Source organism: Monodon monoceros, unplaced genomic scaffold, assembly GCF_005190385.1.
Source record: "Monodon monoceros isolate NGI ecotype Baffin Bay Population unplaced genomic scaffold, NGI_Narwhal_1 Super_Scaffold_3, whole genome shotgun sequence".
Taxonomy (NCBI): domain Eukaryota; kingdom Metazoa; phylum Chordata; class Mammalia; order Artiodactyla; family Monodontidae; genus Monodon; species Monodon monoceros.
Genome location: NW_021703780.1, coordinates 14,210,727 through 14,282,717, shown reverse-complemented (window position 1 = coordinate 14,282,717; position 71,991 = coordinate 14,210,727). Strand labels below are relative to the sequence as shown.

General features: G+C 40.5%; 1 protein-coding gene and 1 non-coding gene across 2 annotated transcripts; both read right to left on the bottom strand.

Moving 5' to 3' along the window:
• Positions 1 to 27,837: 27,837 nt before the first annotated feature.
• On the bottom strand, positions 27,838 to 39,933 carry RBM24 (RNA binding motif protein 24). The gene is made up of 4 exons (XM_029243132.1): positions 39,547 to 39,933; positions 38,314 to 38,437; positions 36,814 to 36,868; positions 27,838 to 30,069 (listed from the first exon to the last, which is right to left on the bottom strand). The coding sequence occupies exons 1-4, from the start codon at positions 39,712 to 39,714 to the stop codon at positions 29,706 to 29,708; spliced, it is 711 nt and encodes a 236-aa protein (XP_029098965.1). The 5' UTR covers positions 39,715 to 39,933; the 3' UTR covers positions 27,838 to 29,705.
• Positions 39,934 to 60,404: 20,471 nt separating this feature from the next.
• Positions 60,405 to 60,511, bottom strand: LOC114908207. Its single transcript, XR_003796897.1, has one exon. It is a non-coding gene; the product is annotated as a U6 spliceosomal RNA (small nuclear RNA).
• Positions 60,512 to 71,991: the final 11,480 nt, after the last annotated feature.

The following is a 71,991-nucleotide window of genomic DNA, read 5'->3' as shown; positions in this document are numbered from 1 at the left end:
GCGCTATATATATATATATATATATATATATATATATATATATATATATATATATACATACATACTGTACCATAGCCCCAAGTAATGCCTTGGAAAAGAGGATGAGGGTTGAGGGTGTTCAGTGCTAGCTCTCAGTTCCCAAAGAGAACACTAATGTTGTATTTAATGCAAAAGACACAAGAAAGTAGTTCAGAATCTCTTATATGTGTCTTTATTCTTTTAGGTAACAAATTTAAGTTCATTTCCTTAATCTTTCACAATTATCCTTTTTCCCCCCTACAAAAACCATAATGAATCAGACTTTTATTTAAAAAATAATAACTGAAACTGGATTAATGTTTTAGTAGAAAAAAAGGGTATATAATAAAAAAAAAAAAGAAGCCTCCCAAATTCCCAAGTCTCTGTGCCACTCAGAAAAAATTGTTGATTGTAGTTACCTCTGTGTTCTTCCACACCTCATTTTCTATGTGTGTGTGTGTATAAATGGTGGGAATTATATGTTCACTTTGGGAGTTAGTTTCCTACTCTGCAGAATAAGGATAATACTTGTATGTATGGGAATACAAATGTTTTGCTGTATAACCCCAGAGCCTAGAACTTCAAATGTTATTTGTATCAATCAGGTCATGCATTTTTTTTTTTTTTTTGCTTATCAAATTGGAAACTTGTTTTTATTTTTAAATTTTATTTTATTATTTTTTTCTTTTTTCATCTTTATTGGACTATAATTGCTTTACAATGTTGTGTTAGTTTCTGCTGTACAACAAAATAAATCAGTTTTATGTATACATATATCCCCATATCCCCTCCCTCTTGAGCCTCCCTCCCACCCTCCCTATCCCACTGAGGGTAGCTGTACACAAAGACTCTTAAAAAGACAGGGCAAAAATACCTTGGAAAAAAAAAAAAATCGGTCATGCAATTTTGAGTTGCCTTACTGGAAGCATGGTATCAACTAAGCATGGCACCAAGTCAAGTTAAGGCATGGTCCCGATTTACTCTGTGACTCTTGGAAGTCTATGTTCTACTCTCAGAGTCCCAGTTTAAAAACAACATATGAAAACTAGCTTGAATTTAGAGATGAGTGATCAAGATCATGAAGGACCTGGCACTATGTGTGTGAGGTTTGATTAAAGAAAAGGAGAATTTAGCCTGGAGGAAAAAGGTACATGAGGGTAAAATGTTGCTAGGTTGTCATATGGGATAGAAATTAGATTTGATCTATAAGGCACCAACAGGTAAACTATCTTTAATGGGGAGAATTAAGAGAGAGCTTTTTGTCTCAGTCTATGAAAGAATTTTTATGGGTAAAAACTGTCCAAAGATGGTATAAACAATAATGGTTTTCTTCATTGTAAAAAGAATGCATGTCCTTTTAAGAAAATCAGAGAACAAAAAATCTTGAAATATAAACATTGTTATTATTTGGAAATCTCACCATCTGTTTAAACTCAAGCACGTTAATGCATTGTTGAAAAAAGTTTTGAGTTTAATAGTTCACTGAATTTGGCAGATGCGCATGCAGCACTTGGTCCAGAGCTCAGCAGTGAAGTTACAGACAGGATGGCACTTAGATTAAATAACATTTTGGGCCCCTTTCAAATCTGGGAGCCTATTATCTTATAAATGCCAGAAGTATTGATTCTATTGAGTGCATAGCTCAGGCTGGCCTTAGTTCTAGGCCTCCTGTGAATATGTGTTAGCTCAATCCTTGCACTGTAACAGCTCCATCCACAGCTGGAAATGGAAACAACTAGAATGGAAAGCTGATGCAGTTGCCAAGCAACTAAGATTTGGATAAATATGGCTCTCTTTTCTGGTGTACCAGATAAGTAGATAAACAAACATTCTTTTGAATATGACTCAATCTTATCCTATGAGTACACTTATAAAATTAAAGAACTAAGGCAGATAGGTCATTCAGGGCAAAAATTTCTATGCATAATCTAAAAATTAAAAAACCCAATGGCTTGACCCATGAGATTAATGTCCTCAATCCTACATTTTAATGTGTGAGTAGGACAAAGTCTCAGCAACACACTTCTCCTTGAGTAGGCAGTAGATGGGGTAGCACCAGAGACAGAAAAAGACGAGAAAGAGAACTGAAATGTGCAACTGTATTTCTTCTATAACTTGGAGCTGATTTGTGAGTTGGGATGTCTTTTCTTAGAATCTTGGACCACAGTCAGTAGCTGCTAGCAAGACAATGAGGTCAGTTTCTGGCAGCAATGAAATGGTTGTTTCCCCAGCTAGACTCTGAGCTCTTTGAGGGCATTTAGTTTTGTATTTCACAATGTCCAGAAAGCATAGAGTACTAGATATTAATTTACTACAATTACAGATCAAAGATGTCCTTGATATATGTATATTCACTTATGTTTCCCAAATTTATGGGCACAAAATATACATATTATACTAAATATACCCAATAATACACATACCAATCAAGATACCTGAGATGATGCAAATGAATTCTCTGAATATATTTATTATTAGACACTTTAAAGCTTAAGCTAAGGAAAGCATTCTTCCTGCAACAGTGGTGAAATATTGAAATTCATACATCAAATCTTTTTTCAACAATCCACTGCCATGCTTGTGTTTAGAAGATGGTGAAGTTTCAAAATATTAAGTGCTTATATTTCAATAGTTTTCTTTTTCTGATGTTTAGAAATGACCTGTATTCTTTTTACAAGAAAGAAAACCATCATTATTTTATAATAATAATTTTTTTAAAAACCTAGGAAGATTCCAACTAGTCCCAGTGTAGAGGATGACATTTGCCTAACTCATGGCTAAACTAGCTCCTCTTGGTACCCCATATGGCAGGGGGTGAGAAATGAGTACGGAGTGGAAATCCTGAACATTCGGGCTGATGGCTCTTTATTCAATCGGCTGCTCTAGAGTTGGCTTGGATTGAAGGTCTGGCAGCCACACTTCAATCATGGCTAAGGAGTCTGCAGTGGCTGCTGCTACAACTCTCTTCCTATCGCCCCATTCCACACATCCTACTCAGCTGTCCCCAACCCCACCCCTAACCCACAGTCACTCTTGTAAATTTCTAGGGGCTTTGCATTGCCAACAGTTTTGGGAGTCACCAGATCCAAGAGGCATAAAAGGAAGGGTATTGAGGAAAGGTTTCTTGTAGCCTCAAAGGGCAAATTGTTTGAAGGAGGAAAAACGGGGCTGGATAAATATAAGAGGAAAATCAGATTCTCTGAAGGCCACCTAGTGTATAGTAAGTTCTCCCCTTAATGCACACATTAGAGGTTCTGTGTTATTATTGTCACAAGTCTAGGGGTTAAGCATTGTCATCATCCTTATTTATAAAGACATTGAGATGCAAAAAGGTAAAAGGCTGAGCCAAGATTTGTCTTCTCATTCTGCTGGACACAAAGCCATTAAACGACCTTTTGAGAAAGATTTTTTAGAGCAGACAGAATCAGTAAGAGAATAGGCTTCATTTAATTCAAATCACTACCACCACTGCTGTTCCCTCTCTTATATGGGCAGAGATGACTCTACTTAAATCAGGGCGTTCCCATTTTTCTCATTCCTCTCGAAGATGTTAAAGATTATGAGCTCTTTAAGGGCGAGATCATATCTCAATCCCTTTTGCATCCATAGCACCTAGTACAGTGGCTGACACCCAGCACGGAGGTGTGGAATGAAGCTGATGGGGAGAAGACCACTGGCATATTATCTCCATAAAAAGGTGTGAAGGAGTTTCAAGCTTATGAAGACCTAGGATTTTGTTTTACCTCTGCCACTAGTTTACAGTCCTGGGAAAGTGACTTACCTAATCTGTGCTTTGATTCTCTATGAATAACATTAAGTAGGTTGACTCATGTGTTCTTGCCTTTTGCCCCTAAGCTTCTGTGTCTACAGGAAGGCTTATGTTTCCATAGAGAATGGAAACATTCTGCTGGAATACTTAGTTCATATCATCAGTAGCACGTACCAGCTCTTACATAGCTCAGATTCAAGGCGCACAGTTTACCACTTTAGAGGAACCTTGTGCTCACAACAAGAAATTAAGAAAAGCAAACAGTCAACAAGCCCGGGCATTGTTGACAAATAATCATGGCAACTCTGGAATCAACTTTTACATAATAGCAGCTGTTTACTATAATTTGGTGGAAGCCAGTCTGGAGACCTTCTAAGTATATAATATGACTCCGTTCTGTATAGTAAGTAGCTTTCCTTTAGGAAGAAGATTCTCTGTCATGTTGAAAGGACTCTACTTACTTATGGAGATGTGAAAATGTTAACTTCCAGAATCTAAAAAATATAGTCTCCTCTCAGGAAGATGTTGTGCAAAGGCAAAATGAGAAGCACAATACCAATATGTTTGTGTGCGCATGGAGGAGAGTTTTTAAAAATTCAATTAATTCTTAATTCAAGACGTTGTCTTAGTAACTACTATTTCAAGATGCTCAGTGCCTGCAACGTAATTCATAGCTTCACCAAGGCAGGAGAAAAATAGAAAAAGACAGAACCTTAAAATACCCTTGCCAATTAAATCCTGAATTATTTTTGACTCTGAGAATAGTCAGTCATTTTATTTAAGCTGTTAAGGATGACAAAGAACGCATTGATTCTTCATGTTTCCACTTACATTTTCATTGCTTCACAATCTTCAGTGTGTTTTGGGGGTTTCATCTAATCTCCTCTACCTCCAAATCCAAGGTGTTAAAAATAAAGACCAGCTTAATATTTGAACTTTACCTTGAAGGCTAATGACAAAATAATGGAGTTCATGATGCAAGTCACAAAATCCCCATCATCCCAGGGCAATCTCAAGAAATGCAGAAGGTGTGGAGTGGTGGAGCCACAGACCACACACCAAAGCCAGCCAGTACTTTCTTGTTTACTCTTTATAATGAGAAGTTCATTGTTTTAGGGCACAGAGATCAAGACGACTGTATAGATTCATAGCAAACCTCCAAGTTTCATTTAAAATTTCAATAACTGCCCATTAGTAAGCCTCTCATATGGTAGGTTCCTGTGGAAGGTCTTGTTCTTTGGCTACTGAAAAGCTATTCCCCACTCCCTTTCTCCTGACATCCCTTCTACAGATGCTTAAAAGCCAAACAGTTGCTTTTGTAGCTTTTTGTCTAACAAGGGATGGTGATATGACAGCATTGAGATAATCAGAATTCTGCTGGGTGTTTCTAGGTGAGCTTGCTGTCCCCATAACAAGGGATAAATGTCCAGCAGGACCTTTCTCCTTTCCCCCTCATTCCTGTCTTGAATGCAGGCATGATGTCAGGATCTTTAACACTTATGTGGCCACCAGGAGGCCACAAACATAAAGAAAAGGCCAAGAAACTTTCAGGGATGCACTCCACTGGATTAAGGCCAGCAACTTCCTCCATCTAGACTTTTAATATACATTTAAAATATATATTTAAAAACCGTTTATTTGTTTAAGATGCTGTAGATTGGGTTTTACATTGCTTGCAGTCAAAGCATCATAGCTGATCGAGTGTTTCACATACATCATTTATAATTCCCACAACACTCCGGAAGGTAGCCATTATTATCGCTATTTTATAAATGAGGAAATGGAGGCGTGGAGTCTAAGTTACTTGTCTGAGGCTACACAACGGTCTCATCACTTTACTAGCATTTCCAATTTTTAAAATAGGTGTCATTTACTGGCTAAATATGAATGTTTCCTGCACTTACAGCATTCTCCCACTGTGTGTGTGTGTGTGTTTGTGTGTGTTTGTATGTGTGTGTGTGTGTGTTGTATTCTTCCCACTAGGAAAGTTTGGCTCTAGTCTGATTCTACTACAACCTGCTTTCCAGGCTGCTCCTTATTCAGTTTCCTGTCCTGTAAAATGATGGGTTGGATTACAGTTCAAAAATCTCTTCCAGCTCTAAAGTTCTATGAGGCCATCATGTCCTCATAAGATTGTGAGCTTCACAACACTACGGATTCTGTCTTTTGTTTGTTTGTTTTCAAGCCCACATTGCTTTGCCTGTGGCAGATATGCAGTAATTATATTACGTATGGTTTAATTAAATTCCAATCTAAGGATGTATAAAAGAAGCCTCAAGTACCTTGGGGAAATATTAATTCAAGCTCATAAAACAGACATTGGAAATGATATTCCTTAGAAGAAATATACCATACAAGTGTAAGATTCATTAATCTACTCAAGGAATGTTTGTTACATATCTCTTATTTGTCTGGTCTCTTTTTAAAAAATTAATTAATTAATTAATTTTGGGCTGTTGGGTCTTCGTTGCTGTGCACGGGCTTTCTCTAGTTGAGGAGAGCGGGGGCTACTTTTCCTTGTGGTGCATGGGCTTCTCATTGTGGTGGCTTCTCTTGTTGCACAGCATGGGCTCTAGGCACGTCAGCTTCAGTAGTTGTGGCATGCAGGCTCAGTAGTTGTGGCTCACAGGCTATAGAGTGCAGGCTCAGTAGTTGTGGCACACGGGCTTAGTTGCTCCGCGGCACGTGGGATCTTCCTGGACCAGGGCTCGAACCCATGTCCCCTGCATTAGCAGGCAGATTCTTAACCACTGCACCATCAGGGAAATCCTGTGTCTGGTCTCTTATGAACACGGGGCTGGTTGTGATTTTATGAGAAGTTGGCATTACAGTTGGGGATGTACATGAGGAGTTACAGTACAGCACAGCAAGTGTGATGATTCAAGGACATATGGGAGAAGATTTCAGACCCAGGCAATCCAGCCTGGGGAAATGCGGAAAAGCTCCATGGTGGGGCCGACTGGCTGAGCTAAGTCCCGGAGGATGATGACAGATATCAACAGCAAACAAGAGGAGAAGGGGCGGGAATGACTCTGGCTGAGGAAACATGTCCAAATCCGTTCAGACACATAAGAACATGTCTTGAGAACTGCAGACTTGGTCTGTACGGCTGGAGTACAGGACATGGATGGAGTTGGGGAAGAGGCTAAAGAACTAAGATGGGGCTTGGTAATACAAGGCAGTATAACCATGCCGAGGGGGATGGATTTATTTTGGCAGGCAATGTGGTGCCAGGGATGTGACCAGATTTGAAACGTTAGAAAGATGGTCATGTAATGTGAATTTGTGATATGGTCAATGTCATGCACAGTAGCCTCTTTTTTATTCCATATCCATAATATGATTGATATTCATACAGTCTATGAATAAGAGTGATAGAAGGGTGGCGAGAAGACCCAAAAGCAGAATGTTTCAAGGTTCCACGAGTAAGATGATGAGCATTTAAACTAAGGCAAGGAAATGGGGATGGAAAAGAATAGATAGTCATTAGTTATGTCAAGGAGGTAGAAAGATAATACTTTTGATGAATGAAATGATGGTGGGGCTGGGGGCATGGTGACCAAGAGTGTAGCACTCAGGAACCAAGCGCAGGGAGGGAGTTTTGTGAAGCCAGATGATGATATTTGCTTTGGACACATCTAGGATGCCATGCAGTGTCTAAGGACAAGATGTTCAGTAGGACACTGGACAAATATGGGTCTGTTGCTTAGACTACAGGGAATCATGAGCACGTGGCACAGTGATTCTCAACCCTTTGAAAACCAACATCTTCTTTACGTAACATAGAATAATACCCCTGCAATTCGTAGATAATATGCACATATAGTAAATTTTTTAAGAATCCAAGTAACACTAGGTAAAGCAGAAATAAAAGGAAATCAGTTTATATTTTAAATGGAAATTTAATATTTACATACTTAGGCATGGCTACGTTTACAGTAAATAGTTAAAGGTTAGACCCTGCAGACCGGTTCATTTGTTCATTTAACTATTCTTCACTAAGTGCTTCTAGGTTATCAGTACAATTTCAGGCACTGGGAGAACAGCAGTGAAACAAAAGAGATACAGTCTCTGCTCTCATGGAATTTACATTCTCTAACGGGGCAAGACAGACAACAAACAAATAAATAAGGAAATAATAATGTGATTTCTTACGGTGATAAGAGCTATGAGAAAATAACATGAGATTGTTGGGATAAAGAGTGATTTGTAGTGAGGGAGGCTACTTCAGATGGTAAAGTCAGGAAAAGTCTCTCTGAGATATTAAAGATATGAAAGAGGTATATCTTAAGCAATATCTTAAGATGGAGAAAAGTTGTCTGTGTCTGAGGACCAGAAAGAAGGCCAATGTAGCAGGAGTGTAGTGTTTTAAGATGAAATCACAGGAGTAAGCACAGGTCATGTAACCTAGGGCCTTGAAGGTCAACCTAGGAAGTTGAAGTTTTGTTCTAAGTGCCATACAAAACCATTGGAAAATTTTAATCAGGGATGTAACGTGATCCGCTTTACATTTTTTAGAGTACATTCTGGAGACTTCCAATTATGACAGCATGGCAGACTAGATGTCCTAAATGAAATCTAATCTGATTAAAATGTGAAATGAATCCCTCCTGTTAAAAACAACTAAAAATTCTGGATAATTTTATATGTTTAACACTTTCAAGATTTTGCAAATAAGTAAGGAATTTGCAGATGCCAAAATGAAATGATACCAGGAATCCTACTTGGTACATGCCCGAAACTGGCTTTTATCCTAAGGGTGTTTGCAACTTTGGTGAACTTTAATCTCTGTTTTGATTGATGCTCAGGGCACAGAGAAGGAGATGAGGTCTAGGGTCCACCCAAGCTGGGAGTGTTATAGGGAACTCCTATATAAAGCTCAGATCCCCAAAGGCTGGATCTTAAAGAGTGAACAAGAAATAAAACCACAGTGCAGAAGGAGAAAGCAGGCACTCCCATACATTGTTACTGGGAGTATAAAGTAGTATAACAATTTTGGAAGATGGTCTGGCTGTTTCTTATAAAACCTAGTTTAATCCTACCCTATAACCCAGCAATTCTACTCCTGAGGTTTTTACCCAACAGAAATGAAAATATACGTCCAAAAATTGACTTGTATGTAAATGTTCATAGAAGCTTTATTTATAATAGCCCCAAACTCGAAATAGCCCAAGTGTTCATTAACCCAAGAATGGATAAACAAATTGTGGTGTATGTGTGGTGTATGTATACAATAGAATACTAACAAGCAATAAAAAGGAAGAGACTAATGAAACATTTAACAACATGAATAAATCTCAAGAACATTATGCTAAGTGAAAGAAGTTTCACTCAAAAGAACACAGTTGATTCTATTTATATGAAATTCTAGAACAAGCTAAAGTTACCTAAGGAGGAAAAAATCTGAACAATGGATATCGCTAGAGTTGGAGATAGGGAACATGGACTGACTTTAAAGAGGCATGAGAAAACGTTCCAGCATTATGTTAATGTTGTATATCTTATAGGATTAAAGCTCATAAAACAGAAAAATTAAAATTTGTGCATTTCATTTAAATTTTATGGATGTATATACACACACACACATATATATACACGTATAAATATATATTTCTGTTTGATAATAAAAACAACAACAGATCACTCTTGCTATTTTGTGGTGAATGTGAATGGACCAAAAGGGTCAAGGGAAACCAGCTAGGAGGCTATTGCAGTGAATCAAGTGAAGCATGATGAGAACTTAGCCTAGAGTAACAGCAATGGAGGTCAGGGAAAGTGGTTGAATTCATGATTTATTTTGGAGCTGGAGCCAATGTGAAATTGGATACAACAGTTGAAGGAAAGATAGGAAATAAGAATGACTGCTAATATTTTAGTCTGTATTATTAGGTGGATAGAGGTGTCATTAATTGAGAAGAGGAAGATTAGGAAAGGAAAAATTTGATGGGGGAACACAAAAATTCTCTTTTCTGACCATTTCAGTTTTGATAGCTATTTGATATTAAAAGTGAAGATACCAAGTAGATAGATAGTATAATAATCTGAAGGAGAGGTCAGGGCTTGAGATATAAATTAGAGAGTCTGAGCATATAGGTGATATATTTCATCATTTGTAATATTAAAATATACGAAATGTTTAAATGCATATAAGAGCTACCTAGTTATATAAATAGTGGTATTCATAGTAGAATATCATGTAGCCTAACAAGGGTGTAGGTTCACATAGGCTGATACTAAAGATGTTCAGGATATATTGTTAAATTTATTTATTTATTTGTTTGTTTGTTATTGAAGTATAGTTGATTTACAATATTGTGTTAATTTCTGTTGTACATATTCTTAAATTTTAAAAGCAAATGGCATATGTATCATATAATTTGTATTAAAAAATCCCATATAAATGTTTGTGCATGAATGGAAAATTTCTGGAAGATACATAGCAGGTGTCAACAGTGGTTACTTGTCCGGAGATGAAGTAGAGGCATGATATGGGGATGGTGGATTTTGCTTATCCCTTTTTATTATGTCACATTTTACCTCAAATATGCATTTTATAAATAAATATCAAGTAAATACCTAGGTGGTGATTGTAGTGGTATTGTTTTTTCCAAAGGGGCTTCTGGTTATGATAGAAAGAGAACCAAATTAGGAACACGTAAACCTAGTTTCTTCACTGACTCTTGTGATGTCATAGGACCAGTCATCTCTTCTACATAGGCTTTAATTTTCTCATCAGTAAAGCATCATCATTAAGCAAACAGCTCTCTGCATTCAAAGTCCCATCTAAGCTAATTTTGCCTTATGCTACGTTCAATTCAGGCTTAATTATTTATACCACACACCAACACATGGACTCAAATACTCTGCTTACATCAATCTGATCCAATCTATCCAAATCTATTCAATTCATCCAGTCTTAATCAATCCATCCAGTACTATTGATATTTAATTCAACAGGGCATCTACTCTGTCCCAGGCACTGTGTAAGTGACAAGACAATAACAGACAGTCCTAATTTTGACAAAGAGTCCCTGGTCTAGTCAAGGGACTAGAGCCATGTAAACAGTTATAACACCCTCTGCAATAATAGAAGCATAAAGAAATTCTGGAGGTGAAATAGAGGAAGCAGTGATGAACTCTGTCTGGGAAGACTGGGGGAGGTTCCTTTGGTAGATTGTATTACAGTTTACCAACATCTGTTTGCCCTTCCTGAGAGAAGATTCTACTTTCCCAAGCGACTGAAGTCATGCTTGGCCAAGAGACTTGCTCTGCCGACGGAGTATGAGAAGTGATATGTATCTCATTCATTCAAAAGTTTAAGACGAGTTTGTGCTTTGCTGTAATCTTTTCCCTCTGTCACCAGCCACATTCCAGATAGTCTCTGCCAGGGTATCGTGGGTCCTGGAGTGAAGATGACATGAAACAGCATGGCAGCCAAACACAGTGGACGTGTGGCTTGACTGAAATTCAAACTCTGTTATCATAAGCCACTGAGATTTGGGGATCTGTTCACATTGCGCACATTTCAGGGCTGATCAATGATGTTGGGCTGAGTCTTCCATACAAAGAAATTCAAGGCAATAATTTACTAAACTATCAGGGGTCAAGAGCACCAAAACCATATCATTCATGAGCAAAGCAACCCAAGATAGGCCCTAGGAAGGAGAGCACATTACCTTGATGTAGCTCACCTTTGTTTCAGAGACGAAACACATTTCTCTCTCAATGAGTGATGATGAAACAATTTCTGTCATGTCATCCTTTTAATTTAGTTGCCACAATTGCAAAACTACACTTATGCATAAATTAGACATATTATAAGCAAACACTGTCCCTGGCTTCAAGGTGGCTCTATCCTGAGAGGGGTAAGTCAAACACTCAACTTTATACAGAGACCCAATAAGCTCTAAGTAAAAGGCAGTTTTTTTTCCTATTCAGCCTTTTGCAGTGAGAGCGGAAGAATCTGTTCCTTGGCCCAGACAGCTCTTTTGAATTTTCTAAAAAGATAGCCCTAGTGTCTAATAGGAGGTAGATGATGTGGAAGTGGAATGGTATTTTGGGAGCAAAGACCTTAGCTAAGATACCAGGTTTTGGGGCTCTTGGAACACTTGGCAGCAGCATCACTTGAATGACAACCAAAACATTTCATTAGGAATCTCATGACTTTTTCTTTTTTTCTTACCTCTCCTGTTTGTTCATGAAGCTGACTATTTTTTTCCAGATAGAAAATGAGATATTTCTGAATATTGGCATATTTTTGAAAAGATACAGTGCTTTAAATTCATGGACATTAACCTTAGTAGGCCTTGAGAGCTGCTTGTTAGTCCTACTCTGTTTCTCACCATAATCCCACTCTCCTAGACTTTTATCTTAGACCTTCACCTCCCTCCTCAAAACACAAAGTTTTGGTGCTTGTGCTGCTTAAATTCTGGGGGCATGGAAGACCAAAAATAAACAAGCAAGCAAATATACTTATAGGTGATAAAGGTAATAACAGAGAATAAAGAAGGAAAAGGGTTAGAGTAGGATAGATACAGGTAGAAAGTGGGATGGTAGTTTTTTTTTTTTTTTTTGGCCTCACCATGTGGCACACAGGATCTTAGTTCCCCTACCCGAGAGGGAACCTCCACTCCCTGCAGTGGAAGTGCAGAGTCTTAACCACTGTACCACCATGGAGGTACCAGGTGGTGTCTTTGATTGGCAAGTCTGGGAAACTTCTCTGATAAGATGACATTTAAACAGAGAACAAGAGTAAGGGAAGTAAGCCATGTGGGCATTTGTAGGAAGATCATTCTGGGCACAGGGAACCACATGTGCAAAGGCCCTGGGGCAGGAGTGTGCTTGGTGTGTTCAAGGAAGACAGTGCAGCTAGAGTGGAGAATGTGAGGGGGAGGGTGGCAGGAGAGGAAGTCAGGGAGGTGGCAGGGAGTAACCAGAACACACAGAACCTTTCAGACCATTCTTACCTTTGCTGTCTCATTCTTAGCAAATGACGTTACCTTTTTTTTTTTTAATTTTCTTTATTTTTTTGGCTGCATTGGGTCTTAAGTTGTGACACGCAGGATCTTTGGTTGCGGCACACATGGGCTCTTCATTGTGGCATGCGAGATTCTCTCAAGTTATGGTGTACAGGTTTTTCTCTTTCTCGTTGAGGTGCACCGGCTCAGTAGTTGTGGCGCACGGGCGGGCTTAGCTGCCCCGCAGCATGTGGGATCTTGGTTCCCCAATGAGGGATCAAACCTGTGTCCCCCGCATTGGAAGGCAGATTCTTTACCACTGGACCACCAGGGAAGTCCTGACGTTACTTCTTATTGCATTGAAAAAATCGAACCAATCAAGAGAACTTTTACCTCATCACCCCACCTACCTCCCTATCTGCATCTGTACCCTTACAATTTGCCTTCTCTCCTCTGACTGTGGAGGACTACTCACACTCCAGCCTCATCATTTGAACACTAGATCACCCCCTCTGCCTGTCAGTGACATCGCTCCTGCAGTGGTCCACTCTCCTGCGGCATTAGTATTTTCTCTCTACTGGATAAATTGTTTCATTGCTATAATCTTCTACCTTAAAACATCCTCCTTTGATCCCTGCTCATTTTGTTTCTCTTAACAGGAAAATGTTCTCCATCTTTCTTGTCTGTACTTACCATCACGATTCCTTTTATCTCGTTCATTCCTGAGCCCAGTACCAACCAACTTTTGCTCCCAACCCATCTCAACATCTTTCTTAACAAGCTCATCAGTAACTTCCACATTGCCAAATCCATTGTTCATCCATTGCTCATTTCTAAATTCTCATCTTTCTTAGCCGATCCACAGCACTTAACACAGTCGATTACTTCCTCCTTCTTAAGGCATTTTCTCCACACGATCTCTTAATTTTCTTTAGCAGCTGCTCCTCTACTCTCCTTTCCTGGAACTTCCTTTTCTTCCTCACCTCTAGGTGTTGGGACAGGACCACGGGGCTCAACCCTCAGCTGGCTCCTGGTCACCATCAAAACGCATGCCATAGGTGATCTCATCCAGGTCCATGATTTAAATACATTTTTATCTTTATGACTTATGCATAGCTAGAATAGCTAGATTTTTCTGCAAAATACCCTCAAATCTCAGTGCTGTAGGAAAATAAAGATTTGCTTCTCTTTCACTCTAAGTGTCCGTCATGAGTCAGCAGGGATATCTGTTAACTGTGGTCACTCAGAGATCCAAGCTGACACATATGTCCACAATCACGTAGGCAAGAAAAGCAGACATGGTGAGCTCTCAAAGCCTCTGCCTGAAGTGACAGAATCATTTCTGTTCTCATTTCATTGGCTGGATCAAGTCACGTGGCTATGCCTAACTTTAAGGGGGCAGGGAATACAGTCACATCGTGGACCTAGAAGAAGCAAACCAGAAATATTGGTCAATAGCTCTAATGACAACAATTCTCACAGTTTTATCTCAGACCCTGTCATCTCTGCTAAACTCTAGATTAGTGTATCAACCTGCCTGCTTGACATCTTGGCTACTTAATAGACAACTCAAACTTAGTACATCCAAATCAAAATTCTTGGTTTGTCTCTTGCCTTCACCTCATATTACCGAATTTGTCCTTGCTTTGATTCTGCCTTCTTGTTAATTAGTCGTTCCATCCTACCTGCTACTCAGGCCAAAACCTTGGAGTCATCTTTGACTACTTTCTGTTTCCCAAACCTCACACTGTTTCTATCTGCCAATACTATTGACTCTTAACTGAAATATATACAGCATTTGACCTCTTCTCACCTTATTATGACCATCTAGTGCAAACTGCTATCATCTCCTGTGTGGACAACTGTGATAGTCTGCTAACTGGTCTCCCTGGTTCCCTGTTTGCCCCCCGACAGTCTATCCTTCAAACAGAAGGAAGAGGAATCCTCCCGAAACTTCGCTATATTTGACCTTCCTCGGGCTCAGAACCTGTCAGTGGCTCCCTATCTCACCCGCAGTAAAATCCAAAGTCATCATGGTCTATAAAGTTGTACAATGTTGTGGCTGCTCCCTGCCACCTTGCTGACTTCCTCTCCTGCCACTCTCCCCCTTACTTTCTCCACTCTAGCTGCTCTTTCTTCCTTGCCCAACACACCAAGCGCACTCCTACAGCAGTGCCTTTGCACATGCAGTTCCCTGTACCTTGAATGATCTTCCTACAAATGCCCACATGGCTTACTCCCTTACATCCTCTTGTTCCTGGTTTAAATGTCACCAGAGAAACTGATAAGATGTCACTACTCCCCTTCCCACCTCTATTGCTCTCAATCCCTTTTCCTTTTTTCTCCTTTGTCATTACTTTTTCACCTACTGGAATAGCGTATTTACTTGTTTGTTTATTTTTGGTCTCCCTTCCTCCCAGAATGTAAGTTCCATGAGTACCAAAGCTGTATGTTTTTCTACTTTCATGTCCCCAGTGCCTAAAACAATGCCTAGCACATATTAAACAATAAATATTTGTCAAATGAATAATTGAGAAAAGCAATTAAAATGTCTAACCTTTACTGAATGCTTACTCCTTGCCTTTCTCAATACTTTACATTATTGTACTTCATGAGGCATCATCCCCCTTACAGAGGAGGAAATAGAGACTTACAGAGGGTATGTAACTTGCCTAAGGTCACTCAGCTAGCACATGGTGGAGCCCAGTCTCAGTCCCAGCTCAGTCTGCCTCCAAATCTGAGCTCCTGATGACCTTGTCCTGCCATGATTTTGGCAAACTCCCTAGTGAACAATCTATTAATGCACTCTTAAATTAGAACCTAAAAGTAAGGAAGGATTAATAATTAAATGTTACCATAAAGAAGAACTAGACATATCTAGAAGATTATGAACTCTAAATGGAATGAAAAATCGATTTGGAAATTCTGTTGATTTTCAGTCTTCCATATTGGGTCTAAAACCAGGCAGATAACATTTTTATACTTAAACAGTGACCTGATATAAAGCCTAAGGCCCCAAAATAACTTGGTGCCCTTGACCAGTGTTGAAGGGACAAACAAACAAGCAAACCTCTGGTCAAGTTTCTCTCCTCCCTCCCTCCCTCCCTTCCTTCGTTCCTTCCTTTCTCTCTCTTTCTCTCTTTCCTTCTTTTTCTCTTTCTATTGCAGTATAATTGACACATTGGTCAAATGTGTTTCTGACCAGCTTTTGACCCTAACAAATTATGCTGGCAGAAATGACTGTTGTATGAGGAATGCATCTTCTAAAATTGCTTCTGATCTAAGCTATCTGTTGGTGTTACTGGAAAGTTCAGAGAGCGCTGCGTCACCCTGAGCATATTCGGTTTCCCTGGAAGGAGGGCATCATTGGCTCTGTCTTTTACAAACAGCAACATTTCTTATTAATAGGGTTCTTTCTGTACAGGGCCATGGATTATTGATGGATCTCACTGTTAGGCGAGGCCCCCATTGCCCCAAATATGACACAGCTTTTCAGCCTCATTTCAGCAGGCCCAGGCATCCCCTCCAGCAGCCCACGTGTGTACCTGCCCCAGGCAATGTGAGGGTGGCTCTTGTTCAAGCTACATAACAGAGGAAGAGCAGCTTTCTCCTGGCTGAGTGAATAGAGAGAGGAGAGGGGAGAGATGCTGGTGTTGTCATCTCCCTGGACAGACACTACTCCTGGGTGCCTCTCAAGTTGACCAGAAAGCTCTCACTGGACCCTGAATCTTTTTTTTTTTCAATTTTAATATACTTAACCTGCTATTTTATTTTATTTTTTTAAATTGAAGTAAAGGGACCCATAATCTTAACTGTAACCTATCGGCACCAAATACCTTCTCTTCAAGCTCTTTCTCATGTCTTTCTTCCCTTAGTGTAGGCATTTTAATACATGTAAAAATGCACTGAAACATGCAAAGGGCTAGAAGCTCTATTGTAAGATAAGGCAGTCACCAAAGGAACGCTTTTAAAATTATTTTTCCTATCTCCTTTTCATACATGCTTTAAGAGCTGCCCTGGTAGGAGGGACCTGAACTAAAATCATAGTGTCACCGTAACTGGAAGAAAGGAACTCCTGAAGTTACCTAGCCAAACTCTTTACAGATGAGGAAACAGAAGACAAAGAAGTAAGGGACCTACCCAAGCACATAATGGTGATAACTGGTGGGACATGGATTAAACTTGTAGCCCTTGACCTCCCACTCCATCGTCCTGCTAAGTGTATAGGCTGCTGGCTTCCTCTGGATGTAGGTTCCTGCCATTTAGTGTCATGGTTCACTCTGTGCTCTCTAGATCTGGCCATTTTTCCTCCAGTGCATATCCCAACTCTAGGAATTTGGACTCACATCCTAACATCTGGCTAGTTGGTTATCAGATTTAGAAAAGTGTCAGTCTCCTAAAAAGTTGGGTGCTAAATTATATCTAATAACTATTTAACATACCCTACTGACATCTGAATTTCTGTTTTGTTATTAAAACTAGTAACCTCTTATACAGCTATACCCCAGGGCTCTACCACTCATAACACAGCACACCAATTCCTACATTTCAAACATGAGCAACTATAGCCACAGAAAGAAGAGAACTTATTACTTACAAATCAGGTATTAGGATGAAAAAGGCATTAAAGGCAAATGAATTTACATTGAAAAAAAAACTTTATTTATATGGCAGTTTTAAAGATAGCACCAAATACTTTTTATTCCTCCCATCAAGAGGTGGGGTCTAAGTCCCCTGCCACTGAGTCTAGGTTGGCCTTAGTGACTCACTTAGAATCCACAGAATGTAGCACAAGCAATGCTATGTAACTTGTTGGGCTGGGACAAGAAAGGTCATGCAGCTTTCACCTTGTTCACTGGAGTTCTGAGCTGTTGTGTAGAAAATCAGACAGCCCTGAGACTGCCATGCTGGAGCTACCATCTTGGAAGTGATCCTCCAGGGCCCAGCTGTTTGGGTCACTGTGCATTCCAGACACCTTGGCCATTCTAATCATGCCTGCTGATGGAGTGCAGACACTGTATAGCAGAGAGGGGCTGTCCCCTCTGTGCCCTTTCTGAATTTCTGACCACAGGACAGCAAACATGAACAAATAGCTGTTTTTGATTTTGCATCCCTAGGTTTTGGGGTGGTCTGTTATACTGCAATAGACACTGGAACAGTTAAACAGTTTAATGTTTCTCTTTGTTCAGAGTTACAATTCTTCACCCTATGGTGACATTATTTTTATTTTCTCACCCTTAGAGAATACTTTGCATCATTCTTTGATGCACTTGCATGTTCCCACAGTCTCTTTACAGCTTTTATGCTTGGATTCATGTCTGCGTTAACTGACATCTCCTCTGTGTGTGAAGAATCTATACACACCTACTAGCTGTATCTAACAACATAACTGAAATCGTGAAAGTGATTACAGTTTTATGGTAACCATTTTAAATAATTCCTCTGGAATAAATATAAGAAAGATAACTGATCTGTAAAACAGTAAACATTTTAATTTTAAGAAACCAGTTCCCACCATTTTAGTTACTCCTTCTTTATTCTATCAAAGATTTTTTAAAAAGTCATTTATTCAAAGATCACATAAAAATTAATAATGTTAAGGGAATGTTAGCTGCCAGATATTGGCTATTACCCAAAGAAAAATTCCAGAAAGATGTAGTATATTTAACATGCCTTATACATAGAAAATGCCCAGTGATGTCCAATGAAGATTAAAATTTTAGTTTTGATATCACTGTAACAGAAAAGGAAAATGGACAAAAAAAGAATAAGAATGACTCTGGAAATGAAAAATAATTACAACTTTAGTTTTTAAATTGTAATCTGTAGAATCCACTGGCTATATCACTTGTCTGCCCCAGGGCTATGAAGTGCTGAGCTGATGCTGTTTGGAACTGCAGGATCTCAAATATGACACCAATTCATCGTTTAGAGTTATAGAGCTTCTACCCTTCTAGCACAAACTATTTCTATCAGGATCCAAACTTTTATCTAATTAGCAATAGCTGGAAAGAGTTTGCCCTTTGCAACTGGGAGATGTGCGTGCGTGTGTGTGTGTGTGTGTGTGTGTGTGTGTGTGTGTGTGTGTGTTCAACTATTCTTTCTGGCAGATTATAATCAATGTAGGTCTTTATAAAATACATTCAGAGACAGCAACTGATCTGATTGAGAAGACAGTCAAAATGAGTAAATCCAGTTCGAATGGACCTTGCTTGTTGATTTTCCCCTCATCTCAAGAACTTGTACTTAATTAGGTATACAAAAAGTTCCCATTTACTTCAAAGCATAGTGGGTATGTATTTCTGTACAAGCAAGAGATTTACCTTTGATATTGGTTGATATCATTCTTTGGAATAATACTCTTAATAGCATACTAGCAACACAACGATAGTTTAACAGATTTGTTCAAATTTCCGAGGTTAATATAGAAGACAGTAATACTGGCCAACCCCACAGAGAACCAGGGGATTACCCAGGACATCTTACTTTTGGAGCATTTCTTGAGTGGGAATAAATGAGTGACGGCTGCTGAGCCAGAAGCTCCTAGCTGTGCCTAGCAGTGTGGCATCCCCAAAGTTTTCAGAGGTCCTCAAGCCCTTATTACATAATTTATTTTAAAAGACCCTCCAACTAAAATTATATTTTTTCTCTTAATCACTCAGAGTCCATCATGTTAAGAAAATCTGGTAACCCCACAGAACCACTAAAATTCTCTCAAAAGAATTACCCTGAGGCATGACAATCACATTGATTACAAAAGCTTAGAATCAACTACAGGTATTGGTGATAGGCAAGTGAAACCAAAGAGTTTCCAATACGAAGTGAAATTTGTCACCAGCTTGTAGCATTTACCTTTTTGTACACAGTGGGGATGCCAGTAAACATTTTATCCAACCAAGAGGGTGTTACATAAGCTTGGTGAGTCTGCTGCCGCAGAGAATGTGCATTTCTAAGGGGAGAAATCTCTTGTTTTGAACAATTAAGTGCCCTGTGGTTCTCTCTGGTGTTTCCTGTGCAAGCCTCTTAAGTGTCTCATCCTTGCAGAAATGCATGAGTTGATCCATGCAGTGCACAGGTTGTAGGAATGCTGAGATGATTTCTTTTCTTCATAGATTTCAGGGCTAAGTTTGCAAATGCACTTTTATAATGGTTACGTTCCCTCCCCACATCGGCGTGCTGAAATGTCTCACTCTGAGAGAACCGAGAGACAACTACTGTGCCAGAAGTGGCAGCTGGGAAAGATTAAAAAAAATCAGATAAAGGAAGCAAGGGCTGAAAGGTAAGACAGACAGCTGGGAGATTTAAGGGACGCGGCTTCTAAGCAGCTGAAAGAGACAGCAGTCCAGAGCGAGAATGTTTGCAAGATAAGAGGTTTTGTGCAATCTGAAGAAATATGCCAAAGATGATAAGAAATGCAGCTGTTATGAAAGTTTGAATTATCAAGATTCCCGGTATGCCCAGGACATAAAGCCATTCCACATGTGTGCTTGAGGGGCAAGCACAGGGACTTCTTTCACTGGTCAGTCTCACTCCTCAGACTCCAAGTGAAGACCCTGTGTGTACCTCCCATTCAGCCCTTCCCAAGCTGCTATGGCTCCTGTTTCCCGTGCTATTTCTTCTTCAAGTTCTCCTTTCCTCCTTAATCTTTTCTTAACTGGCATTGAGACAGTCAAGCTCCCTACTCAAGCTCATTCATGGCAGATGACTTGAATCACACACCTTTAATAACTATACCCTACATTTAAATCCCATGTTATTATTATTAAGATGGCATTATTAAAAGTTTATAATTATTTGGCACTCTTTGACATATACTCATTCAATTTTATATTTTACTACAATAATAAATCACAGTATAACACTTTTCCCAAAAAAGCATAAGTGGATGGAGGTCAAGATGACTGAATAGTCATTATAACCCTTGGTACTGTGACTACATAAATGTTGACAACAGAAATTAAATTCAGAAAATGAGCACAGAGGCATTTGTGCTATGCTATCTTTCTGTATATCTTTATATATTTTTAAGCATTTTAATCATGTAAATAACTTGCCTTGGAGTCCTTAAATTAGGTTTTGAAGGGTCTATAGAATTGAAATCATGTTTGTTAAACTTGCCTTAGAATTTCTGAGACAATTCCTAGTGACACAGAAAGAGACTGCTAAAATAATCCAGTGGCAGTTAGTCTTTGGCATCATCCAGACCTGGGTTTCAACTTACAGTTCTACCACCTTCAGTTATGACTTTAGGCAAACTACATTAGCCTCCACGTCAAGTGAAGATAATAATGCCAAGTCTATAGTGAGGCTGTGAGGATTTAAGATAATGTATGCAGTTACTTACAATTGCCAAGATATGGAAGCAACCTAAGTGGCCATCAACAGGGGAATGGATAAAGAAGATGTATATATATACAATGGAATGCTACTCAGCCATAAAAAAGAATGAAATAATGCCAACATGGATGGACTTGGAGGGCATTATTCTAAGTGAAATAAATCAAAGACAAATACTGTGTGATATCACTTATACCTGGGATCTAAAAAAAATACAACTAGTGAGTAAAACAGAAAAGAAGCAGATACATGGATAAGAGAACAAACTAGTGGGTACCAGTGGGGAGAGGGAAGAGGGGAAAGGCAAGATAGGGGTGGGAGAGTAAGAGGTACAAACTATTCTGTATAAAATCACATACAAGGGTTTATTGTACAACATGGGGAATAAAGCCAATATTTTATAATAGCTATAAATGGAGTAAAACCTTTAAAAATTGTGAATCATTATATTGTACACCTGTAACATGTAATATTGTATGGCAACTATACTTCAATTAAAAAAAGAAAAGAAAAAAATAATGCATGCAGTGTCTGGCATAAGTGGATGCCCAGTAAACGGTAGCCAAAAATCTAGACATTTAAAGTAAAGAAGTGTACAATGGTAATAAACAGAAAAGTGTTCAATTTGATGCTATTATCAGTATTCCTTTTCTGATACAGATCTATCAGTATTTCTTTTCTGACACAGAATGACTCTTTGAATGTGACAGCAGGGGCTGCAGGGAAAGCACCAATCAAAGGATCTGTAAGATTGTGTGTGTGTGTGTGTGTGTTAGTTTCTGCTTTATAACAAAGTGAATCAAAGCTATACGTATACATATATCCCCATATCCCTTCCCTCTTGTGTCTCCCTCCCCCCCTCCCTCTCCCCCCCCTCTAGGTGGTCACAAAGCACCGAGCTGATCTCCCTGTGCTATGAGGCTGCTTCCCACTAGCTATCTATTTTACATTTGGTAGTGTATATATATCCATGCCACTGTCTCACTTCGTCCCAGCTTATCCTGCCCCCTCCCCGTGTCCTCAAGTCCATTCTCTACGTCTGCATCTTTATTCCTGTCCTGCCTCTAGGTTTATCAGAACCATTTTTTTTTTTAGATTCCATATATATGTGTTAGCATACGGTATTTGTTTTTCTCTTTCTGACTTACTTCACTCTGTATGACAGTCTCTAGGTCTATCCACCTCACTACAAATAACTCAATTTCGCTTCTTTTCATGGCTGAGTAATATTCCATTGTATATGTGTGCCACATCTTCTTTATCCATTCATCTGTCAGTGGACACTTAGGTTGCTTCCATGTCCTGGCTATTGTGAATAGAGCTGCAATGAACATTGTGGTACGTGACTCTTTTTGAATTATGGTTTTCTCAGGGTATATGCCCAGTAGTGGGATTGCTGGATCATATGGTAGTTCTAGTTTTAGTTTTTCAAGGAACCTCCGTACTGTTCTCCATAGTATCAATTTACATTCCCACCAAGAGTGCAAGAGGGTTCCCTTTTCTCCACACCCTCTCCAGCATTTATTGTTTGTAGATTTTTTGATGATGGCCATTCTGACTGGTGTGAGGTGATAACTCATTGCAGTTTTGATTTGTATTTCTTTAATGATTAGTGATGTTGAGCATCCTTTCATGTGTTTGTTGGCAATCTGTATATCTTCTTTGAAGAAATGTCTGTTTAGGTCTTCTGCCCATTTTTGGATTGGGTTTTTTTTTGATATTGAGCTGCACGAGCTGCTTGTAAATTTTGGAGATTAATCCTTTGTCAGTTGCTTCATTTGGAAATATTTTCTCCCATTCTGAGGGTCATCTTTTCATCATTTATGGTTTCCTTTGCTGTGCAAAAGCTTTTAAGTTTCACTAAGTCCCATTTGTTTATTTTTGTTTTTATTTCCATTTCTCTAGGAGGTGGGTCAAAAAGGATCTTGCTGTGATTTATGTCACAGAGTGTTCTCCCTATGTTTCCCTCTAAGAGTTTTATAGTGTCTGGCCTTACGTTTAGGTCTTTAATCCATTTTGAGTTTTTTTTTGTGTATGGTGTTAGGGAGTGTTCTAATTTCATTCTTTTACATGTTGCTGTCCAGTTTTCTCAGCACCACTTATTGAAGAGGCTGTCGTGAGGTAAGATTTTGTACTTAAAATCCCCCTCTGAGTTGTGCTGGGAATTCAGACACTTGCTTCAACTTCCCACTTGGCCAGTTACACTCTCCCAGTGTATTACCTTTCCATCGAGCATTGGTTTATGCCAAGCACATTGCTGATCACGATCAATGATAAGCATATGGAGTGTTTTTATTTAATTAATTAAATTGAGGTATAGATGATTGCAATATTATATGTTTCAGGTGTATAACACAGTGTTTCACAATTTTAAAAGATTCTACTCCATTTATAGTTACTATAAAATATTGGCTGTATTTCCTGTGCTGGGCAATATATCCTGTGGCTTATTTATTTTATACATAGTAGTTTGTACCTCTTAAACGATTATTCCTATGTTGCCCCTCCCCCTTCCCCTCTCCCCATTGGTAATAAACACTAGTTTGTTCTCTATGTGGAGTGTTTTAAAAATATTATTGATGAAGTAGCAATAGTGCAGAAAATCGGCATTAAATTTTTTAATATGGTTCCCTACTGATAAGCAGGTACAGAAAGTACAGTTAGATGTCAGGCTAAAGGTCAAAAGAGTGGATTCAGTTGTAATTGGGAATGAATCAAACATGTTCAGAGCAACGCTGAAAGCTTCCTCAGCCCCCTGGAATCTTCTACCCCCATTCTCAGAATTCATACCTACGTGCAGGAATTTTGCCTCCACTCATTCAGTGGTCACTTGCTCATATGTCACAGGAGATTGAGGACAGGTGCTAAGGAACCCCATAGGGTTCACTAGAAAGAACAGGGTCAGGAAGCAGTGTGTTGAGGTGGTGGGTACAGAGGATGTGTTTTCAGGCCACCCCAACTTGAAATCCCAGTTCTGCACCATGCTGAATTTGTGGCTTTGGGCAGGCTGCTTACTGCTCAATGGGGATACCATTGCTTACCTTATGTTTAATGAGGATTACGTACACACACCTGGTACATGGTGTGTGGTTAGTGGTGCAGGCCGCTTCCCTCGCATCCCTTCGCAAACTTTCTGTTATTTCTCCAAAGGCCCATCAACAGGAGCGACCAGCATCGCATCGAGGCAGAAGCAGCAAAGCACGTGCAAACACCGATGTGAAGAGCTCACCTTTCTCAGCCACAAATGACCTTTCCATACATAGAAAAAAAGTATACTGGTTAGCAAGGTAAGTACATTTTCTTTAATCTTCCTCCTCTCTTTTTTGACTCGCTTGTCTGCTTAAAATGGAAAGTGAGGATAGATCAAAGAATTCCACTGTTCCTTATCCCTGAAGGCCCAAGGGCCCTGATGAAGCTCTATCTGATCCTACCAAAGGCACCATAATTGTCTGTTTCTACCAGCTTTCAGTTACAAAAAAATATACTCCTTTTTCTTAAACATCTAAACCTTGCAAGCATAGTTCAAAAATTCAGCTGTTGTCCTGCCTTTTATTTAACTAGAAAACTAGATATCTAATTCGTGTCCTTTAAATGACCCCCCACCCTCTCACCCCCAGATGAAGTCTCCTGCCAGCCAGCCAGCCCCTCTCTGGCTCTTGCCCACAGCAGCCCCCTTAGCGTCAAGTCCTCACCTCGTGCGATCCGGCCCACGTGACCCCCACTCCTTCATCTCATCCCCTTTCACATGTTTTTCAGGGAAGCTTTTTTCTTTTCTTCATTATTTTCTTCTACTTCCTTTGCACATCACTCTTTTCTCAAATTTCAAAATGTACATAAGCAAATGCAGGATGGAAGCGCGTACTCTAAGACTCTCCAAAGGCATCTTCTCTATCTCCTTCGCCTCACCTGAGGCACCTACGGCACAGGTGGCACAGCTAAGAGTCAGAGTATTCAGAAAGTAAACAAGTTCATACCTGGTTGGGACTGTCAGATGAACATAGTTTAAAAATAGAGCTAAACCACAAGTTTCTACTTGGCAAAACTATGTTTTTGTATTTCACGCTCATTTTGGAAGTCAGTCTGAGATATTTGTCCTTTTAGGAACATATTATCTGAACTTTTAAATGAAAAGAAATAATGATTGCTACTCAATCCCTGTTATGATGTAATCAGAATGACCTCTAAGTGTGGAAAAATGGAAGACAATACACAGCCTCCAACTCACTTAAACTATATTGATAGTTTAGTGGTAGCATCTTGAATTTAAAAAATAATTGCATTCATCTTCTGGGAGACAAGTGACTGGAAAGAAGGGTACTTTCTGAATAAGTTGGTCAAGAATGACCAAATACTGTGCAATTTTGAGACAGAACTAATTTATGATATCAAAGCTAAAAATCCTTTTTCTTATCTAAAATTTCTAAAATGCTTATACATGCACGTATTGTCTGATATCCTTCTCATTTTGATTTACGATTGAGATTTCAAAGTCTGGAATGTAAATGACTTAGCTAAAATCATTACTGAACTTCTAAAATTCAACTCAGAACAAATATCCAAAATGAAACCTCTTCTGTATGAAGTGCTTAAGCAAAACAAAGTTAGAATTTCCATGGAAACAGCCTGGAACTCTTGAAGGAAAAGAGAGGACAAAAGTAAGCATGAAAATGCATTTATTTATTTTTTGGTTCCTCTGTACCTCTGCCCCTGCAAACTTCAGGCTGTCATCTTAATGAACACTTTCAAACCTCAGAGGGAATTAAGAAGAACAATATTTGACAGGAGTGAGGAAGGAGCTAAATATAGTTCCCCTGTGAGAGAAATATATTCCATAATCTTCTCCTCTCCCCTTCCTTCCCCTGAGCAATCTCTCCATCTTTCAATGTGATTTTTGTGCCGCTCTTGCTGTACAGCAAGTTTAGCTGTGACTTGGTTGGGACAGAATGAAGGTAACATCGTGAGATACTTTTGTCCTCTTTTGGGAGGATCATTTCATACCAGACAACTGCTGAGGTCAATTTCCAAATTAATATTGTATATATTCCCACAGTATAATTTCCATCTGCCTAATAGTTCAGAATTTCTAAAATGCTCTCATATCAGTTAACTCATTTGATCAGTACAGTCTGAGAGGTAAACAAATCAACTATGTTGAGTACTATCAGCTTACACGTTACCAGGACAGAAGGGTTCAAGATCACCCTGCTCGTAAGTAAAGAAACCAGAACTCGGCCAGCAATTTGGATCTCAGACCATTGCCTTCTCCGACTATACAAATACAACTAACCTCCTGACCAAGGTAGACATTGTTTCATGGGTACTCTCCCCTCTTCATTAGAAATTAAGAACTTTTATTTATTTTAAAAATACATGCTTTAGCATTATAAAGTAAAAATCTCGCCTTCTCTGTAACTGCTAATATTGATCAGTAAATACCTCCAAGAAAGGTATAGTCAGGGATACATGGACTTTTGACTTCCCTGAGTGTGGCTATTTCTGACAAGCTTTTCCCAGAACCTATTTTTAATTGATAAATCAAATAATGTTTCCTTTTAAAGCTCAGCAGTCAATACATGACTTACAGAGGACAAAAGTGACCTTTTGTAAATCTGAAACATTAAATGTTGAACTTGTCTTTTGGAATAATCATTGATGCATTGGCTGAATTAAGTAACTTAGAAAATTATTTTACTGATCCAAGATAATACCTTGGGGTGCAATAAAATCTCTCCCTAGGGGTATGGTGGTATCTATTTTCTTTGGAAAATTAAAGGCAGTTAAGGTTGGAGATGATGACGGCTCTAAACAGGATGACAGTTATCATCAAGTACAAAGTCTGGGACCTCCCTGGCGGTCCAGCGGTTTTGATTCCGTGCTTCCAATGCAGCGGACGCCAGTTCCATCCCTGGTCAGGGAACTAAGATCTCACATGCCGTGCGGCCAAAAAAAAAAACAAACTAGAAAGCATGATGGACTCTGTTATTATAAATTTCTGCTGCTTATAATTTTTGAAAACTAATGGAATTCAATAAAAGATATCATATCATGCATTTGGGAAATATTAAGACCAAGGGACCAACAGACAATCCATTCCATAATTAACATAACATGTATACTTTAAGACAATATGACAGTCATTCATTTGATGTTCTAAGACACACATTATTAGATATGGCCACATCACTGTGGACAAAAATTAAAAAACAGAAACATTCCAAGAGGTGACTTCCTCTTTGGTTAGCTTTCACTATAGGGCATTACAACAAGTGCTACCAGTAATCATTTATCTAGATAAATAGTAATATATTTGACTGTGCCAAGTAGTTGATATAGTTTAATACTTAAATAACCATGTAAGATAGGTAGTACCGTCCAACATGATAGACGAGAAATCAATAAAAACCTCACCCTAAAAGTGAACTACAAAAAGCAACGTGTTCCATTCACATTGCTAGTACCTGGTACAGGCTAGCACCAAACCCCAGTTTACCTGATCCCAGCATCACTGTGCTACTCCAGCTTCGAGTTGACTGTTCCCCTCTACAGCCCAGTCCTTCCAAGCGACCTTCAGGTAACCAAGTATCACTGCCATGAATCGTCCTTTAGGGTTCACTATTGGGGGAGGACCTATATCATTTGCTAAATGTAAGGCAGATACTTAGTTAATGAAATTTACTTAAAAGGTATAAAAGCAGGGCATCTGGGAAGCTTTCTGCTCACTGAAAATGTTACCTGTAAATCACAGCCATTAATTCTAGTTAAAGGGAGAAATCATTCCACTTTTACAACAAAATTAGAAACAACCAATGCAACAAAAGTTTTTAAAAATTATATTTAATACAAGTGAATAGATTAGAAGATCTGAAATGTTATAAAGCAATATACACAATGAATAAATAATTTGCACAGGAGAGTCATGTCTACATTACATAACACTGTCTAGTATGGGAATACTTAAAGTAAATCCAGTGATAATGGAGAAAGTCCATAAAAATGCTAACCTGTCTTCCCTTGTATGAAATTGTTCAAGTATAAAAATCCAATACAGTGTAAAATAGTATTCAATTTACTTTAAGAATAAAAATTGCAAGTATTGCAGTTTCAGAAGAAAAATGTAAAGCAGCATTTAAAAACTACATAAACTACATAAGAAGAGTGTTAAACTAATGAAGTACCAATAAATGAGAGCTACACGAGCAAAAATCAGAGAAGGAAGCATGAAACTAGCAATAGGTCCTGTTAAAAATTAAAAAAAAAAAAAACCTAAAAACTAAAATAAACTAAAATGTGTTAATGTAAGAGTACTCTCTTATACAGTGCACATATGAATTTAAATAAATCCAAGTCAACATCTTTAGTTGAATAGGTTAATATTTAATATGCTACATCTAGAACTACTAAATAATTTATGCCATGAGATGAATACATAATTTTACAGTGTCACATCTAAAGTTCCTTTCTTCAGAGTGCAGCATAGTAAAACTTAAAAATAAATATCTTAAATAGCATTACTATTAAGGCACAGTATAAACCACATTATCATTAATTGTTGAAGAATTGTAATCTCAGTAACCTTGTTGTCTCATGTACTGTATTCACTAATAAATAGTTTTAAATATGACTCTGAAATAGATACTAAAAAGTGTAAAATTATTTAAAAAGGGAAAAAAATAAATGTCCTTAAGACAGTTCTTAAGGGTTTAGCGTCTGCAAACTTTGCCCGCCTTTAATCGTAAGCCACGAGTCGACACAATAAATAGAGAGAGAAGGCTGTTGTAGTAAAAGCCTGATCCTATTTCAGAATCAGAATTGCTGACACCAGCAGATACAAGTTTCCCAAAATTGAAACAGGATGGGGAGAGGGATTAGAATGTGACAAGCTCATCAAACAAGCACAAGTGATGTGTTCTTTCCAGAACTGTGTGTGTTATTGATTGTCTGTACAGCTGTTGCACCCATTCATTCCACATCACTTGTTTCACAGTCCCACTCATCCACTGGGTAGATGAGAAAATAGCTTTGGTGCCTGTCCACCATTTCACCCACTGCCATGCTCCTAGATGGATTGTTCGATGCCCATTTTTGAGAGTAAGAACATTACCTTCTTGAAAAAGTTCTCTAGGCCATAGTGACTGCTAAAACTGACAATCAGTGCTTTCACCATTTTTTTAAAAAAAAAATCTGCTTTTAAATGTAATTCAAGCTACATATTGCTCACTCTGTATTCCCTGGTTCAACTGGATTCAAATAGCATTTTCTAACTGGTAAAAGGCAGTTTGCTTCCCTGATACTATAAAAAGAGCAAAAGTAAAAATCCCGTTATAAAAGTGAAGTTCCATTGTTCCTCCTGCCACCATTTCGTCGCGGCCTTTTACTTACTCAGGCTCTTTGGGATTGATTTCCAAAACTGCGCCCACTCCCCCCCTCATTCTCATCTCTTTCACGTCTAGAACTACTACTGGAGTATTAAAAAAAATCATCATCATAATTCTGCTTCACAAGAGCATAGCTTTTTTTTTTTTTTTTTTTAAAGCTGTTAAGTCAATGTTAACTCTTATTAGCTACTGAAAATCGGGAAATCGGGAGGGAAAGAGGAAACAATTCGACTTTGATCAGGTTCTGGCCTATTGCATCCGATCTGTTTGCAGCTGCTGAGGCTGATACTGGCCAAAGGCAGCGGCGGCGGCAGCTGCGGCGGCGGCGGCGGCCGCGGTCCCAGGTGCGGCGGCGGTGATTGGCTGCTGCACCGCGTAGCCGTAGCCCCCGGCCGTGACGTAGCCAGCGGCAGCCGGGGAGGCTGCGTACGGGTACTGGTCGTAGGCGGCGGCGGCGGCGGCGGCTGCGGCGGCCGCCGAGTACTGTGCGTACGCGGCTCCCGTGTAGTCAATGTAAGGTGCGGTGGAGGCGGCCGCTGCGGTCGGCTGGACGTGCGGGATGACCACTCCAGGCTGCACAAAAGCCTGCGGATAGACATAGTGGGCAGGTATCCTGTCGAGAAACGGAAAACAGAGTCAGGCGGGAGTTGCCTCCTGTCTGGAGCATGGCTTCTTCCGAGATCAGACCAAACTCAAATTTAGTGGTTATTATGAGCATAGGGTTGCCACAATATAGACTTGCCAGTCACCTGTGAAAGTACTCTGGCGGGAGCCCAAATCATGGAGTGCCCCAGAAGGAATTCAACAACGAAAATAGGATACCCTCCCTGCCAGAATTTTGATTCAGGATCATTTTGGAACCAAGAAATGGCATGGAGCCAAAGTTTGGAAAAATAAATCAAGTTTCAGGAGGGCCTCGCACAGAGGAGGTATTTAATAAATGCTGAATTGAGTTAAGACTTGAGAAAATTTTGTGGTGAGTTCGTTCAACAAAAACGGTTTAGACAATAGAAAAATTCTTAACCGTGAAACCAGGAATCCAAAGGGAATCTGTGATCGTTCAATTCCATAAGGGTGATGGCTGGTTTCTCAAAAACTACAGTAAATTGCAACAAAAGCCGTATGTTTATTATCATGGCAACCCTACTGGAAATTGCTATGCAGACTCAGCACACATTAATCTCTCTGCAACCTCAGTCACCCTTATTAAAGATAATAATAATGAAAAGAGAAGCAGGCGCCAAAATAAAAAAGGAGTTCAAAAGATCACAAGTGTGGTAAACACAGCAGAATCACACTTCTCAAACGAACTGTAGTGCAGCTCACTCTATCACAAGAGGCTGTTGTGGGAAGCTACAGAAATGCTATTAACATTCATGGCAGTGATTCCCAAAGAGATGTGCAGCACGCTTTTGGTCTTTCTTTCTTTCTTTTTCTCCATTAAATTCATAAAGACACAAGGGTCAATCAAACCTGTTTGACTATCAGGCAACTGAAGGTCAGCCAGCTTGTTTATCTCTATGCAAGACAGACAGAAGGGGTTTTGGGGAAATGATGAGGTTGAGGGAAAAGGTAGGGTCAGGGAAACACAACTAAATATTTCTAAAATTAATATCAACTTAAAAGGATTACATAATAAGAGTAAGGAAGGAAACTTTTTTTTTTTGAGCATCTACTAAGTCTTGTTTTATCCTCTAACTCAACAGAAATAGATTTATTAGCATATCTGTTTTAAATCTTCCTTACTGGTAGATATTTTATACAAATCAATTCTATTGTGGTGTATTATCCTGCAAAAGTTCTAGAAAGTGAAACAAAATTGAGTACCTTTTAAAATGATACATTCAGAGGTCACATACAAGACACACTCCAATGGCCTTACTTAAAAGTTAATTTTGTTAAAAAAAAAAAATCACAAGAGGTATTTTAAAAAAACCATGCATCTCAGTTCTCACTCTTGCGATTCATAACTGCCCAGTTAAAACGCTACTGTGAATATCTGATTTATTTTCATCCTTCTTTAGAATAATCTCCATCAAAACCCCCTGTATTTCTAAAAATATGACACCATAATGCCATCTGGTTGTTGCCAAAAGCAGCTTACAAGAAGTACAAGCACAAGTAACAATCTTTGAATTTTAAAGAACTCAAAACAGAAAACTTCATATTTAGATTATGAAAACATAAATTTTGCTTTGCCTTTTCAGAGTTTTACTGAAAGCACTCATTAACCAACATCCATGGAAAAGATGAATTTATCACAGAGGGTAGTGAACTTTGACCCCAATGATAAAAATACACTCAATTTTACTAGACTTGTAGATCTTTCCCAGTGCCAGGAGAAACGACGTCATCAAGTGTTTCTGAGGACACTTAGAGATGTTCTTAATTGCTTGTCAGAAACCAGACTCATGGTCATGCACACACTCAGAACTTCTCTGCAGGTCAGGTGACTGGCTCGTTCAGAGCGACAGGTGTGGCTTTATGAAACACCGTCCCTGGAGGCCGCCGTGTCCACGATGTGCAGACACGGATAAGAAAGCCTTACTCATGCCAGTTTACATGTGGTGATGGACAGCAGGGGCTGCAGCCGGGCTATTTTTGATCCTGTCATGCGACAAGGGTTTCCAGCGGGTAAAATGTCTTTATAAGGCCAAAGTAAAACATCTATCAGCTCCAAAGGCCAGCCAGTATGAATCTCACTGATACTGAAACATTAACCCCTGTGCTCCCAAAGTTCCAAAGACAACACGACAGTTGCTAGGCTTGTATCTCTAAATAAAGGTGGTAACTGAAAATAAGTTTAGCCTACAAAAAGGCAGGATAAAAGTGTGTGTGTGTGTGTGTGTGTGTGTGTGTGAAGAATGCTTTAAATGATACACAGGCAGCGTTGCTTACAGGACTCTTGTCTCTGCATTTATTTTACATTAATAGTTTTCACTTGAAAATGCCAACCAATGAGTATAAAGTTCCTTAGACTATCAGAAACCTACATGAAGTCTGGCAAGGGTTAGGAAGCTATCTAGCAGGCAAATGAAACCCTAGAGTTTTTAAGGCTTAGGGAAAGGAGAATCCAGAAGACCACGGAGAGGCTAAAATAGTTCAGAAGGCAGGCAGAATCGGACTAAAGGGTGAGGTGGCACTTCTGAAGCAATTCCTGTATTAGGAGCTCTTTTAATAGCCTACGGAGCCCATTAAGGCAATTTGGGAATCTCCCTCCTGCTAGAGAGCTACCAACATCCTTTCCCTCAGTGAATCATAGAACGTAAATGCCTAGCAGAAATAAAAGCACCAGAGCAAAGCTGACACTTCAGACAACTTTCAAAGAAAATTTACTATGTTTTCCTTTTCTTCCTATCTCTTCAGGTCCCTCTGGCATCTCTCTGTGACTTTTGACATCCTAAAGGGTTTCCTCTTTCAACCTATCACATAAACTGCTGACACAGGCTGCATCTCATTCACTTGTTTAAAGTAACCTAGGTCCCTAACATCCTACCAAACTAAGTGCAAACTTCTTAAACTTTGGCATGCCAGGCCTTTTATACTTCTGGCTCCAAAATACTTTTTCCAGTATTTCTTCTCACCTTTCCTTGAAGCCAGGTCAGCTGGGCTCCTCAATGTTTCCTGGACATACCATACACACCTAGAGCTTCACCTTCGCTCGCGACATCCCTCTGTCAGGGATGCCAATCCTCACTCCATCTCTACCTGTTGCAATCACAATCCTATCTACCCTAGCTCTACCACTCACCACGTGTAAAGCCTTCAGGAATTTGCTTCACCTTTTTAGTCTCATGTATTTCTCATAAGTGAAATGAACCTAATATTTCCAATCCTAGTATTTCCAACCCTGAATTGCTGTGCATTAAATAAAATTATCTATGCGAAGAGCCTACAGTGAGGAATATATTCATTGCAAGAGTTCTCTATCCTCCATCATAGTTTAAAATCTAGGTCAACTTCTACCTCTTTCATGAAGACTTCCTGGATCCCACCAACCTGATGTCTCTCTGCCTTATCTGGAGCCATATAGACAGCCCTTCTGGGCGCTTCTCAGTTTTCTTACTAGATTATAAGAGAGAGCCGAGTTGTGTCTTTCAGACTACAGCTTGACACAGAGGAAAGAACATGGCTTTGGAGGCCATGATTCAGAACCTAGAACCAGACTCTATCACTTAGTAGTCCCTGAGGGAAGTTAATTAACCTCTCTGCATCTCAATTTTTCACCCATGGAAAGGACATTAACAGTGCCTTCATCAAATAATTACTGTGATAATTAAATTATATAATTTATGTAAATCCCTTATCAGTACCAGGCAAGTAGCAGGTGTTCAGTTAATGTTAATTACTGTCCCTTCTGCTCCGCTTAGTGGACAGTATAATACTTATTATGTGTTAACACAACTAGAGTAAAACTTAGCACTTAAAGGAGTACTAAGTGCTAAGTTTAGCACTTGAAGGAATACTCCTTTAAACTTAGCACTTAAAGGAGTACTAAGTGCTAAGTACCAAGTACTAAGTGCTAAGTGCTAAATATTTACTAAGTAAATATTTAAGTGTATTTCAACCTGATCTAAACTAGCCCAGAATTTTCTACTCAAGATCCATAGGCTCTCCTCTCCAACGTTTCAATAAGAAAATGATTCTTTCAAATATAAAATATTTATAAGATATTGTTTAGCAAATCCACAAATTTCTGTACATCTGCCCACTGTGTTACATCAGAAATTCCTTCAGGCCAAGGTTTTTCTCTTTAAAGGCCCAGAGTAATCTGGGGGCCATTTAAAGACCATATAAAAAAATAGTTCCTAGAATTTCAAACAAGTCAAGTAAGATTAAAAATTCTCAAGCTTCTTTCCAGGCCTAAAAATAAGAACATGTGGCATTCAAATAGAATTTAGGATGACCAGGTGTGATTTGTTAGGTACAGACTCCGGGAATTAGAGCAGTGTTAAGAATCCCTTAAAAAAGAAAGAGAAGGCTTGCTTGGTCTATTTGGAATGCTATCTATTTCTAATCAAGTTCAAACAATTTATGCAAACAGTAATAATCACCATCCTTTATAAAGACAGCTAATACTAGAAGGGATGAAAAACCAAAGGTTACTATCAAAATATGCTTCATTTAAAATTTCCATATGACACATCTTATTCTGGTTGTTATTGCCCTCGTGCTACTTTCTTTCTCAAGGATCTGTAAGGACTACCACAGCCTGTCCAAATTTCTATTCTAGCTCTCAAGACCCTCCGTAAGAGTCTGGTTTCTCCACGCACTGAGTCTTTTCTCCTCTTTGCCTTTGCTGAGCCTCCCCTCATCTTACACCCTTTAGACGTGTCCCTTCTTCCTTTTACCTGTCCAGGACCTACCCACTGGTCCAAGTCTAGCTCCAGTCCTCACAAAGCCTTGTCCAACTCCTCCAACTCACCTATTTTCTTGCTCTTCTGAATTCCTTTTATACTTAAAATAATACCAAGTAATTTAGCAATTAGTAGGTCCTGATTCGTTTGTGTTAGTTTGGCTTCCCCAACTAAAGTGCCATCGCCTTATTTTGTACCATCCACTGGCACAGAGAAAACTACTCATATGCTAATACTGGTTGATCAGTTTAGCTGTATTAACAACTGTCTCAAGATTATGCATGTGAGATCATGACTAAGTTCACCATCACTTCTTAAGATGTATGTTCTCGTCCCCAATTCTACCTTAAACATAGTCTAGACCAATGAGAGGGGGATCCACAGAAGTAGTTGGACCCATCAGCCCACTGTTTATCATCAGTAGCTGGAATGGTTTGGATGTGGCATTGATAAATCATTATGGGTATACGAAGGCCCTTTCTAATCATATTGGACAGAAGACTCTTTTACGGCTTCAAAAAAAGTAAGGGTTGTCAGTAAGTGAGATCTCAATATGGTAAAGGGAAGGTTATAAAGAAGGCATTCGTGGAAAATATAACTTGACTCTTCCGAGTCAAATTATTATTACTTTTTTGGATCTATTCTTGGAGACACACAAGGTAGACATCTATCTTTGTAGGTAGAATCCAACCTTCCAGGTTACACATGTAGATGTTCAGGTGCTAAGCTAGAGAAGAAACTATTGTTGAGGATGAAACACTTCTAAACAGTTAGAATATTTAAAAAGAGTGTAAATCTCTAGCATTAGAGTTACAACCATGTTGATCAGGTAGAAAACAGCCAAAACAGACCCTAGGTGTTTGGAATAAATTGAGGTAGGTGGGGATCTCCCACCCATATCGTGTCTGAATGGAAGGGAAATGGGGGAGCTTGGATGAGGAAAGCTGGTAATCACAGAACCCACAGAACACAAATATAAGCAGGCTGTTCACCTGAGTCAGGTATGAAAGGTGAAAGTTAGTGCTACTCTACTCAAAAAACTGGCCAGCGTTAATGAAATCTGATGAGAGCTGTTGAACCTTTACATTAGAAGGCCTAGAAGTGGATATACATTGCCAAAGAAAGAACCCCATTCCCAGAAAAAACACCACAGTAAAACAGAAACTTAGGACATGCAAGCGATGAATCTGTATTCTTACAGAGGGAAATCACACCATTTAGCACTCACTACAAAAATATGGTTAAATGGAAGTCACAGGCTACAGCTTAAAAGCAAGGAATAAAAAGGCCCTTTGCTTCCCATGGCAAAGTCAAAAGTCAACACCCGTCAACACCACCACCAAAACCAAAAACACAAAGAGCCCCTTCCCCGAGGAAAAGAAAACACTTTCACTACAGCTCTTTTCAATTAAGTAAAAAAGCACACAGTTTAGCTATCAACACCACTTCATTACTGTAATAAATAAAATAAAGCACACGGAGGTCTACTGACTATTGTGAAAAATAAAACAACAACAGCAACATCCATGCATCGTTAATCACCATCTGAGCTTGTGTGTCTGAGTCTACTGGTTACAGAGTTTAATTCCAAACAGAACTATTCCACCTCTTATCATCGTATCCTTCTGATCAGTTAGCTTAACTGTATACGAGCCCTGTCAGGTTAGAAAGAGATAAATACAATTGAGTCAAGTTGAACAGTAGTAATGGTGTTGGGACACAATCGTCTGGTACACAAGTCATACCTGGTATTTTTGTTTTGTTTTGTTTTGTTAATCATGAGCTCAAATGTGTCTGTTTTGGAGGCTGCATACTTGGTCAGATAACTTGACTCATCTAAAAATATTTATTTTATCAGCATTCAAAATACACAAACATATATAAATATGTATAACCGGGAACAATCTGTGACATGATGGTCTTATCTGGATATAAAAAAGAGGCAGGTTAACAAATGATATCCATGTTGAAACTTAGGAGGGCCTGATTAATTGACTTACCCAAAAGGTCTTTGTATAAGGGCTGGATGAAGCTGTTGAACACCAAAGGCAAAACCTAACAATAAAACATACCACATTCTCTATTTGTGCATGGTTAGGCATTTATTACTTCTACACATAAAATGCAATCACACCTTTCACTTAGAAAAGGTAATCATTCTTTTAATACTTTAGAGAAAATATTATACATATTTTTAAAAGTCATTTTACTAATGTTATTGTTGATCTAAATAAAAATTTTAATAGGCTACAAGTGGAAACTAAAAATGATCTGCAAAGTTTAGTTGACAGACACAGAATAAGACCTTAGAAAATCAGACATAGAGAAAGTTCTTGTGGAATGAAACCAAGAACAGTAAGACTTGATAATGAAGTTACATGTCACAAATCTTCCTACAATTCTGAATCATGATCTATAAAAAAGCCTTTTTAATTTGGAACATTCTGGAATGCTTTGGACAATGCTTTGTAAGATTCTGGATTTTACAGGTTATAATATTAAAAATTCACAAAACAAACTCTTCTTTCTTTTCTGGATAGTGTACACAGACACACACACACACACACTGTATTAGACAAATACATGTTTTTCAATGCTCACAAATACTTGCACATGCACTCCCTTTCTTGACAACCTAGTTTCCTAGTAAATCTGTTTGAAGTGTCCACCTCTTTCCAAAATTTCAGATGCACAGACTTAAGAATGAAGAGTACACGACTTAATCAAAATTGCATGCCCAAGAAAAAGATTACATTTGTTCAAGAGTCGATTCACAATTATTTGTGCTCGTGCACAGGGCAGTGTTGTAAACCATTCAAGAGGTCATGTTTTCACATAAACAAAATTCTCTCCCTTTTGGTGACTAATAGCTATGTGACTTTGGAGTAAACCCCTTCTCATCTCTGCATCAGTTTCTTCACCTGTGACATAAGGGTCCTGGAGCGCATGAAATCTCTTCATCCTCTTTCATTACTAATATATTCTGGGACTTTATTTTGAACATTTACCAGCCAGGCACCACCACCCCTATGCTTCTCTTGGCTCAGTGTTCCAGCTGAATTGCCCGCTCTGAACACAGGGCAACGGGTGGCAAAAGGAGAGACAACACTAAGAAGTATAACCAGCTGGAGTTGACACATTTGGCCCATAGCATCCACATGTGAATGATCTACAAGTGGCTAAAAACCAGAAAGTGGAGAGTGAACTATGATTGTATATAGGAAACAGATGAGTCAAGCTCAAGCCTGGGTGTGTGCAAACTGAACTGACCCCCAAGATCTATTTTTTGCCCATAGGTACATTTCAAGTCAGGAAAGGAGTGTTTACAACTCTCATCTACCTTTAATGCCTTGGTAGAATAACCAGCCACAGCTCACCTTTACTAAACATCTACAGATTCTCAGGGAACTAGTGTCTTCCCAATCAGGGATTCATTCTATTCAGAAGCGGGGGGGGGGGGGGCTCCAGTTGGGGGGGGGGCGTCGAGGGATATTGCTCACCTGGTTGCATGATCCTTGGTTTTGCTCCCAAGTATGCCAGATTCACATTGGCCTTCCTGCCATCAATGATGGGGTTGGGATCCTTGCAGGCTCTTTCGGCAGCAGCCCGGTCAGCCATGGTGACCTTAGCAACATACACACACAGACATACACACAAAGCTCTAAATCAACCCCTGAAGAAACCAACAATCGCACTGGAGAAGTCATTCCTGTTAATAAAACTGAGGGGCAGGGGGTCTTAAACTTTTTCTTTCTTTCCTTTTTTTGGGGGGGCTGGAACTTATCCCTTGATCCTCCATCCAAAACAAAACAAAACGAAGAAAACAGAAAGGAGGAAAGAAAGAAACACCACCTTCTCACCCCCCCAAAGTTCTAAGGGTGCTAGTAGGGCCTAGCAGACATTTGGAAGCCTGAATTCTGTCTTAGAACTCCTCCAGATTCCCCCTCCGCCGACCATTCCCCAGGTCCCTACCCGGCCTGAGAGGCACTGTTTGCTTTAAAGAAAGACTAGCCTCACATCCGGCCGGTGTTCCCAACCCCGCAAACACTCCCCAGCGACAATAGCTATTGTCCTACGCTGGGGCTCCCGGCTCCTCGGCAGCTGAATTTGCTCGCTGAAATCACCAGGAAGGTTACTATGTTCTCTTTCATTTCGGCAAAGAAAGAGCCAGAGGTTCATCTTTTAAAAGAACTCATCTTTGCAATTAAAAAAGGGGTGGGGAGGGGTGGCATAAGAAGAAAAGCCCCATACCTCCTGGGGTGTCCCCTCCCTGCCCCAGCCGGAATGCCAGGAAGACACACATATTTTTACAAAGCAACAGCGCTCTTAACGACCAGCCTCCAACCTGGGAGTGCAATTCTTAGGGGCTACGGCCCCTCCCTCCCAGACCTCCGCACCCCCAAATCCGGCAGTCATCACAGTTCTCTCCCTCCACCCCTGCTCCGCCTGTCCCCCGACACCGCAGCGCTCTCGGTCCCCTCGGAACCCCGCGAGGCAGGCGCCGGCCCTCCCTCCCCAGCTCCGTCGCGCGCAAACTTTCAGTTCAGCCGGGAGCAAAGAGGCAGCGCTGGTCACGTCCGCTGGGGTCCTCGCGCGGCCACGCCGAGCCCCTCACTCCCAACTCCGACCCCTCGGGCCAAGCGCCACTCTGTCCCTCCCCGCCCCCGTGGCCCTGTTTCCCCGCCGAGCTCTTTATCGCCCCCTCCACCACCATCCCCATCCGCGCAACTTACAAATCCATAGCCCCGGGACTTGCCCGTCTGCCGGTCGGTGATGACCACCGCCTCCTCGATCTCGCCGAAGACCTCGAAGTACTTGCGCAGGCTGGCGTCCGTGGTGTGGTAGGGCAGCCCCCCGACGAAGATCTTGGTGTACGTCGTGTCCTTCTGGGTCGTGTGCATCTTCGCGCCCGCCCCGCGGCTCGGGCTCCGGCTCCGGCTGCGGCTGCGGCTGGGGCAGCGGCTGCGCCTCCTCCTCCGGCTCCGCGTCTCCCGCACTCTTGCGCGGCCGCCGGGGGCTGCGGGCGAGCCCGGGGGCGAGGACGGCGGCGAGGCGGGGGCGAGCGGCCGGGGTCGGCCGAGGGCGCGGGGCGCGCGGCTGCCGAAGTCGCCAGCAGCCCCGGAGACCTGACTTCGCTCTCTCCTCCCGCCCCCCCTGCCGGTCACGGTACAAATTCTCCGGATCGTCTGGGTTAGGCTCCGGTTCTGTAGGATGTGCAAACGGTTTCCACTCACCCGGCGGGGAGGCCAAAGCTGAAAAGGGAGGGTGGTCCTCAAGCGAAGAACTGGGTGCGTTTAGAGGTAGATTTTTCTTCCCTAGAAATTAGGTAGGTGTCTCGGGTGCGGCGCGGGGAGGGTCGGCGGTGAGAGCGTCCGGGCGCGGAGGTGGGCGGGCGGGGGGCGAGGCGGCGGAGCCCGGGGCGGGGGACTCCGCGCGCTTCAGCTCGGGTTCCGTCCCTCCCGCCGCGGAAGCTGGAAGACAAGTGGCGAGGACGGCTCTCCCCCTCTCTGCTCCCTTCCCCCGCTGGCCGGGGGTCGGCGCCTGGCTGGGGAGGGGGCGGGCCGGACGCCTGCGATTGGCCGTGGCCGCACCTGGGGCGCCCTGCGCCGCCGCCCCCCAGCTGTTGGGAACAGCTGCTTCTCTCCCCGCGCGGCGCGGCGCGGCGCTGGGCCGCCGGGCTCGGGCACTGGAGCCGGCGCTGGGGTAGGGCTGGGGAGGGCTGGAGGCGGCTTGGCTCTCGGCGTCGCCTGCCCTAACCCGTCAAAGTCCTAGGGACTCGGCGCGGCCCCAGCCGGGACCCGGGTCGCGGGGACTGCGCCCGAACTGGGAGTTGTGTCGCTTTCCAAAACGGCGATGCGAGGTCTTTGCGCTCGGCCTCGGCGACAGGGCCGGCGACCCGGACTGACGAGCTGGGGGGTGGCCCGGATGCCTGGGGCGGTTCGCTGGGAGGCCAGTTCCCTCCCGGGCGCGGGGGCCCAAGAGCTCCGCCAACGATACCGGAATTGGATGCTCCCGGGTCTGGAGAGTGAGAAGGAGGGCCCCCAACCTTCCTTGACCCCAAAGAGCCGGTGCTGGGGAGAACCAGCGAGGCAGAGCCAGGAGGGAAAAAAAGCTTTGGCCCTCGGGTGCGCTGCGGAGAACCACTAGCTTTCGTTGCTTACCGCCCAGCCAAGCTAAGTAAGCGCAGACACCTGTCTATCAGACACTGCTTTCTATTTCAAAGGACCATAAATTAGTACTTCACCAAATTTGTGTTACCTCCTTAACTTAGGCCTCCCTAACTATTCGGGAAGATTGGTATAGATTTCTCATCATAAATCCTTTTCTTTTTTCCCCTAAGCAGAGAGTTAATTAATTTCCTTCTATTTGAATTGTAAGGATGTTTAGTGACTTGATCTCAACTGTCTTATCAGGATGTACAGAAATTGTAAGAGGTGTAATTTTTGAAATCGACTTGTTACATAATCACTGGTTTCTACCAGCAAATCTTTAAAGCATTTGTAGAAATACAGACTTCAGTGCAGCCCATAGATATTTATTTTTTATATCAGCTTTTGGCAACTTCTTTTTATCAAGAGTACCTTCAACTAGGCTGTAAGATCGTGGTCGTAGTTGAGGTTTGGATGAAGATATTTAATGTGAGCAGAATGTCCGCCCCACCCCCCACCCCCTACTGTTGGCACACAATTTCCTTTTTTCCACCAGGAGCGTCCGCTGAAGTCCACCCAGTAATTGCCCCTGGGCTTCAACATTTATTCTCTTTAAAGCAGTTCAGTATGTTAACCTATTAGAGAGGCACACACTTCTGTTCTTCTTTCCAGGGCACCTCTGTAGTCAGCCCAAGAGGATGAGATATATTGCATTTGCAAAAGCTAATGGGAATGCAAATATTCTTGAGCAAAAGTTTGAATTCTGTTCTTCATCTTGCTGACATCTGCACGAGGTTGACCTTTTGAGGTCATCAGTTTCTTTAAGTTTGAACCCCCAGCGGGAGATAGAAAGAAACAAATCTAAAGTTTCCTGAGAAAATGTTTTTAAAATCCAGTTGAAGAAAAATATTTTACAGACATATGAGAGCCAGAAAGTGAAATTGTAAACACCCTCTCCTCATTGCTCAAGTAAAATACAGGTTTAAAAGGAACTCTGTGTACTGGTACAATGAAAGATGATTTTTTTTTAATTTGAAAAACAAAGCAGGCCATGAAACAGAGGAGGCATGTTTTTTTAATATTCAACATCCATCTTGCGGTGTCACTTAAGAATTACTGTACTTAGATGAGGCTCAGGCAAAACATCTTTGTGAGGGGAGACTAGTTACAGAGAAGAGTGACTTTGGCTGTCTCACTTCTCTTCCTACCGGGACAGGAGCCCACCCCAGAGGGACTGTGATAAAGGGAAGGAGAGTGTCTGGGAGAAAGCCAGAAGCTCCAATGTTCACTAGGTAAAGTGGTGAGATCTACAAGGAAATTCTGATCCTATGCTGGGATACCTGTCTTGTAGAACTCGGCTTCTGGAAATAAGATGCTTCCCTGCCATAGTCCTAGAGAAAATAATGCAGCCACCCTCCCCCTACCCCATGTAACTCCTGCCTGGTGTGCTTTTATTCCTTCAATCCAACAGTAAATCTATAGCTTCATTTGAAACTTCCCTCATTTTGTATGAAATGATACCTGGATATCCCTGATTTTGAATTCCAGAGATAATTAAAGCATTATCAATAATCAGGTGTTATGTGATTCACTGAAAACAAAGGTTAAGAGGAATGGAGCTTCCTTATTTTCCAAACCAATTTAAATAGAAGCCATAATTTTTTTTTTTTTTTTTTTTTTTTTGCAGTACAAGGGCCTCTCACCGTTGTGGCCTCTCCCGCTGCAGAGCACAGGCTCCGGACGCGCAGGCCCAGCGGCCATGGCTCACTAGCCCAGCCACCCCGCGGCATGCAGGATCCTTCCGGACTGGGGCACGAACCCGCGTCCCCTGCATCGGCAGGCGGACTCTCAACCACTGAGCCACCGGGGAAGCCCGAAGCCATAATTCATACCCGGTTCTGCTTGACAAACCATTGAGTGCCCCCCCAAAGGCAGGCACTGGGCTAGGGCCAGGCATTACTGACGCTGGGTTCGTATGACATCTGCACAAAGGTGGGTACAGTTATTATAGCCAGATACATTCTCAGTGGATTTATGAACCTGAGCCATCAGACCATGTAGCCTTGGGGGCATAAAATCTTTCTGAATTCAAAGTTTCAAGGTTATTAAGTACCAAATATTTCTGTGTAATTACCCATTACAAATTCAGGTTTGAAAAACAATACTGGGGTAATCCTTTTGCTTGCTCAGCTGCTTCGGGCAGAGAAGAACGCTTGTATATTCACAGACCTCATGCAATATGATGTGTGCTTCTTTGGAAAGAAAGAGCCATAAAGTACTTTAAAAGTTATAAATAGGTTCCACGTTTGTCATATCCAAATGACTACATATGGATAGCCCTGAATCCTTGGTTCCTACTCCATGGCAAGATCGATATGACTTTATTACTTACAGTAAATTATTGTCCACTTGGTTCAAAATCTTTATCTGACTATTAAAAGCCAAAACCAAAGTTACAAGTTTCACATTCATTTATATATTTTCTTCTCCCCCCCCACCCCCTTCCTCTTAAGTTAATCATGGAAATGAACTCCAGGCCCAAAGCTTATGAAAAATGTTGAGAAAAGAGGGTAATAGCATTTCATGAAGGGAGAGAAGTACTATCCCCACTTAAGGAGGTGCCTGTTCCAGAGGTAGTACATTGCTCTGGGCAGCAAGTCTCCTCCAGGCAGGGTTGGCCTCTTAGATGTTATTGGATCTCCCGTAGGTCAGTTAAGTCCTCCACGGGGTTCTATACACATGAACACTGAAGAAATATCTACTGAAGAGAACTGCTGTCTTAAAGATATCTACTTGCATGCTTGATGAGAGAAAATACATTCTTAGCTAGAACTAACCACTTGTAAAGTATTTAGGCCAGGCACTTTTTTTTTTTTTAATTTGGGACACAAAAAAATGGCTTCCACAGAGTCTTTTGTTTCGGTTGTTTGGAAACGTTTACTTATTTTGAGAGTCTGTGTGAGCACTCCGATGTAAAACCAACAGGTTTTCTGCCCTTTGGAGAGGTCCCATGATCAGATGTATTTCTGTTTCTCTGGGTGGGTGGGTAATTTTCTCTTAGTAACAGATAACAAATGTGTGTAATAGGTTATGCTGCTATTTTAGTGTGCAGAAGAGTTGGCAGTCAGAAACCTAGTCAGTTCAGCTCAGATCCACCTCTGGGAGAATTCTAGTCATGCTGCATTAAACCACATCTAAGCTGGTAAGTAAAGTGCAATGGAAATTTGTAACTGTAATTCAATCATGAAAATCATAATGCCTCTTTCACATCAAGCATCCAGAAAATAGAAAGTGGAATAGGGTCACTTTGGAGAACGAGGGAAGGGCAAAAACGAAAGCGGGGGCACCGGGGGGCAGTAGTGGAGGGGGACAAAAACGTCCCCTGCCAACCTTGCCCTTGGGACAGTTTCACTCTGCCCATTTGGAAGTGGCTTTAAGCGTATGCACACTTTACATTCTAGTATATAAATCTGAAAGGGAAGGAAGAGAATGCAAGCATTTTAAATCCACCGTGTGTTTCTTCACATTTTAAATTCAGGGTGTACTTTGGTTCTAAATCTTTAAACAGTGAGCCTTGGAGCTGCCAAGTTATTTTAAGGAGCTGATGATCTCTCCAAATGTACTGAATGACTGTCTCTTGATGACAGATTCATTCTAATGCTGTTGCTGGGAGGCAGAGGACATTGTGTGGTGGAAATAGCCATGGATCCCAAAACAGGAGACCTAGGGCCTAGTCCAAGCAGTCATTAACCAGCTCCAAGACCTTGTTTGGTTTACTCCATTAAAAAGTACAAATGTGGTTAGAAAAACCTGTGACAGTCCTCCCTGAGCAAATACGGCCTAGAATGGAGGATGCTAGTCTGACCCTTTATTTACAGATGTTTAGAGGGTCACCTTGGAATCAGGAGACAGCCCAATGTTGGCACTCAAGTGTTATTTATTTACTTTTAAAATATAAACTACGGGCTTCCCTGGTGACGCAGTGGTTGAGAGTCCGCCTGCCGATGCAGGGGACACGGGTTCGTGCCCCGGTCCGGGAGGATCCCACATGCCACGGAGCGGCTGGGCCCTTGAGCCATGGCCGCTGAGCCTGCGCGTCTGGAGCCTGTGCTCCGCAATGGGAGAGGCCACAGCAGTGAGAGGCCCGTGTACCGTGAAAAAAAAAAAAAAAAAAAAAAAAAAAAAAAAATTATATATATATATATATATATATATATATATATATAAACTACTTGTAGTTACGTTTAAGGTGGATATTTTCCCTGCTAACAAAGGAAAGGCATATTTATGACAGAAAATTATGAAAAAGCATAAGACGTACAAAAAAAATCAAAATCACCCACAGTTCTACTCAGAATAACATAATATTTTACAGTGTCTAATATCAGGTGTTTCTTGTACATAAATATATGCTTACACATGTGCTGTTATGAGTTACCCTACATTCTGTTTTACTATCAGCTCTTTTCACCTAATAGTATATGGTGAATGGTTTTGTCTATTATTAAATAGTTGCTACAGTTCATTTAAAATGCCTGAATAGCATTTTACCATGTCAACGCCCCCAAATTTATTTAAGCAATCCCCTTTTGCTGGGCATTTTTATTGTTTCCAATTGTTCCCTATTATAAAGAGCTCTGAAATTAACATCCTTGTTGATAAATCTTTTTACACATCCTTGGTTATTTCCTAAGGCTGGTTCCATAAGGGACTTTGTTTGGTCCGTGGCTGAACCCCCAACTCCTAGTTTAGTGTTTGGCACATAGGAAGTGCTTAAATACTTGTTGAATGAATGAATGAATTCTTACAAGTTTATATATTAGGTCGCAGGGTATGCCCATATTTAGATCTTTTGATGTGTATTGCCAAATCGCCCTTCAAAAGGTAATGCAGATTTTACTTCTACCAGGAGCATATTAAGGTCTGTTTTCTAGAATCCTCATTGACATTGCTATATAAAATAGAATAATTTTGTTTGCAAGTGAGAAAAATCCTAACTCACACTGGCTCAAGTAATAAAAAGGAATTTTTTGTCTCCTATAATTGAAAAGTCCAGAGGCAGGGCAGGCTTTAGGTGTGGTTCAACCCCAAGGGGCATGTTGTCACCAAGACGATGACAGCATTTGCTGCGATCCGCCTGTCTTCACCCTCCTCGGCTGGTTGGCTTTGTTCCTTAGCTGACTCCCTCAAAGTAGCAAGTTGGCTGCCGGCAGCTCTCAGAGCCATGAGCCTCCTTGGTCACATGCAGGGGAAAACTGAATTTCTTTTGCCCAATTATCAAACCAAAGTCCCATCTTCCTTTCGATTGTATCATCTTAGGTCACAAGCTTGCCTTTGAACCAAACTTAGAAGCCAAGGAATGTAACTGTTGATTTTCTTAGGCCTGGGTTCCATTCTGTTTTCCCATCATGGGACACATCCCTAAGACACAGGGATGAGATGACATTGATTCACTCAGACCCATGATGGCCCAGAACTGAGGAACACTACTGAACCCCATGGTTGTGAGATTCTGGGTTCTTTTGGGAAGAAGACATAATAGAGTGAATGCTTTAGAAGCAATTAAAAAACCACACTAAATGTTAGCATTTAATTTTTAAAACACATGTATTTTCTGGGGTAAAAAGGTGTTCTCGTTGCTTAATTGTTTTTCCATACGTCTGTGGGCCATTTGTTTTTGAGAACTTTTAAAAAAAAAAAAATAGGGTTTTTGTCTTTTCCTTCAACTTTTAAGAACACTTTATTTTATTTATTTATTTATTTATTTTTGGCAGCACTGCGTGGCATGCGGGAGCTTACTTCCCCGACCAGGGATCGAACCCAGGCCCCCTGCAGTGGAAGCACACAGTCCTAACCACTGGACTGCCAGGGAATTCCCTGATTTTTAAGAACACTTTAAAGAGCTGTTTTGATGGCCTTATTTGATGTAATTCGGATCATCGAGTCCAATCCCTCATTTTGGAGTTGAGAAAGCTGAGGCCTAGAGAGAAATGGCTTCTAATAGGTCACATATCTAACAAAGGATGCAACTGGGATTCAAATAAACCCTATTTTACATTTGAAAAAAAATTTTGTTAAATTTATATGTAACTTAGACGTACTCAATTGCGCAAATCTAAATGTACATGTGCATATACCCATGTAACCGGTACCCAGATCAAGATGTAGGCTGTTGGCATCTGAAGTGGAGGCAATGCTGTAGGACTGAGCCCTTGACCTGTGGGGTCTGTGCTGACTCTGGGTAGTTAGTGTCAGAATTGAATTGAGTTGTTGGACACTTACCTGGTGTTGGAAAAGACACCACTCTTTTGGTATCAGAGAAAAGCAGACGGAGACAAATCACCTCACAAGGGTCACTGATTTAAAGTATATACTATGTCCTGGAGGATGATGCCTCAATCTTGCAAGGTCTCACCTCTGAGAGAGCACTCTGTGTTTTGAACAGAACATTCCATCCTTCTATTGGCCATCAGCTTTTGTGTAGTGAGGCATGTGTTACAACCAATGGATTCCATGATCATGTGCCCAGTCTTATGCCCCTTTATCATAAAGAGGATATTCCGGCCTATTGCAATATTATGTGGAAGCCTATGGTAGTGGATCAAACGCTGATCCTTGTGAACAGAAAGGGCAAACTCATACCCAGAATATATACTCATACATATCAAAATCTCTGCTCCTTCCCGGGGAAGAAGGAGTCCAATGTGGTCAACTTGCTGCCAAGGGGCTGGTTGGTCTCATTGAAAGATAGGGAAGTATCACGGAACAAGCGTTGATCTCTGCTGCTGGCAGGTTAGACATCCAATGAGCCTCAGGAAGAGCTGTAGGGTTTGTGCATAGCCTCCATCCCTGCCACCTTGGCCACTCTGTTCCTGTATCCATTGTGCCTGCCCTGGGTGGCTGATGACAGAAGCTAGCTGATATCTACTGGTCAAGCCACTTTGTCTACCTGATGTGGTGATACATTTTGTGGTGGTTACATTCTGACGGGCATTAACGTATGCTACAGATGTCTTCACACTTGGTGCCCACTGACCTGTAGCGATCCTTCTGCCTCTTTCTCCTAAGACTTCTGGGTCCTCGATCTTCCAACATTTCTCCTTCCAGGAGTCTGAGCAGATGGCCAGATAACTTGCTGTCCCCCATCTGTATTGATTCTAACCTCCGACCACTTCTTTTCCGACATAACGGTGGATGAACTGGTATTTTGCCTAAATTGTATCCAAAGGGAGGATTTCCTATCACCACTGTCTTTCAAGGCCACCTTTGAATGGGGCTGTACCACAGTCACCATTCATTTTTGGCTCGTATCCCACATGATAGACTGATTATTACCAGCTACTTTATCATGGCCTGAACCAGAATTCCTTTAAATCAATTATATGGATATTTTTGGTGAAAACTCCTTTACACTAAAAATATTACTGTATCTCTTTATTTTTAAAACTCATCAAACAAACATGTCTTGAGGCTTGTTTTGTAGCAATGAGTGTACTTATGTTGGATTTCCAGTAAACTTTTACCAAAAATGCAGGAGATTTCTCTGATTTTTTTTTTTTTTTTTTTTTTTGCGGTACGCGGGCCTCTCACTGTTGTGGCCTCTCCCATTGCAGAGCACAGGCTCCGGACACGCAGGCTCAGTGGCCATGGCTCACGGGCCCAGCCGCTCCGTGGCATGTGGGATCTTCCCGGACCGGGGCACGAACCCCTGTCCCCTGCATCGGCAGGCGGACTCTCTTTGTCTGTTTGTATGGTACATATTCATACAGAAAAATCTACCAGAGTAAATAAATATCTTCTTCACACTAATTTTTTGCCTTAACCAAAAGACGAAGAAATGATCAGTTTTAATGATCAGATTTTGAAATACAGAAGCAAAAAAAATTATGGGTCCATCAAAGTCAGCTTCCCAGATTGGCATCCTTATCCCTCAATTTCTGGGTAAATTGTATAAAATTAATTATAATATCGCAAAATTTAGCCTAGAACATAATTGTGTTAATGACAATGCTCAGAAGCAGTGTAACTGAACTAAAACCAACATAAAGAGTCAAAATTACAATGCAAATATGTCTTTTAAGAGAGCCATAAGCTTGAAGTGTGAATCTTCACTGCCTTAGAATTCTTTCTCCTTTCTTCATACATATATGGGTTTGCTTTCTGCAAATGTAGTTCTTGAGCACAGAAATTTTATGCTCATTGATATAAGCATTTGCAACCACTGCCTCAGCGTACATGGGTGAGTTTTTTAAAAGAACACGGTCAAGGAGGAACCAGAAGTGTTTGGCAAGGCTGTGTACAGCCCCCTGTTCTGGATGGAGAAGGGACGTGAAAATGGGGACATATCTGTTCCTAGCGTGTGGTTTTTTCAGCGGATCATAGTGCTTTACAATGGCTTGGCTTTCTCTTTCTCTTGGAAACTTTCTGGGCCTGAAAACATCATTCCAGATGTTTTCTCTGACATCTGAATATTGATCTTTCCTTACCCGGCAATATCCCTATATAACCACAGGTCTATGTCCTTGCTGTGAGAGGCAACTCCAGAAATTTGGAGCCTAGAAGGAAGAAATAGAAGAAACAGTAGAATGACCACTTGATGGAGTATAGGAGTGTCAACTAAGGAAAGCACGAAGTCTATCTATACTTATATCAGGCTCTGCCAAAGAGACAAGTAACAATAAATTAGCCAAAAAAACACACTGAAGAGTCAAACACAATCAGGGTTTCTGTCAGATTCTGGCAGTGATTCTGAGGGAATCTTGTGCAAATAAAGAAACCTTTCTGTACTGTGTTTTAAATCACATAAACAGTGAAAATAAAGATATAAAGATTAATATGCATATGTATACGTATGTATAATTGTGGTTGCGGTATCTCTTTCTGTTTACAAAGCAAAGCAATTCAGCTAATTATATCCACCAAAACACAGTGAAACAACCCAAACATTTTATGAAAATAATTTATTTTGGCTTATCTATTCTGTTTCTATTTATATTACAACTGCATGACAGTACTTGGCCCTTCTTTGTATATGGAAAAATGTCATTTTCAACTTGTACCGAGAATCCCTGTCAATATAGGCTATCACAATTAAAGCAGTTTTCTTTTAATTTAAAAGGACAACTCAAGAGATGAATTGCTGATATAAAAGTTATTTAACTTAAGTAACTAACTGCATAGTTGGTTATTTTTCTTTTTTCTTTTTTTTTGGTACGCGGGCCTCCCACTGCTGTGGCCTCTCCCATTGCGGAGCACAGGCTCCGAACGCGCAGGCTCAGCGGCCATGGCTCACGGGCCCAGCCGCGCCGCAGCATGTGGGATCCTCCCGGACCGGGGCACGAACCCGTGTCCCCTGCATCGGCAGGCGGACTCCCAACCACTGCGCTACCAGGGAAGCCCAGTTGGTTATTTTTCTAATCCTAGGACGATGTTTATAAAATATTTCCCTCACAGCTTTAAAAACAGATTTTTTTTCTAATTGTATTTTTCTTCCAATTTCCATTTTCTTTTCTTTTTTTCTTTTCTTTTTCTTGCACACTTATGGGTGTAAAACTGTCATTGTTTTTTTCTTAGGAAAAGAAGACCAACAAGCAATTTTACATGAAAAAAAGCAAACAAACATTTTCTCAGGATGTCTTGTACTTTATAAGAAATATCATAGTACTATGTATCAAAATAAATTAGCTTAGGTCCAAATATTGTATACATATATGCCCATTAAATATTTACCTTTTCTTGAAAATATATTTCTTAGTGAATATATATATATATATTTTTTTCCTCCTGTTCATGTTGAGATGTCATCATCTCAGTCATATTGGTAAGTTTAGGATGAATAAAATATTTATGACTGGGAAATAGTGCAGGTTTGGAGATTTTTTTAAATGTTAGAAAACCCAAATCTACCTCTATTTTCCTGGAACCATCCTGGACACTTCTATCACAAAACTCTCTAAATGCCAAAATGCATTGGTTAAGGATTTCCAGAATTCTCCTCAGATCATTCAGATCCATAGACAAGATGGGTTAAAAAGATGAATTGCTTTATTTTATTTCTTATTGGTGTAAGGCAGAGAAAAACTTTTCTGAAAAGTGTTTGGTGTGTATCATGTTCGTCAGTATCCTGATTTCTCTGCTACTCTTTTATTAATATTAATTAGGCTATACTTGTGTTATTTTATATCTTAGCTCAGCAAAACATTGTTAAACTATTATAATCAGGAGGAAGAGGCTAGAATATGAAGATTTCAGAAGAAATAAAATTTTAATCAACTCTAAATAGCAGGTAAAAAGTAGGAAAAAAAGAGTGCTTTTTCCTCACTTGGAAATCAATGAGCTGCTCGGTATTATCCAAAACCAAAGGATGGGTCCCACATAAAAAGATTCCATTTGGAGAAGTTGCCTGTGATAGTAAAAAACTCTAAAAAGTTGCAATATATTAAAAAAGAGTAGACAGAACTTTCAAAATTTGATCTATTTTTCTTGGTCAAGAGGAATCAAAGGGTCTAAACAAGTAGTTTAAGAATATATTGAAAGAGGAGAAACTCTTCAGGAATGGTGGAATAAGGACCTCTGAAAATTTGTTCTCACATAAAAGCAATGAGAGCATCAGCCCCCAAAATTGTCAAAATCAGTGTTTTTAGAATTCTGGAAATTAATCAAACACTTGCAAAAATTTGAGTCACATTTATTGAAGAAAAACAGGTGACTCTTGATAAGAACAGTGAGCTTTGTGGCATTTTATCTTCCCCAATCTCCATCTTCTTCTCTCTATAGTTACACAGGAGTCTTGAAAACCAATACCCTTGTGATCACAGTGGGTGTGAAAAACAGGAGCCTAGCAGCCACTGGAGAGAGTAAAGTGGTGCTGGAGCATCCCCCCAAATGCGCCATTCCCAGAGAACTGTCGTTATTTGACCTGTCCGACAGCTTCCTGAAAATCTCCACTCACAGGGCTTGTCTTTATTTGACCTCATGAAGAACTCAGTGCAAATGGCCTTTTTCCTGGGGCACTTGTCAAAAAACTTTCAGTGGTAGTTGTTTAATATTGTAGCTGCCTGAGGTCATGATACCCAGTGATGAATAAGAAACTTAAAAGATAAAGCCGGGGAATGAGATGTCCATAGGGAGCTTTGAAAAACTCTGCCATATTCTTGAGAATCTAGGAGGCCACGTGCATTTGCAAGACTGTGCACATTCACGGGAAAGACCTGAGAGAAGACCCTAATCTCTCACCTTTGGCTGACCTTGAGGTCCTGTGCAAGCAGGAAGTAAAGGCTAAACAGTTTTAAACTGCCAGAGCATTGAACGTGTATCCCAACATGGACACAAAGCTTCTTGAGAAACACTGGGAGACATTTGTTCGAGGCATTTGGGAAATCGATGTCCAATTGTTAGATGATAACTAAGCTAACCAGGCAGAGACTCTAGTGGTTAGACCCAACAAAGAATACACACTTTAAAGAATTACTTCATCAAGTTACTAAGCAAAGAAGCAACAACAACAATAATAAACAGCTATAAGCACCAAGGAGAGGGGGAATTTGAATTCCAGAGTTGCCACATTATAATATTTTAAGAGTCCAGTTTTAACAAATTTCTTACAAAAAGTAAGAGTCATACAAAGAAACAGAAAAGCCCATGTGCAGGGCAGTCAAAAGAAACTCTCCCTGAGAAAGCCCACAAGTTGGACTTACTAGACAAAGACTTCAAATCAGGAATTATAAATACTTTCAAAGAAGTAAAAGAAGCCATATCTAAATAAATAATGAAGGGAAGTATGAGAATGATGCCCGACCAAATAGAGATTATCAATAAAAAGTTAGAAATTATACAAAAAAGCATCAATTAGAAATTCTGGAGTTGAAAAGTACAACTGAATGAAAAATTTGCTAAGGGGCTCAACAGCAGATCTGAGCTGGCAGAAGAAAGGATAACCCTGAACTTGGGGATAGAATTGAGATTATCCAGCTTGGGAAACTGAGCAGGAATATTGAAAGAAGAAAAATGAACAGAGACTCAGAGACCTATGGACAACACAAGTGTACAAATATATTTATAATGGGAGTCAAAGAAGGAAGAGAGAAAGAAAAAAATAGGAAGATATTTCAAGAAATTATGGCTGAAGTTTCCCAAATTTGATGAAAAACATTAGTCTACACATCACGACAGCTCAATAAACTCCAAGTAGGAAAACTCAATTAGGCATACACCTATAAACATTTCATGTCAAACTGTCAAAAGCAAAAGCCGAATGAATACATTACAAATACAATACAAAATCATTTGTGTTTCTATACACTTGCAATGAACAATCCAAAAATAAAATTAAAAAACAATTCCATTTATAACAGTATCAAGATAAAATACTTATGAGTAAATTTAACAAAACAAAAGCCAGAGTTGAACATTGAAAACTGCAAAGCATCACTGAAGGAAATTAAAGGAGACCTACACAAATGGGAAGACATCCTATGTTCATGAATTGGAAGACTTAACATTAAGATGGCAACCTTCTAAACTGATCTAAAGATTCAGTGTAATCTCTTTCAAAATTGCAGCTGCTTTTTTTTTTTTTTACAGAAATTGGCAAGCTGATCCTAAAATTCATATGGAATTACAAAAGACCCAGAATAGCCAAAACAATCTTGAAAAAGAAAATAAAGTAGGAGGGCTCATACTTCCTGATTTCAAAAATTATGACAAAGCTGTAGTAATCAAGACAGTGAGGTACTGGCATAAAGCTACACATATAGATCAGCAGAATAAAAAAATTCAGCGTCCAGAAGTAAGCCCATACATTTATAGTCAACTGATTTTTGACAAGTGTGCCAAGAAAATTAAATGGGAAAGAATGATCTTTTCAACAAATGTACTGAGACAGTTGAATATCCACATACAAACAAAGTTGGATTTTTATCCTACACCATATGCGAAGATTAACTCAAAATGGATCAGTCTTAAGTACAGAGGTAAAAATATGAAACTCTTAGAAGAAAATGTAAATCTTTATGAACCTTGTATTAGTCTGTAGTAGATCAATCTCGGTCCACAAACTGTGGCATGCAAGAAGTGTAACTTTAAGTACAGCATAGATGTTAAGGTCTCAGATGGTGCTGCCAGACTGCCTGGGTTCAAGTCCTAGCTCTGTGTCTTGCTGAGATTAAAAAATTTGTTAATAATTCTTAAATATTACCCTGCTAAAAGGAAAATCCAAATGCCAAGAATATTTTGATCGTTGGTAGCATTACTGGGATAAGTGAATAGCTTATTAGGTGATTACACTGATTATTTGTTATCATATATAACTTCTAGTATGTTTGTAAAAATAGTCTCTTTACTTTCTGGTCATATTTTTCTATAGAATCACAGATTTTAGAGATAGAATGGATCTTACAAATCTTTGTATAAAGGTGAGACATCTAACACTGTCATCCCTTGACTCTCCCAAGGTCACATAAGTAGTTAGTGACAACAGTTAATTGATAAAGACAACTAGAGGTCCGCTATGTGGGTAATCTGGGTCGCGTTCTCATCCTCTAAAGACCTTCTTCAACAATAGACTACACTTGACCTCAAGCTCTAGCTCTCCACTTAATATGATTTCCCCAACATATTTTTCAGCTTTGGGTTTTGGGACTTTCCATTTTCCTTTTTGCATAATACGACAAAGCCTAATGCTTAAAGCTGATTTACTGTATCTCCGCTCTGTTGAATTGTGATTGGTATACTTAGGTTGTTTCAGCTGAGTGTTTTTGTTTTTGACAATACGCTTTTCCTAAAAGTATTTATAATGATGACATAAAACCCTTCAGGTGATAGTCCAGGGTATCTTCAGTTAGCTCAAAACACCATTAAATTTTCAAATTAATTTTCATTAAAAAATAGACCATGGGCTTCTCTGGTGGCGCAGTGGTTGAGAGTCCGCCCGCCGATGCAGGGGACACGGGTTCGTGCCCCGGTCCGGGAGGATCCCACATGCTGCGGCGCGGCTGGGCCCGTGAGCCATGGCCGCTGAGCCTGCGCATCCGGAGCCTGTGCTCCACAACGCGAGAGGCCACAACAGTGAGAGGCCCACGTACCGCAAAAAAAAAAAAAAAAAATAGACCATATGTAATGTTTCTGTGATGACGATGTCAGGCATTGTTCTAGCTTAGGTTTGCCACATTTAGTAAATAAAGATATAGCATATCCAGGTAAATTTGAATTTCAGATAAACAACAAGTAAACCAACTGTTGCCCAGGACATACCTATATTAAAACAAATTATTCACTCTTTGTCTGAAATTAAAATAGTACTAGATAGCTTTTATTTTACCTGGTAATACTAACTTAGGTGCGTAAGGTACATCATGAATAGAAGATTCACGCTGTCATAGAACTTATATTTTTACAGGGGAGAGATGGACAATACAATGAACATAATTAATAAATAAACTATATAGTATGTTAGAAGATAAATGCTTTAGAATAAAAGAAGAGAGCAGGATCCCTTAACCTAGGTGTGAGGGCAGGTTCTCATTTTCAATAGGGTTGTTGGTGAGATAAGCCTCATTGAGAGGCAAGATTTGAACAAGGACTTGGAGCATTTTTCCAGATGCTCTTTAGGGCAAGAGTATTCCAGGCTGAGGGACAGTGTTTAAAATACTGAGGAACAGCAAGGAACCAGTTGGCTAGAGTGAAGTGAGTGGTAGGAGAGAAAATGGGGGCCCAGACCACAGGGTCTGGGAAGCCATTGTAACGACTTTGGAGCCATTGCAGGATTTTGTGCAGAGGTGTGATATGACCTGACTTATCTTTTTAAAGATCACTCTAGATGATGGAGTGATAAGGCTAAAAGCAGGGAGACTATTAAGAGGTGATCATAATCATCAAGGTGAGAGGTGAAGGGGTGCAGACTATGGCGGTGGCAGTAGAAGTGGGGGGGAAATAGTGAGATTCCAGAGATAGACTGAAGGTTGAACCAACGGGATTTCCTAAAGATTGAATATGAGATGTGACAGAAAGAAGAACTTAAGGGTGATACCAAAGATTTTACCCTAAGCACATGCCATGAAAAGCCCTAACCTTCAGACTGGAGATATTTTTAAGGAGCTATGCATTGAAAGCTCTAAGGACTAATTGTGATTACCTCGAAGTGTCATTTAAATAATATATTCACATACATCTATGGACACAAATTAGAGCATGACCTACTGCTTCTTTGGGGAATCTGAAGGCAACTGGACTGTCGTATACTATAAATAGATTTTTGTGGAGATATTTTATTTTATTCCACCTGTCAGGATAAACAGCGGGTCAGACAGCTTTCCAGCTTGCCAAATGTTACCAAGCCCTGAATGCTTCAGCCTCAACGTAATTATATCCTTTTTATTTATTGATAAACACCATATGCCTGTCATGTCAGAGATCAGAAAATGTCAAGGAGTCATTCATTAGACTTTGCTACAAAGCCTCCCTCATTATTCTTCACTTCGTTCATTCTTGCTAAGCCTTCACGTCTGAGGACCTCTGTCCCTAGGGGATTCACAACAGGTTATTCAACTCAAAGCATGTTTTGATAGTTGAGCCATTGGTTTTATCACTAATCTGCAACTCCCTTCTTTCAGTTATTTTGCCCTGATGTAGAGGAGCCATGATTCAGATGATTCAAAGAAAGAGAGAGAGAAGATAATAAAAATTATTTATAATTAGTTTAGAAAAATAGAAATTGCCCTTGAAACACTTCACTCTTCCTAATTCTGGTTGACACAGACTAAATTTAAAGTTGATTTGCATCCTCTGAGCCTATGTGAGCTAGAGAGGAGAGAGTTTTGTTTAGTATGACAGGTGGCAGGGTGATACTGTTTTGGGATTAAAAAGAAAATATATTGTAGCATTTCCATTTAAAAAGGGCTCTGCTTTTGTTATAAACACATGGGAATGCATGAGATGATAATGGTGGTGATGATCATCAGAAAAATAGCAAGAACAATAATAGCTAATAACGTATTTAACTTTTAACACGTGCCTCATACTGCTCTAGGCACTCCACTTATGTTAATCCTGTTAATCCTCGTATGAGGTCTGTATTATTATTCCTCATATTTTACAAATGAGGGAACTGATGTTCAAAGAACATAGGTAACTTGCTCAAGGTCACATAGTCAATATGTGGCAGAACTGGGATTCGAATCCAGATGGTCTGATTTCACACTTTTAACTTCTATATGATGTCAAACCATACGAAAATATCAACAATAAAATATAATACATTATTTCGCTTGATAGAAAGGGAAACGCCTAGGTGTCATAACAGAGAAGAAACTCAAAGTTGGAGTCATGACAAGGAATGAAGCAGTAAGGCCCCAGGGACTACCAGACCCAAATACAGACACTAAGAACAAGGTAGGATTTTACTGTCCACATGGGGAACAGGACACATCAACTTGAACCTATGCAGGGAGGGGAGCTTGGAATGAAGCTCTTTATTACATCTGGGAATATTTGACTCTTGCCTTGTATGTTGGGCAGAAAAACTTTGCCCAAAAACCCAGAAAGCTAAAAAGAATTTTGTTGTCTTCTTAGAGCAATGATGGGCAAAGATATTTGTAAATTTGTGAGCAAACCTAAATAAGGGAAAAAACAAAATTCCAAACCTGTGTTCCATGTGGGTATGCAGTCCACAGTTTTTATTACCCACGGTGTAAAGAAACATGAAGCTTAGAAATAGACATAAAGTCAGTAGTATGTCCGGGGCTTTGACAGAAGGAAATGTCCACAGTCAGTAGTATGTCCGGGGCTTTGACAGAAGGAAATGCAAAAGGATTTGTAGGGACAGTTCCACCTCTCAGGATTAAGTGGTGCCCTCGGGGGTGGGAGGGAAACAATGTGAATTACCAGTAAAAAAATTATGGATGACACGAAGAAATGAGCCCCTGTGAGGATGAGTCGATAGAAAAAACAGGTACTATGCCAGGTATCAGACATAAGAGATAACTGGGAAAATGCTATAAGTATATTTTAAATTGTTAAAGAGACAAAAGAAAGAACAAAGAATGCATTGCAAGATAGGATACTGTGAGTTAAAAGGAACCAAAGAGAACTTCAGGAAATGAAAAAATTAAAATAAAAACTCAATCAATAAGTAAACAAGAGATTTGATACAGATGAATGGCAAAGTAATGTGCCCGTGGTAGAGCTGAGGAATTCATCCAAAGAGAAGAAGATATGGGAGGAGGGGGGAATTATTATAAAGAGATAGAAAATGAGAGATTAAGAAACATAGAAGACTGAATCAGAAGGCATAACATATGCCTAATAGGAGATCCACACTGAAGAAACAGTATTTGAAGAGAGGCAATATTTAAAGAGATAATAGATGGCTGTTTCTCAAATCAAAGAAAAACATGCAGATGAAAACCAAATTATGAACAGAATAAATAAAAATAAATCCACACCTAAATACATTGGAGTAAAACTACAGCACACCAAAGAAAAACAGAAAAATTTGAAAAGAGATGAATAGAAAATAGATGTAATAGAGTGCTATATTGGGGGCTTCCTTGGTAGCGCAGTGGTTGAGAGTCCGCCTGCCGATGCAGGGGACACGCGTCTGTGCCCCGGTCCGGGAAGATCCCACATGCCGCGGAGCGGCTGGGCCCGTGAGCCATGGCCGCTGAGCCTGCGCGTCCGGAGCCTGTGCTCCGCAACGGGAGAGGCCACAACAGTGAGAGGCCCGCGTACTGCAAAAAATAATAATAATAATAATAGAGTGCTATATTGGGGCTCTTTCTGTCTCAATTTCTGCAGAGGCCACTTAAGGTCAACAACAAAATAATAAGGAGCAAATACTCCCTGATTACAAAGAGAGGTACTAAACTCCCTATGCAGGATGTGGAAAGGGAGTAATGAGTAAAAACTACGTGACTTTCCCCCTTCATCTTGATGTAGACCATTTAGAAACACTTCCTTTGTAGCCTGGAATGTTGATTTTGTTTTTTTGCAAATCTCAATGTGTGTTTGCAATGAATATGTATCGTCTTTTACATTAATTTTTATTGGAGTATAGTTGCTTTACAATGTTGTGTTAGTTTCTACTGTACAGAAAAGTAAATCAGCTATACATATACATATATCCCCTCTTTTTTGGATTTCCTTCCTATTTATTTATTTATTCATTTAACATCTTTATTGGAGTATAATTGCTTTACAATGTTGTTGGTTTCTGCTGTATGAAAAAGTGAATCAGCTGTATCTATACATATATCCCCATATCCCCTCCCTCTTGTGTCTCCCTCCACCCTCCCTATCCAACCCCTCTAGGTGGTCACAAAGCACAGAGCTGATCTCCCTGTGCTATGCAGCTGCTTCCCACTAGCTATCTATTTTACATTTGGTAATGTATATCTATCAGTGCTACTTTCTCACTTCATCCCAGCTTACCCTTCCCCCTCCCCGTGTCCTCAAGTCCATTCTCTACGTCTGCGTCTTTATTCCTGTCCTGCCTCTAGGTTTATCAGAACCATTTTTTTTTAGATTCCATATATATGTGTTAGCATACGGTATTTGTTTTTCTCTTTCTGACTTACTTCACTCTGTATGACAGACTCTGGGTCCATCCACCTCACTACAAATAACTCAATTTCGTTTCTTTTTATGGCTGAGTAATATTCCATTGTATATATGTGCCACATCTTCCATATCCATTCATCTGTCGATGGACACTTAGGTTGCTTCCATGTCCTGGCTATTGTAAATAGTGCTGCAATGAATATTGTAGTACATGTCTCTTTCTATTATGGTTTTCTCAGGGTATATGCCCAGTAGTGGGATTGCTGGATCACATGGTAGTTCTAGTTTTAGTTTTTCAAGGAACCTCCATACTGTTCTCCACAGTGGCTGTATCAATTTACATTCCCACCAAGAGTGCAAGAGGCTTCCCTTTTCTCCACACCCTCTCTAGCATTTATTGTTTCTAGATTTTTTGATGATGGCCATTCTGACCGGTGTGAGGTGATACCTCATCGTGGTTTTGATTTGCATTTCTCTAATGATTAGTGATGTTGAGCATCCTTTCATGTGTTTGTTGGCAGTCTGTATATCTTCTTTGGAGAAATGTCTGTTTAGGTCTTCTGCCCATTTTTGGATTGGGTTGTTTCTTTTTTTAATATTGAGCTGCATGAGCTGTTTATATATTTTGGAGATTAATCCTTTGTCCATTGATTCGTTTGCAAATATTTTCTCCCATTCTGAAGGTTGTCTTTTCGTCTTGTTTGTAGTTTCCTTTGCTTTGCAAAAGCTTTTAAGTTTCATTAGGTCCCAGTTGTTGATTTTTGTTTTTATTTCCATTTCTCTAGGAGGTGGGTCATAAAGGATCTTGCTGTGATCTATGTCATAGAGTGTTTCTTCTGAGTTGTATAGTGTCTGGCTTTACATTTAGGTCTTTAATCCACTTTGAGTTTAAAAATATGGAACATTTCATGATTTTGTGTGTCATCCTTGTGCAGGGGCCATGCTAATCTTCTCTGTATCATTCTAATTTTAGTATATGTGCTGCCGAAGCGAGCACTTCCTTCCCATTTAGGTCACCACAGAGCACTGAGTAGAGTTCCCTGAGCTATACAGTAGGTTCTCATTAGTTACCTATTTTACACATAGTATCAATAGTGTATATATGTCAACCCCAATCTCCCAACTCACCCCTCCTTCCCCTCCTTGCTGTCCATAGTCCATACATTTGTTCTCTATGCCTGTGTCTCTATTTCTGCTTTGCCAATAAGATCACCTATACCATTTTTCTAGATTCCACATATATGCGTTAATATATATTTGTTTTTCCTTTCTGACTTACTTCACTCTGTATGACAGTCTCTAGGTCCATCCATGTCTCTACAAATGACCCAATGGAGTAATATTCCATTTTTTATGGTGGAGTAGTATTCCATTTTATATATATATGCACCACGTCTTCTTTATCCATTCGTCTGTCGATGGGCATTTAGGTTGCTTCCATGTCCTGGCTATTGTAAATAGTGCTGCAGTGAAAAGCAGTGCGTGTTACACCAGCCCATGATGTGCCCTGAGCAGTGACAACACATTCCTTCCGAGAGTCTATGCTTGGCTGCCCCAAGCAGAAACTTCCTTTGAGATTTGGGTTCTCCCTCTTTTCTACAAAATAAATACATGCTTGTTTTTTTGTAATAAAAAATTGTTTTAACTGACTTATCGTAAAGTAATATTTAAGATTTTAAAGAAGTAGCCTAGTTATGCTACAGCTTCGGGTATTTCCTGGCATGTGAAGTTGTATCCCCAAGATCTGGTCATTCTGTTTAAGAATCTGAGGTTATAGTGTTGGCTTGGGGGTCAGAAGGACTAGATTTTACTCTTGTCTTTGCTCCCCGTTCATATTGTGTCGTAGAAGTTATTTGAACTGCCTAGACCTCAGTTTTCATGCCTGTAGGGGATTGGACTAGACCATCTCTACAATTCTTTCTGGTTCTGAGCCTCGATGGATCTCTTCCAGGTCCTTAGCTTACTAGGTTCAACTTTGGCATTTGCCTATGAGCAGACATTCTCTTGAGCTCCTCTACCATCACTCAGGCATGTCGAGGGCTCCTTTTCCTGATCCATCCTAGAGGAGGAGAGCCAATTTTCCTTTACAAGCTGATCACACAGATTGGTAGAGTCCCAATTTATACACAGCCAGGCATGGTTTCTCCTTGTAAGACAGCACTGATGCAGCAAACAAAGACAGGATAGGAAGGTATGTGCCCTAAACAATCAAACTAGAGACAATGCCAATAGAATTTTTTCCTTTAGTATTCCAAAGTAACATACTTTTCATGGGGAGATTGATGGACTTTGGCCTACTAACAGATGCAGGGGTTTGGTTTGGGTTTTTGTTTTTCTTCCGACTCCATCAGCTTTGAAACTGAGAATGGAAATGAGACACCTGCATTAATAAAACAACAAGGTGGCGTTTGGACACTTAAACTAAACAAAAGAAATTGAACCTGGGAGTGAATTACTTATTTATGACCTCTCCTGTCAAGTTAACTACCCTCTTGTGAGGCCTGGGATACTCTCTTTATTGGTCCTTAAGGCAAGTGGGAAGGGTTCTGTGATGGTCTGTGGTTTAGGTCAATAGTGAGCTGGTTATGGGGGGTCATTTGGTCCAAAGCTTCCTTATAAGGAAACGTACACCCTCCCCTCTTTACTTGAAGACATTCTGAAGGGACTTGTGATAAGCAGGATATATGGCTCAGGAATTTCACTGTATATCCAGGAGGCAATGACAAGATTAAACCAGAGTGGAACAAGGCCAGAGGTCTTAATCAACTCTGCAAAGGAGAAACTCCTGAGGAGCTGGTGACAGCCTGATTTCTTGCATCTGTTATAACCGACCTGGGAGAAGCATAAGTGAACACAGGGCATTGGGCAAAGCTTCTCTGCCAAGCATCTTGAGGTGCTGAATCACCTAAATGGTCTCATCTATCTCTGGTTTCTACTATTGTCCCCTAAAAAGACTACAGCAGTTCTCATGTAACCTTGTTTAATGTCATTTAAATAAAGATCACCTTGACTCAGATGTCATCTCATAGAACAGACATATTTCACAATCTCTAATGAATCCTTAATAGGATTTTTACATACATGCATATATGCATATGAAACGTAAGTCTTGTTATTGTCCCAAGTTTACTTAAACATAGCTCATTGAGGTTGCACATGGGTACATCCCATGTGGAAAGCGTTTATATATACATACATGCATTTTGTCTTGGTATAAAATCAATTCTGCCATAGAGCATTTTCTCCTTGTCTTGTCAGTAGGAAGAAAAGGTCAGGTTTTCAGAGGGATAGAAGATAATCCCACAGAGGAAAGACTCATCTTCCCAGCCACACTTTACCAAGAAGTCATTCATTCCCACTCCGATCTACAAAGGTATGATAGGTCACCTTTTCACGGTGCTGACAACAGAGACTATTGGAACCCAAGATGAAGGACAGATCGAAGGATCTGAGAATTAGAGGGCATCAGGTCAGACACAAGACCTGACAGGTAAGGTGGCTACTGGCGTCTTAGGCAGGAGGGCCAGCAAGACCAGAAATATTTGAACCCTAAGATCATTGCTTATTGATAAGGCCCAAGATAAAATTACTGATAGGAGAAGAGGTGGAGCCCTTCACCTCACTTCAGCAGCCCCCTGATAATGGCTGCTACACCAAAGCTTTTCACTTCCATGAACCTCTTCTTATCCTGGTTCCTTCTAGTTATGCTAGTTGACCGGCCCCACGCCTGGCTGCACCCTCCTCCTTAGCTGTCCTAGCCTTCAAGATCAATTACTTTAAGCAAGCTCTCATTGAGTAACAAGCACTCTAAAAATGTACTAGCTTTAAACAACCACCAATTATTATTTCTTACCTGTCCTTGGTTTGTGTGGACATTTCTGCTGATCTGGACTGGGCTCCATTGAGCTCAGCTGGGCTTGCTCACGTGTCTACACTCAAACTGAAAGTTGGTCAGGGTCTGGCTGATCTAGGATGGCCTCAGCTGGGATGATACAGGGCCCAGGACCTCTCCATGTGATCTCTCCTCCTCCAGCGGGCAGTTAGCTTGAGCCTGTTCTCATGGCATGGCAGGGCTCCAAGACTCAGCAGGACTAATCCTGCAGGAGAGCAAGCCCCATTGCATAGCACTTTGCAAGCCTCTGATTGCATCCCATTGCTCAAAGCCCAGAGTCAGATGGAAGAGGATTGTAAATTCTAGACCAAAGGGCTTGGATACTGGAAGGCCATTAATTGGGGCCATTCATGCAAGCACTCTACCACACCACCCTAGGCCAAGTCATAGTATGTCTTGACTCTATGGCTCCATAGCCACCATTATATACCTGTTACCCTTCTTCTACCCTTGATCCCTACAATCCATTCCCCATCTATTAGTCAAGATCATCTCTTAAAAACATTCATCGGATTGTGTCACTCCCCTGCTCAGAAGCCTTCAATGACTCCCCAGTGCATTTAGACTAAAATGCAGATGCCTTACCATGGCTACCGGTCGTAAAGGATCTGCCAGCCCCTGCCTATCTCTGTGCCCTCATGCTTTAACCGCTCTCCCCCTTGCCCACTCTACTTGGCTACTCTGTTCTTCTGTCTGTTCCTCCAGCCTCAAGGGGTCTTGTCTTTGGTGCTCCCTCTGTCAGGGATGCTTTGCCACAGGTGTCTGGATGACTGATGGCTTCTTATCTGTCAGCTCCAGCATCCTATCCTCACAGAGGCCTTTCCTGGTCACCTAAGGGAAAATAGCTGAGCCCCTTCCCCATATGCCACAAACTCTATCTTATTATCCTTTTTTTTTTTTTTTTTTTTTAGCAATGTAGCGTCTGAAACTATTCTGCTTTTTTATCTTTTCATTTCCCTTCTCCTTCTGTCTACAATGTGAGTTCCATGGGAATAGGAACCTTGTCTGTCTTGAACATTACTTTCTTCCCTCCAACAGTAATGCTTATAGACACATGCAGACACTCAGTCAAGAGTCACTGAACAAATAAGTAACTGAAAATCCAGGTATATTGGCCTATCATACAAATACATATATTCCACTGTACTGATTTAGGGTACACAATATGGCCTTTTTTTTTTGTTTTTGGTCTTGTCATTATATTTTATTTTAGCCATTCTAATAGGTAGGTAGTGGTATCTCCATGTGTTTTGTTTTGTTTTTTTTAAACATCTTTATTGGAGTATAATTGCTTTACAATGGTATGTTAGTTTCTGCTTTATAACAAAGTGAATCAGCTATACATATACATACATCCCCATATCCCCTCCCTCTTGTGTCTCCCTCTCTCTCACACTCCCTATTCCACCCCTCTAGGTGGTCACAAAGCACCGAGCTGATCTCCCTGTGCTATGCGGCTGCTTCCCACTAGCTATCTATTTTACGTTTGGTAGTGTATATATGTCCATGCCACTCTCTCGCTTTGTCACAGCTTACCCTTCCCCCTCCCCGTATCCTCAAGTCCATTCTCTAGTAGGTCTGCGTCTTTATTCCTGTCCTGCCCCTAGGTTCCTCATGACCTTTTTTTTTTTTAGATTCCATATATATGTGTTAGCATACGGTATTTGCTTTTCTCTTTCTGACTTACTTCACTCTGTATGACAGACTCTAGGTCCATCCACCTCACTACAAATAACTCAATTTTGTTTCTTTTTATGGCTGAGTAATATTCCATTGTATATATGTGCCACATCTTCTTTATCCATTCATCTGTCGATGGACACTTAGGTTGCTTCCATGTCCTGGCTATTGTAAATAGAGCTGCAATGAACATTGTGGTACATGACTCTTCTTGAATTATGGTTTTCTCAGGGTATATGCCCAGTAGTGGGATTGCTGGGTCATATGGTAGCCATATTTATTTTGATATTCAAAGTCGTATGATTCTAGGCCCTTGTTTCCCTCTCTTACTCATTACAAGACCTTTTCAGCCAGATATTCTGGTTCATTCTTTCCTCTTTTTATGGGTCCATCACTTATTTCTTGCCACTTTTCCCCGTGTAACTGAGTGATCCATAGCCAGCCTCGTTTCTCTTCTGTTCACTGTCCAGTAGTCCTCAGGAGACAATGCAATGGTCCACCAGACAAGCTGGGATACGCTGGGTGACAGCTGGGAGACCTCAGGGGGTGCAGAACGGCCTGGCCGCTGGAGCGGAATTTCTCTCTGATATCTGTCATTCGCATCTTGACTTCTGAGGACAAGACAGCTTGTTGATTTAAAATTCCAGTTGGAGTAAGTGTCCTGAAAGAACTGTCAGCAACAGTTTTTGTACATTCCCCCTGTGTCTGAGGCCAGGTAGATTCATCACAAGAGCACTTTAACCCAACGGTCTGTAGTTTAGACCCATAGACTGCCTTAAACAGCGTATTTTTGGAAGATACAACTTCCCTCGTCTCCTCTCTGGGCTCTTGAAACGGTCAGCTCTGCCTCTGGCTGAGGTCCATGTGCTTCTCTTTGGGCCTCTGCAAATAACTAAGGGTACTCATTCAAACTAGTCTTTTATTTATTTTCTATTTAAAACATTTTTTTTTAACATGAACAATTTTTTTAATCATTCTTTTTTAAAAAATATTTATTTATTTATTTTTGGCTGCATTGGGTCTTTGTTGCTGCGTGCGGGCTTTCTCTAGTTGCGGTGAGCGGGGGGCTACTCTTCACTGCGGTGCTCGGGCTTCTCATTGCAGTGGCTTCTCTTGTTGCGGAGCATGGGCTCTAGACACTTGGGCTTCAGTAGTTGTGGCGCGTGGGCTTCAGTAGTTGTGGCTCACAGGCTCAGGAGTTGTGGCTTTCGGGCTCTAGAGTGCAGGCTCAGAGGTTGTGGCGCACAGGCTTAGTTGCTCCGCGGCATGTGGGTTCTTCCCTGACCAGGGCTTGAACCCGTGTCCCCTGCATTGGCAGGCAGATTCTTAACCATTGCGCCACCAGGGAAGTACCATAAACAATTTCTTTACTTAAGAATTGAATGAAATAATTCCCTGGAAAACATTGAAATAGTAGATATTATAATTGCTCAATTTTGTCAAAGAGAATCAAATGCAGATTTGTTCTTAGTAATATGAAGAATGGAAGTTCAAAGTTTTCTAAACTGTCTATATATATTTATTTTAACCATTCAAAATTAATTTTTAAAGGTTATACTCCATTTATAATTATAAAATATTGGCTATATTCCCCATGCTGTACAATATATCCTTGTAGTTTATTTTATACATAATAGTTTGTACTTCTTACCCCCCTACCCCTGTATTGCCCCCTCTTCCCTCTCCCTGCTGGTAACCACTAGTTTGTTCTCTATATCTGTGAGTCTGCTTCTTTTTTTGTCATATTGACTAGTTTGTTGTATTTTTTAGATTCCGCATGTAAGTGATATCATACAGTATTTGTCTTTCTCTGTCTGACTTATTTCACTTAGCATAATGCCTTCCAAGTCCATCCATGTTGTTGCAAATGGCAACATTCCATTTTTTTATGGCTGAATAGTAGTCCATAGCGTGTGTGTGTATATACATGTATATGTACCACATCTTCTTTATCCCTTCATCTGTTGATGGACACTTAAGTTGCCTCTGTATCTTGGCAATTGTAAGTAACGCTGCTATGAAATTTGGGGTGCATGTATCTTTTCAAATTAGCCAAACTAATCTTTTAAAATGCTTTCATTTAGTCTCTCTCCTGCCCAAAGGCTTTCACTCTTAGCTCTTCCTCTGCCTGCCCTTCAAGGTCCTCCAGAGATGGATTTCATAAGCTTATTGACAAGGACTCGGTTCATATCTGAGGAGTTGTCACAGGATCCCATCAAGGGCTGCACCTCTTCCAAGACCTTGCTCATGTTCTTTTTCACTTTGCCCTAAAGCAGAAAGAACTGAAAGCATTTCCATGGAGGTAATGAAATTTAGCTTCAGGGCGCCCCACTTGCATGGTCCTAAGGCCTTGGGAGGAACCCCAGCAATGTATTCACATGGTCATTACAAAATTAGCAGAAATAAGATATTCTAATTTCAGCTGACAACTCTCTCTTTCCCCTAGTGTTGGGTGGTGATGGGTGGTCATGGGCATTCTGGGGATCCAGCTTAGAGGAAGTTAACTTGGAAAAACATTCAGTTTAGATTTAGTAGAATATATTTATGTGGTAGGCAGTTACTCGCATATATTGTTAGGTTTCTGCTGGCCATTCTGGTTTAGGAATGGCTCCTAGAAATCCTCCTATTGACCATTCTGTCAACTCCCTGGGCAAGGCTGGAGGATCAATTAGGGCATGTATGTCTCCTTGGGTACCTGGCACCAGGAATACACAGATAGTGGAAGAAAAGCTAGGTTTAAACTGCATGGAGCTGGAAGGGGATCTGTGAAAAATTCTTCCGATCACCAAATGTAGAAAAATGTACGCCAAGTATTCCATTCTCATGGGTGCCTAGTCAAAACAGAAGCTCTCTGGAATATACCCTACGATGCTGCATATACAATAATACACGCACTATATTTTTTATCCTATTTTCCTTTTATTTTCTTCCTATTTCATGGCAATCACATGAAATAAAATTGATCAGAATTCCTGTGTTTGTAAGACAGAAGCCTGTAGCAGTAAACAGCAAGGATATCCAATGTGAAGTCACATGTTTTACGCATCCCAACTGTCAGTAACAAAAAGCAAATTTCAATGAACCCTGTTGGAAGAATGACTGAGTTATCTCTGTATTTGCTTTGTAGAATGTGTTACAAAAACAATGTCATATGAAGAGGCAATCAAAGAGTATATAGTCAGAAAGTGTAGGAAGAAATATTACAGACATGTGTCAGGCAACTAAATAATAAAATATATTATTTGGGGGGGTTTTGTCTGCTTATTTTGCATTTGTAGTTCTTCCTTATACTTGATTTTATATTCATAAGTTTTTATTATGTTTTTAAAACAGGACCTAAAAATTGTATAAGCTCCCCTCCCCCATAAAACCTGGATCTTCTCATGGCAAAAACAAAACACAATTTATTACCTCAATAAATTAGCCCAACACAAAAGTAGTAACTCTTTATTACTTGGGGGCTTGCTATGGGTCTGACATTATTTTAGGCACTTTATATAATTCTGTTATTTAATCCTTAAGACAACCCTGTGGCTGATATGCTTCTCATTTCAGAGGGTTACAGAAAAATGAAGTAATTTACTCAAGGCCATACTAGGGTCAAACCAGCTCTGTCTCATTCTGCAGCCTGTGCTCCAGCCAGCATGCTTTGCTTCTGTTACCCTCTTTGTTACCTGGTATCACACTTAACTACATTTTTCTTGTGTTGTCTGTCTGCTGCTTTATACTTGTGGTCCTTGATTCAGCTGTAATAAGTTCCTTGAAGATAAAAAATAGAACCCAAATTTCTTCCATATCACTCTCAACATATGGCGGAGAGTCGAGGTGGAATCTTTTTAATTCTTGACAATCAAAATTGATTAGAAGTCACATAGGTCTGGAAAATGCCCCAAGAGAAGTACAGAATAAATTATTATTCTCAGGAATAAATTTGAAAAATATTTTTTTCGACTTCAATACAGTATGCTGTCGCATGGCACTGGTGGAGGAAATAACTGATTTTCAATTAAAAATGTAAAAGGAGCAAATACGCAGTCTGAAGCTACAGGTAGGCTTTGGGTTTTGTTCTGAGCCATCACTGCTGGCTGGTGAGTACGCGTGTGAAATGCTAGTTACCATAGCAACCAGCACAGCAAGATTCCCCCCCTCTTTGGTTTATGAATCCAAATCGATAAATGTTTATAAATAACTCTCCAGTTGGCCAAAAGAAGTAAAAGCACAAACCAGAACAATCCTTCTGTCCTGTGAATGTGAGTCATAGATATGTTAGCCACATTATGGGGACAGAAAAAGGCTGTCCAGAAAATAAACAATTGGCCACATCATTTGCTTTACAAGGGTGCTTAGGAAAAACCCGTTGAGTGAAAATCGATTTTACATGCTAACTGACAACAAGAATACAAAGGGTGCACATCCAAGGGGCATGAACGTGAAATTACAGAAATCACAGATGCTGGGTCTGAAAGGGAACATTGGTGTAATTGGACCTCAATGATTATACTGAAGTTCAAACGGAATAGGTAGAGACATTATCCTGCCTTCGTGGATGATGTGTTCTCTGCGAAGTGCAAGTGGAATCACACAAAAGTGGAGTTTGGTATCAAGAGTCCCAGAAAAATCAAATCAGGCCACCAACTATTGTAAGGTTTCTTTCTATAGCATTCCAAGCAGATGGTCAAACAGCCTCTCCTGGGATATTTTTAGTGAAAGGGAAAGTCATTTTCATGTAATCTCTATCTAGTAGCTGTTAAATTTTCTTCCCTGAGCCAAAATCACTTCCCACTCTCATCCTTAACGTGTATCCATTGGTCTTGGTTTGCTCTTCGGCATAACAAGAACCTAATCCATCTGGTTCCCTGTCGGTGACAGCCCTTCAAACCTTTGATGGCAGCCATTGAGTCTTTCTTTAACCTTCTTTTGTTACTGGTGCGGTTCCAACCTCTCCACTCTCCCAGTTTCTTTCCTCAGAATGCTCTTAACTTGCCAGCATTCTTCTCAAAATGTGGTCTCTCCGAATGAGCTGTATAAATCCCCAGATGCGGGTTAAAATTTCAGTGAAACTACTTCTTATGTTTTATCTATGGACAACGTGACTAAGTTTGCGTTCAAGTGTGTGTCTGTGTGTGTGCGCACGCGTGTGTGCGTCTGTCTATAGCCACACTGCACTGTTGGCACATAGTAAGCTTCTGGTAGGCTAAAACACACAGGGCACCCCATCTCAGAATAGGAGTGAATTATATAAATATTTCTTCCAGGAAGAACCAACTAGGGCAGGGATTCCTTGGCAAACCACTAGCCTGAGAAACAGAAAGGAACAGCCCTTCATGGTTTTGGCAATATTTTAGCGGGCTGACGTAAAGTAGAGAAGGAGTAATCGTTCACAAGGTGTGGTTTGGAGGGTCTTAGAGAAGAGTCTCCTGCCCCCAAATGCCTCATTCATCCAAGTGTCCAACTGGCTGGAATTTCACCATTTGGAAGTGCTAAGCATTTTCCGGCTATTTTTTTTCCCCCAAAAGGCACATTAAATCACTAACAATTTAGTGTGAATGAGATGATCCCATTTCTTTCAGAAAAGAGGAGAACCTGAGGCAATAGGAAAGCACTAACTTGTGGATTTGGAGGTTGGGAAGAGGCATTAAATAGGGGGAAATAGTTTAGAAAGACGTGATAGGATGCTCTGGAGTTTTGCAGATTTGCTTGGGGCCCAGCCCTGCCCCAAGGGTAATGCTCTCTATGGTTGGGGGAGGAATCACACACTCAAACGTACACCCGGGAAAGAAACAGGAGGGTAGAAGAAAGACTACAGTGCTAGCATAATAACGAGTGAACCTGAGACAAGGGAATGGTTGGAACATGGCCCCTCTGGGTCTCACTAAAGGGACGACCACAGCTTAGCTCCAGCCAAATCTTGCAAAGGAGGAACACGGGCCCTTTATTGGCAGATCTTTCAAATTTTCAGACTCTAGAGGTTTATGTAAAATCTTCTGGTTTGGGAATGCTGAGCATGATGTCAAGAGTCAAACAAAATATTTCTTGTGAAATCACAAAAAGACAAACTCAGAGAAACAGGAGGTGAAGAGGTGGAGGAAATGGGGAGACAGCTGCTCAAAGGGTGTAAACCTGAAGTTGGAAGATGAACAAGTTTGGGGATCTAATGGACAGCATGGTGATTATGGGTAATAATTCTGTATCGTATACTTGCAGTGTTGCTGAGAGTACACCTTTAATAGTCTCAGCACAAGAAAGAAATGTAACTCTCTGATGGGATGGCAGTGGTAGGTAACACCATTGTGGCCGTAATCTTGCAATTTATTAATGTATCAAATCAACATGTTGTACATCTTAAACTTACACAATATTATGTGTCTATGTCTCTCAATAAAGCTGGGAAAAAATTTTTGAACAAAACAAAATAAGAAGAAAAATATCCAAATATCTCTGCTGCCAGACATGGCCGAGGCTACCAATTTATGGTCTCTAACATTAGAGTCTATGCAGTAAGATCTACAGCTACATCTATTTCAGTGAAGCAAGTGGCAGAGGCTCCAGAAGTAGCAGCTTAAATAAGATACAAGATTCTGCCTTACCACTCCTTAAACCTGAGAGGGGCTTCAAGGAGTCTACTTGGAGAGCTTGAAGTGTGTCTCCTGGAGTTGGAGGGGAAAGAAAGCATGATGCCCGATGATTCATATTTGAACAATCTAAGGGGCAGGAAGCTGTGACCGTCTGCCCACAATGACGGATCAGAGAGAAAGGGAATTCCAAGGGAAGCAAATAGCACTTTGCAGTTCTGTGTGTGCTTATGTGTTACTAAGCGAGTTTGAAAAAGTTACGGAAACTGAGGCAGAACTAGATGACAGAGTGGGTTTGTACAGGTAGTGAAGGTGGAAAAAATACTCAGGTAT

Excerpts from the sequence above, each read along its gene's own strand:
- RBM24 (XM_029243132.1), bottom strand. The coding sequence starts at position 39,714 with ATGCACACGACCCAGAAGGACACGACGTACACCAAGATCTTCGTCGGG. Across the intron at positions 38,438-39,546 it reads AGTCCCGGGGCTATGGATTT|GTCACCATGGCTGACCGGGC; the intron begins GTAAGTTGCGCG and ends TATGTTGCTAAG. Across the intron at positions 30,070-36,813 it reads CTTATACAAAGACCTTTTGG|GATACCTGCCCACTATGTCT; the intron begins GTAAGTCAATTA and ends GTTTCTCGACAG.